We start from the raw sequence: 58,946 nt of genomic DNA, 5'->3' as shown, positions 1-58,946 counted from the left end.
CCCCCCCAATAAAAACATTCAGTCACACTTTAGTTTAAGGAACACGATTCATAGTTGCTTGTTAGCAAGCATATTACTAGCATATTGGTTGTTTATTAGTACTTATAAAGCATATATTAATGCTTTATTCTGCATGACCATATTCTAGATCCATTAATCCTATCAAATACTTACGTAACTGCAACCACTATACCTTACGTGATATCATTATAGGAGTTTATTGAGGGAAAACTCTTAGCTAATAGTGAATATGTGTTCCCTAATCTAATAAAAACAACGCATTCATATATGTAACAAAAATAGTATTAATTATTATGGAAGTCGTTTCTGCAGTTGAGTAAACGGATCAATTCTGTAAGTCATAATATTGAGAAACGTTCCCATAATTGCAATTTAGCATCTTATAATAAGATAATACGAAAGGCTGAGACATTATTGTGAGAAAGTTCCTCATTACAAGATACTTCGTCCTAATTAATAGATTTCCCCCCTACATTTTAACGCATATTATCTAATGAGAACTATGAGCTATGAGAACATTTCTCATTATTATATTCTAAGTCATAAGAAATGTTCTCAGTATAATGAGATGCTAAGTCAAAAATATGAGAATGTTTTTCAATATATGACTTGCAGAATCAGAATGAGAAACCTTCTCTTAATAATGACAACATTTTCTAGATTTTTACAACATTGACTCAAAGCTATATGATAAGGTTTCTCATTATTACGATATGCTAAGTCATATGCAATAATGATTTGACATCTCATAATGGTGAGAAACTCTCTGGTAATGACTTTGTTTCTCATTATTTTGAGATGTTAAGTCATTATAATTAAAAGGTTTCTCATTTCAAGATATTAAGTAAACATATTAGATTTTTGTTCTATCAACTCATATTATGAGAAAGTCCCTTACAAAAATTAACCAAGGTTTTACTATAGTAAAAGTGTCTAACCATAGTATTTGGTGTATTGATTCCCATTTTATACCACAGTTTTACATAGCCTACCATGCAGAGCATAGCCATCATTTCAGAAGTGAGGGGGACTAGTTTTATCTTTCTCTTATTTCTCTTATTTGATTGGCTAAGAAATCAAATACACGACTTCAATAACAATTCATTTGTATTCTATAATATTTTTTTTATTTTTTCCTAATGACAGTTTTATGTTTATATACTTAGGCTTATATAGGCTACTACAAGCAGTTTTTTTGTGCCATTTTTATCACAGAATAAGGCAGTAATAAGGCTGTAATAAATGCTATGTCAATTATCACTGCACTATCCATATTGCTACTTTATTTATTTCCTGGAGAAGACTTAAAAAAAACATATAGCCTACTGTTGCAATCCAACACGATCTCGTGAAAGTGCATTTCAGCTACATAGTTTCCGTTTGTATTTGGCGCACTATTTACATGCAGAAATTAACTTGGGCGTGCATATGATACGCAATGGTTAGGATAGGGTTGTGGGGTAGGTGCGTATTATATCCGTCAAAACTGCATATCATATGCACGGGAAAACGGCGTGTTATATGCACGCCAAACACGTGCGTATCATATGCACGCCAAAGTAAATTTCTGCACATAAATAGCACGCCAAATAGAAACAAAAAACCGTGCTATTGATACGCATTTTAATGAGACTGGGCTCCGCAATCGTGTGTTATGTCTTCACATCAGTCCACATTTTCACTGTGAACACGGGCTAAAGGCTGTTGCTTGAAGCCTCTGTTTCGGTAATCTATCATCCTCGCGGATAGACTGAGCTGTTTACATGTATGGAAATGACAATTGCAGCACTGTGTTTGCTGGCAGCTGTGACTGAACTGTCCTCTGACAGTCCTGTGCTAAAGCAGACGCACAGCCTATGTGCGTGGGAACTCCGGGGAAAACTGACGGGCTACTGAACCCAAGCGCTGCAGGAGGAGACAGACAGGGAGCGCGTCTGAAGCCAAATGTCTTATGAAGTTGCTAAAAAGAACATTAAGTTGTGTATTTGGTGGCGCATCTCTACCACTTGGTGGCGCTATAAGAGGGGAAAAACAGTAAAATAGCTATAACTACGCAACCGTTGGTCCGATCGACTTGAAAATTGGCACAATATTTTTACAGCTTCTCTCTCAGGAGCTCTGCTGAGAACAGGTCGATTTTGACCCATTATAAACGAGGCATTTGTTGCATCCAGTGGGGACATAATTACTGATTACAATGACTTACACTGTCTTTTTACGCGTTGCGTTGCGTATCGCGCCGCGTAAACGTAAAGCCACGTCTGCATTTGTGATCGGAGAAATGACAAACAAGAAGCCCTACTCTACACTGCTCAAAACTCGGGTTTGAATCGTCAGTGGCAAATTCTTTAAATATGAAAAACGTACTTACAGGCTTTGAGAAGCGCCAGACTGTCCTTGCAAAGTTGGAACTGCCCAAGTTTATAGAACAGCTTTTGAGCACAGACCCATGCAGAACTGCAGGTTCAGGAAACAGTCCTCCATAAAATGCGGATTCGACGAAGGAGCGGCCGGAGGGCTTGCGGCAACCACATGTAACGACCCCGGGCTGGACTCCGCTTCGTCCACGGTGAAAGCCGATCCAGCGATCCACAGCGTGAAGTTTGTGTGTGTATGTGTGTGTGTGGAAATGTGATTTATTATTATTATTATTTTTTTTTTTAATTTTGATGAAAGAACAGTCATTTGAAATAGAAATGTTTACTTTACAGTCACTTTTGATCAATTGAATGTGTCCTTGCTAAATAAAAGTATAAATTTCTCTCAAAAACAAATAAACTAAAATCTTACTGACCCCAAACATTTGAACATTACTGCACATTATTAACAACATATTAAAATAAAATATTTTAAATATATTTACATTAACACAATGTTTAATAACATTCTCAAAAAGTCACATGGTTAATGTTTTTATTATTAAAATGCATGCATTTTTTATTTTTTAATAACTACAATAATACCACCAAAAGCATATTTTGTGTAATTTTTCACTATACTAACCTTCTTTTTTGACCATTACTCATCTGTCAACACAGCAGGTGTGCAGCTTTATTTAACACAACTGAGTGCTTTCTTAAACCCGGCACTCTCACAGATCATCATTTCAAGCCATTTTCAAGTTGTTGTTGTTTTTTTGGCTCTCTAAATGAGCGAGCTGCTTACTCTGTAATTTCTTCACCCATTTCCACGACTTCCACTCATTCAGGCTGATCTGTGGACCTGTTGCAAGCATTATTGCAGGTAACCAGCCAAATTATTGATGAAGAGAACAAGTATGTGAGCATTATTACAATGACAAGATAATGAGCCAGTAATACATTGTTGTATTTTGCCATTTCCCCCACTTTAATGACAATTCAGTGAGCTCAAAGGAGGCAAGAGAGACGCTCACTCTGAAACTATCCTCTGGAAATAGGCTGCTGTTGGATGGCTTTAAAGAAATAGTTCACCCAAAAATGAAAATCTGCTGAAAATGTACTCATCCTCCGGTCATTCAAGATGGAGATGAGTTTGTTTCTTCATTTGAAAAGATTTGGAGAAATGTAGCATTACACCACTCATCATGTCATGTCATGCATGTACTGTATGTATATATTAAGGCCACCTAGCAACACACTAACAACCACTTAAAACATTTAGCATATAAATGCTTTGCCACTCATGCCCCAAACCCTAATGTTGGCCAGACAGCACAAGCTCATGTTTTCTTTAAAAGTCTAGTTTAGGCATATGCGGCTGGTGTAATATGGTGCGTTTGTTTTATGAAATGAATACACAGAGAAAGGGATAAATGTTGTAATCACTGGATCTTACCTCTGGCTGTGAGAACATGTTGGTGGGATTGAGTAACTGTCTGTGGTTTCCCCATCAATGCCTGCTTTGGGAAACAACTTAACCCCAGTTCTCCTTTAAAAAGGAGTTTGTTCCAAAGTGTTAGCAGATATTCACAACAAGATTGATGTTATTTGATAATGTTGTCTGTTTGTTGAGGTATGCATTTAGATGAGATTTTTTATTGATTTCATTACACAAGATTCATTTTTTTCAATACTATTTTAAAATGTTGTTGCTTCATGTTTACTCAGTTAAATAACAGAAGGCCAGAGTTTTAATGATATTACTTTCAAGCAAATTAAGCACATTTTCTAGTCTCTTCCCTTGAGATGAAGTACAGCATGCTTTTTAAAATAGTAAAGAAATAATAGTTTAAAATGTAACAACATCTAATGATCTCTGACACTTTGAAAATTCTAGTATTACAGTTTAAATTTAAATTAAATGCAATTAGCCATACTTTGTTTGAATGTTGTGAGCAACGTATAGGACTTGCACATCTTCATATGCATTTTCATGATTACTTCTATTGTCTTTGAAATACAGTTAAAGTTACTGCTGTATATGTACTGACGAGCATGCATGTTAAACTAAAATGTACTTTAATGTAATTTCAATTAAAAACATGTATGTCATATATTTAAATATATTTGTAGTTACACATTTGTAATGGAAAAGTTGCAATTTAGTACATTTAAAATGTTACATCAAATAACACACTACACTGTAAAACATGTGACATTTACGGTAAAATACCGGCAGCTGTGGTTGCCAGAACTTCACCGTAAAAAATATGGTAGCAACATTTTAGGTTTTACAGACTTAACTTAAATTCACAATAAAATACCGTATTTCATTAACTGATGTAATGTTAATAAACCAACATACTGAAGTGTTAATATCTGTTTTGAACCATTGTAATGCACTGATAACCACTATAAACTGTGATGAGGAAGTTACATGATGAACCAAAGCTCATCACAAACAGCTTTTCTACGAGCTGAGGAGGGCAATACTAATATATAGAAGGTGCTCAGTGTCATTCATACAAACACTAAACCCCATCATGGTGACACACACGATACTGAAATAATGCAATAAACATTCATTTAACAACATTAGATGTATAGTTAAACACTAATGTACACAACTGATAAGAAAAAACGTCTCTAGGTTACGTATGTAACCATGGAAGTAAAAAGTTACTCTTCTTCTAATAAATAATTTTATTACAACAAATAAATGATTTTGCTCTCTTTGTAACAGTTATACATGCATGCATATTTCATGTTCAATTTATTCTTATTACTTTAAGAATGCATTGCAAATATGATATACTGTATCTGATCAGAGTTTTGTATTCACTTTTACAATTATAACATCCCTTCCATATTGCCAAAATTGCCAGGCCTTGGTGTTATGAAAGTAGGCTTTCGTAATCTTCTACTTTTATTGAGTCTATTATAATCTGAAATAATACATTTCTCTGTCATGGCTAATGGCTGTTGACGTCAAAGGCTTTTATGACAAAATGTCAAAGCTCTAGGCAAAGCATTCTCTGAATAAACGAACAGAACTACCCAGTACAAGAAATTACTCAACAACAGACCTTCTGTGTCTTTTTTTCAATGCCGTTTGCTTAATTGTGATGTCAGCCATTTTTAAAACCAAGGATGGGATGTGCTCATGGCCAAAACTATTGCGTAAAATGTTTTAATTTGTAGCATGCACACCAAACACATGTCCTCTACAAAGGACAAACATGATTTCCTTGGAGATCAAAACATGTACAGCCGATAATCCTCAGTCGTTTCTCAGAACACAGAAAGGAAGGTCACTATTTCCCCTCCTCCTCTTCCTCCTGCTCATTTTCAGTCAGCTGACTGTAGTTACACTGGCTCACTTATGAGTCACCTTCACAGTCTGGATTTTGCCTGCAGGCTTTATCAGTGTGCGTTAAGGCAGCGGTGTACTGAGATGCTCTCTCATGAGGGTCTGATGAATCCCATGCAGACCTTGAGAACACATGAAAGCTCCAGTCCCAAGAAAACAGACACATGCTAATCACAGTGAAATCGATCATAGGGAACGATTCCAACCAATTTCCTTCCATTATTTATGCTTCTGAATACGATTATCTGATACTCTATCAGATCCCAAATTCCTAAACTGTCTAAAATTGCTGGTTCCCATGGACATCCATACACTCTTAAAGGGGTCATATGATGCGATTTACATTTTTCCTTTCTCTTTGAAGTGTTACAAGCTCTTGGTGCATAAAGAAGATCTGTAAAGTTGCAAAGACTAAAGTCTCAAATCCAAAGAGATATTCTTTATAAAAGTTAAGAGTCAACCATGCCTACCTAAAACGGCTCGTTCTAACACGCCCCCACATGTCTACCTCACTATGTGGGAAGATTTGCATAACACCGCCCAAATGTTCACGCAAAGAAAGAAGGCGTAACTTTTATTCTCGCTGTAGTATTATTGTTGCCGCCATGTCCTGAAGACGCAGTGTGTTTCGTTGTGAAAGCGAAGCTACTTTGTTTGGCCTTCCAAAAGAGGACGATATCCGCTTCGTCATGCCTAGAGCTGATCCGTGCTGGTTGCTGAGGAAATACATCAGCTTAGTGCTGTGGATCGCCAGATCGGCTTTCACCTGATTCCAGCCCGGGGTCATCACATGTGGTTGCCGCAAGACCGCCGGACGCTCCTTCGTTGAATCCGCCGGCCTCCGCTCACTCTAGGCCGCCGTGTGTGATGCTCTGTTTCGTTGTGAATTACTCTGTCTTCCAAAAGAGGACACGACTAGAAATCAGTGGTTAAGTTGTATTTACAACACTGTTCCAGAACACTTCAACCCAAATATTCAGATGTGTGCAGCACATTTTATGGAGGACTGTTTCCTGATCCTGGGAGAGTAGACTACAATGCCGGCTGTTCTGACTCACAGACTGTAAGTAAGTTTTCATATTTAAAGGATTTGCCACTGACGATTCAAACACGAGTTTTGGGCAGTGTAGAGTAGTGCTTGTTGTTTGTCATTTCTCTGATCACAAATGCAGACATGGTTTTATGTTTACGCGGCGCGATGCAATGCGTAAAAAAGACAGTATAAGTCATTATAATTCGTAATTATGTCCCCACTGGATGCAACAAATGCCTCGTTTATAATGGCTTTTAATGTTTTGTCTCGTCTCTCCGGCCGGGACAAGGCATCACAGTATGGTGAGGGGCGTAACATTTCCGTCACACGCTTGAGGTATTAGGCCAATCACAACGCACTGGATAGCTGGCCAATCACAGCACACCTCACTTTTCAGACCGATGAGTTTGCAAAAATCTACGCGTTTCAGAAAGGCGGGGCATAGAGGAGAAACAATAATGTACAGTATGTGGAAAATAATGTGTTTTTTTAACCTTAAACCACAAACACATTTCATTACACCAAATACACAAAATAATGTTCTTTTTAGCAACATCATATGACCCCTTCTAGTGTTCTCTCTTAAACCAAACCATGAGTATTTATGAATCCTAGCATAGAGTTCATTGAGGACAAGTCTGTTTTCTCAACCCCTCATCTGTGTTTTTCCCAGATGCTGTCGTTATTGCCAACACGGACTCTCAGGCTGTTGGAATTTGTGGGCTTTTCTGGTAACAAAGTGAGTATTGTGTAGTACTATGCCTATAATTCAATTGTATAAATTAATAGACCTGTTTAAAAAAAACTTTTTAAAAACATTCTCAATGAGCAGTAGCCTAAACTAATAGCCTAAATTTTAATTATCCTCACAGCGGGAACGGATATAGACTATGATTTAACAAAAACAGATTTTGTTATTTTTAGTTAAACTTTTAGTTAAACATTTTTGTTGCTTGTCTGCGCTCGTTCGCCGCCTTTTTTCTCTTCTCTGACCCCGCAGCTCTCTCTATAACTTACTGTTAGTGGCACCAGTCCAGTGTTTACAGGTTTTACTCGTGCTATTTCTCCATGTTGAGAGTTTGGTGTCGCACATATTGCTATGCATTCTTATCCTTTTCTCCGATGAACTGAAAATAACAGGAGTGTGTCCATCTCTCAAATGTAGAATCCATCTCTGCAGTCATCTCAACCATCTTAATTCCAGCAACAGGAGATAGACTAACTATTTTACCAGCGGAATTTTTTCTCTGGTGCTGGTTTGCGGTGTTAGTAATATGTTGTTGTAACTTGCGTTACTGAGATTGTAACGAGTAATAATATTACCCAAATCTTATTAGTAATGCGTTATATTACTGCGTTACAGCAAAACATAATATACTACTGTAATATTATTACTTTTGTAATGCGTTACTCCCAACACTGCTTAAAATAGTTGTGTGAGTAGTAAAACAATATAAATGCAAAAAAGCGTTTTAAGTTTAGAAACGTTTGCCTCCCCCCCTTGCCTCACAGTGGTTTTGTCCACTGCCTGCTTTCCCCCTTTACCACAGTGACACACACACAAGTCCGGTGGAGAGAATAGAACTCTTCAGTAGTTATGTATAAGTAAGCTATCAAGGCTATTTTATTCACTTTAAACATCGGCTGTGATTCTTTCTCTTTAAAGGGTCATGAAACCTGCGCACCACGCCCACTTTTTTCTATGAGCTGAGGAGGGCAATACTAATATATAGCACTAATATATATCATTCACACAAACACTAAACACCATCATGGTTAAGCGTGTGTCGGTGGCTTTTTGACGCGATCGCCCCGGGTTCGATCCCGCCTTTTGCCAAACTTTTTTTTCCTCCCTTTTTATCAAATCTCGTATCAACAATGGATTCGATTTACACTAAGTGAAAATAGCAATATTTTTAGCACTATGCTATTTACACTAAGTGCGAATACCTAGATACACTATGTTAAAATAGCAGGATTTCTACTATCAAGTATACTACCCGGTACTTTATTTTCAACTGTTTGATTATTTCCTTAATTTTTATTGAAAATAAATGCCTTTACGATGTGATACGAGATTTGAAAAGGGAGAAGAAAAAAAAGTTCGGCAAAAGGCGGGATCGAACCCGGGTCGATCGCGTCAAAAAGCCAAGGGCACGCATTTATCAGTCCGCACCGCTGGAGCTGATGATTTGCAGTCACTTTTAAATAAATGTAAATAGACACCCTGTATTTTTTATTCCAGATTAATGGCAATTCATACAATACATCTCCAAACTTTCTACCACGACTCTGCTGCTCTTCGGCTGGTTCTTCCTGTATACATTGATTGACAGATGTCTCGTCCAGTCAGAGGTGAGTAATCCCAAACCAATGGCGCTGTCTCAAACTATACCTACCTCTTCCGGTTTGTCTGATTTGTCGTTGTGTTTTCTGACTTGTTATAATGTTTTATGAATTGTTGTTGCGCTTGCTGAATTGTTATTTTGTTTTCAGAATTGTGATTTGCTTTGCACTTCTCTGCCACCGTATTAAACCCTAATGTACACAACTGATAAGAAAAAACTTTTTTTGAAAAAACGTCCACTTTTTTAGCACTTTTTTTAAAACTGTGGTGAGAACTAACCAGTGCTGAAACGGGGGGTTTCATGACCCTTTAATACAGATGATATTGGATCATTAATAAATTAGTCATGACAAAAAAAAACTATGATATCCAATGTATTTTTCCATGAGTGATTATAAGGTTACCTAGCTTGTTTGGTAGCTTGTTCTAATACCTTAGCTTGTTGGATAGTAAGCCACCAACTACAACTAATACCGTGATAAGCCTATGTGTGAACTGATATTAGGCTAATACTATAGATCTACTGATATGTTGGGTTTTGCTCAATATGATGTTAAGTGGCAGATCAGTGGGCTTGCTGCGGTTGAACATCTAAATAAGAGACATCCTCAGTCCCAGACGAAACTTAAAATATTATGAGGATGACGCCAAAACAATTTAATAATTATAATATGATTATGTGGTATGAACTTAACTCATATTTAAACACGGTCTTCATGCTATGTGTATGTGTACACTTATCTATCCTTACAAGTACAATTTCTGCTGTATTATATGTGTTCCCTTCAAAAATTTCTCTTGAGAAATTTTATGTTTAACCCCACCCCCACCCCCCCACTCGCCACTGTTAGACGAAATTTACGCCCTTGCGGCGAGAGTTGTTGTTTGCAGTTGGGGGCAGAATTGAAAGGGAACACATCAAGTCAGTCACTTTCTGTTCCTGGTAGTGATGCTCGCACGGTGTTTGCTTACTCTAACAGCTTTTACTGTTCTAAAACCACAGATTTATGAGCATTATTGGAATTGAAGGTGTTAGAATAAACCCGAAACACACGTCATCATTGTGATGTGGTGAATTCGGTGAGTCGTGAAACAGCTGTGTCGTCATCAGTGCTCCTGCAGTCGCTCTGAAGAAACTGCACCGACTGAATCAGACAGCTGTTCTCGAAACCCTCTCGTGGTACTTTGATGCTATACGTCACAGTGATGTGACAAAGTAGGACAAAATTTCTAATCAGCATGCACTGCATGCATACCCAGCTACGCCTCACATCAGATCCCTGGGTCCAAGATATCATCAAGAAGGGATACAGGATACAGTTATGGTGGCACCCTCCTAACTTTTCAGGGTTTTGTATGACCATAGTCTAAGACCCTGTCCAGGCACATATTTTAGCCAACGAGATTAGAACCATATTACAGAAAGTGACAATAGATCGGATAAGCACCAGCAAACAGCTCACTGGTTTTTATTCAAAATTTTATTCCTGGTACTAAAGACTCTTGTACATTTGGTTCAAGGTCATCCTTGGCAGCTACTGATGAGAATCGATCTCCTTTCTCAGGAGGGACAGATTTGCCACCCAAGACCAGAGACTCTACAACTGTGGGTATGGTCTTTGCTCAGTCCCTCCCTAAGGACTTAGATGAAGCTGTACTGAAGACAATAAATAGTTCTAAGGCACCCTCTACTTGGAACTGTTATAGCAAGTGGCGAATATTCTTAGCACGGTGTCAATACCATCAGCTAGACTCTGCCAATGTCATTGTTGAATTCGGGGGAAATCAGTTTATACTATAAAGATCTATATTGCAGCCATTTCACACTTTCATTCTTTAGTGGATTGTGTAACTATTGGTAAACACTCTTTGGTGTTTCAATTCCTTAAGGGCGTGCACTGTTTATGCCCAGGGAGGGTTATGAGATCACCTGCTTGGGACCTTACTATTGTCTTGCGTTCACTAGTCAAAGCACCACTTGAACCTTTGGATGAAGCCAATCTAAAGTTTCTGACATGGAAAACAGTCTTCCTCCTTGCAATATGTTCAGCCAAGAGGGTTAGTGGATTGCATTTTTATCGGTCAGTGAAGACTGTTTGAGATGGAAGATGGAAAACGCAGGGGTTTATCTTTGGCCAAATCCATCATTCCCACCTAAGGTCCCATACAGTCACATACACAATTTGTATGTTTTGACAAGAAGTGTGCAGGCAAGCCTGTGTCTAATGATTGTCTCACTGGATAGTGGATACAATTTTGCAAGCATATCCAGTCAAAATCGAGCTATTTCTGATTATATAGTCGCCCACTCTACCAGGAGTATGGTCACTTCCTGGGGGCACTTAAGGGGGTAGCACTTTCGGACATATGTGTGGTGGCCTTCTGGAGCACCCCGTGCACATTCACAAGATTTTATAGGATTACTGTGACAAATCCAAATTCTTTGGGGTCTGCTGTTTTATCTGCTGTTAAGTTACCAGGGGAGGAAAATTATACTAGTCTCTCATGACTTGGTATAGGTATTAGTTATCCAGGATAAAACCGTGGTGATGATCTGAGTGAGGTTGAAATAAATCGTAAGTTATGTCCATAACTACAGATCTATGAGACCAAACACCATTATCGAGAGTACCACGATGCTGTGCCTTGTTTACGAGCAGAGGAAAGCACGCGCATGTGTCATAGTACTCCCGATAATGGCGGAAGACAGTAACTCGGAGGAGAAGAATTGTTGAATAAAGTTGTTATTTTTTGTTTTTTGCCGACAAAAAGTATTCTCGTGGCTTCATAAAATTATGGTTGAACCACTGATGTCACATGGACTATTTTGTCGGTGTTCTTGGTACGTTTCTGGGACATGATGGAACCCTTGCTGGGCCTTACATGGTCAGAAATCTCTTGGATTTAATCAAAAATACCTTAATTTATGTTCCAAAGATGAACGGAGGTTTTATGGGTTTGAAACGACACAAGGGTTATTAATTAATGACAGAATTTCATTTTTGGGTGAACTATCCCTTTAACAGTGCTTTTGCATGTCAATCTTGTAGAGTGTGGATGCGGTGTTAGGGGCTATTCACACAGAATGCGACTTTTTGTCTTAAAACATGAAACAGCTCTCAGGAAGGTTTTTTTTTTTTAAAGTACAGCACAGAATGCCATATAATTAACATGTCAACTTGCTATCGTAAACAAAAGCTCGCAACACTTGCCCTGCCTCCAGGGTCTTCTGATTGGTCCACTTCTTTGGAACTGACATTGATAAGCGGCGCTACAGAATACCTTTATGAGGGATTTAGAACAACATAAGCCAGAGTAAGAACAGTGTGAAAAGTATGTGTGTTTAATGTTCATACAATGGAAGTCAATGCTCACCAAAACGGTTTGTTACCAATATTCTTCAAAATATCTTTTGTTTTCCACATACAGGTTTAAATGAGACGAGATGCATAAATAATGATCGAATCAACAAATTATCCCTTTAATCCTTAGACATATTGTATAAGCAAATGTTTATGACAGCATCTTTTATAGCCTGATGCACGTTATTCTACAAGAAGCCAGTCTACTATTCTTTCTCACAGTTGTTATATAATGAAAATAAGAACTACAAAGCAGTACTGTGCATTTAATTGAATGTCATGGAAGAATTTTTCGCTTATTACACATGCATCCAGAGCTTCAGCTTTGTGAAGTGGTTCAAAGGTACCTCTCGTTCATCTCTTGAAGAGGTGAAAGTACAGTCCTTCACAGAAAATTGTCATCGGAAACAGAAGAGAAAGACAACAGCATATTTTTTAATGCACATATAAAAAGGGCTCTTATAAAAGCAGCAATTATTCTAATCCTTCATCAGCATTCATGCGTTCTTGTTTTCCCAGCCCGCTGTCAAGCTTCTAATAAGCGGTCAGCAAGGCAACTAATTAATTATACTGATAATTTTCTGCTGTGCTAATGCTGCTGTAATACGCTGAAGTGATTCCATCAACTTCCTTTGGGATCCTTTTGGTTTCCTTTGTGTCAAGCCAATTACTCATGTTGTGTGCTTGATAATGTACAAGTGATTCTGCACATGGCTCATGGTCACATTGTCTTTTGTCATTGTGAAATGTAATTAATTTTGCTATGTAAGAAATTAATTAGGTTCAGGAAATTGAGGGTCATTAACTTGTAAATGCGCACTTAGGGTAAAGCATCTGAAGTTTGTTCATAATTCTTAATAATGTGCAATTGACCTTTGTGTTTAAGGGCATATGGCACTAAACATGGGAAAACAGCAGACTCTCAATGAAAAGAGAAAAAAAGGAAAGAGATTTAATTAGAAACAATAACAATGTGCTTTTCTTCCATATTATTCTCTAATGCACTAGTTTGTGGTGTTAAAGTGCTTCATGTGTTGGCTCAGCAGTACCACGGTAATATTGCAGGGTCTGAAAAGTACATCAGCGGCTTTGGAATAATAATGATACAAAATATCATAAGCATTAAAAGAAAAACAAAAACATTTCTTTAGATTCATGCATATTTCCAACCATATATAATGGCAATCTTTTTAATATTCCTGGGGCATTTTGAAAGTTCTGGAAAACAGTAAGGCTGTTATGAAGAGATCAAACAGAAACATCTCAGATAGACTAGTTCACTGCAGTTAATCTTAACATCATTCAGCAGAAGCAGCGGTCCTTAGGTATCCACTTGTTAAGTCTGATGTCACACATCACTGCACCTTGTGTTTGCACCTTGTGGTGAACCTTCTGTATTTACTCTCGTGAAGTCTTCTCTTGATTGTAGACTTTGACAGTGACACGTCTGCCTCCTGGAGAGTGTTCTTCTCTTGGCTTGATTTTGTGAAAGGGTTTTTCTTTACCATGGAGAGGATCCTCCGATCATTCAGCACTGCTGTCCTGCGTGGACGTCCAGGCCTTTTTATGTTGCTGAGTTCACCAGTACGCATTTTAAGCCATAATAAAAAATTGTGCACGTGTCCAAATATATATTGACCTAACTGTATGTATTGGGTAGTAGGCATTGCTGGTGGCAGGGCTCAGTCTTTGCACAATCATTTTAAAAACGTTTGATTTTCTGTGTTCTTGTGAAAAAGAGGTCCGCTTAATTATATTGCATGTGCACTTGTAGTGTACCTCAAATCTTAAAAGTATATATAAAAAAAAAAACTTGCAAATAATATCGTATGAATTGAAAAGGCCATTTAAGTGTACTTAAAGAGAGGACTCTGACTATATGACTATTGCTGTGTCTCATTTGTCGAAGGCTGCATTTTGAAACGCACGAAGGCACAATGAAGACTGTCAGATTTGAAATGCTCCTTCAAATGGCGCCTCAAAATGCGTTCTTCATTTCCTGGGTCACAAATGAGACAAAGAATGAATGCGAGCCAAACTATCTGAAAATTAACTGCACGCAAATGACAACTTTTTTTTTTTTTTTTGAAAAAATCCTTGAAAAAAAGTTTTACTTAAAAGTATTTTAAATCATTATGTTTTAATAATATTTTGCCGAGCTTTAATGAAGTGAACTTATTTTGATGTTTACTAACATACTAAAGCACATGTAAAGTAGCCTACTTGATCATTTTAACTGTAGTGTATTATTTGATATTACATTTAAAGGCAATGTATTTTAAATGTACTAAACTGCAACTAAATCACAATTACACATATGTTCAAATCCATGACATACAAGTTTTAATAAAAATGACATTAAAGTAGTTTAATTTACCATGAATGCTCGTCAGTACATTTAGCAGATACAATTTAACAATATTTCAAAGACAATAGAATGAATTATGAAATTACTATAAAGATACTTAAATATATATATATATATATATATATATGTATACAGTATGCTAAAGAAATTAACATATATGCTGTCACAGTGTCTAGTTGGTGTGCTCATGTATAGTAAAGACTTCAGGCTTTAAAGGGGTCATCGGATGCAAAGTTGTTTGAACATAAGTGTATGTTGGAAGTGTGTGTACACATCCATCCCATAATTATAAAAATCCACCCAGTGTTTTTTTTTTTAAATCCCTATTTTAAAATCCCCTTTCTCAAATAGTGATTTTTTAAAAATCCTCTTTGTCAAATCAGGCTGTTCTGAGATTCCTGTCAGAATGACGTAGTTCTGCACAGGCCCCTCCCACGATAGTTGATTGACAGGGCCGTCTTACCTTAGCTCCGCCCTGAGTGGCTGTCATCAGTCCGCCATTGTGTCGACTCCGGTGTGGTGGAAGACAAGAACGTCTCCGATTAAGAGATTGAGGTGTTCTGTTGTTGGATGTAGTAATGAACATGGCAGTCGTCATTTACTCCCGACATCTGAGCCGGGACTCGCTCGCTCGCGATAGAAGTGTGTATTTTGTTGTAAGGGAAAGATAACTTTGTTCAGCTTCCTAAAGAAGCCAGCGTTACGTAAACAGTGGATGTAGTTTGTTTTTCGGGGCAGCAATGGAGTTTCACAAGTATGTTTGTTGACGAACGTTTTATAGACAAGGCCCAGTTCGACTCTGATACTGAAAGATGGAGCGGTCCCAGCTATAAAAGACCCTGGTCATGATCCAGAACTGCAGACGGTAAGTGAAACAGCATCAAATGTCTGTGTTTTGTTGGCAACCGGCGCTCAAGTGCTCATCACTCTTTAGCTCCGCCCACGGCGCGCATCCAGGAGCTCGGCTGTTTTCGGAGAGAATCGAAAAGCTGTATCTTTCTTTTATTAATATGATAAAACTAAAGACTTTTTGGAGATATGAAGGATGCAATACTACTCTATAGGTACTCAAGATTAACATGAGATGGCTGAAACTGTGTGTGTTATGTCCCCTTTAATAAATGCTGCACTTGGATCTTCTTGTTTTGGTGTACTCCATGACAATATGTGATGAAAACCACAAACCAATCAGAAATCCAAAAAGTACATTATTAAAAATGAAAATGGATAATTTTATGGTGAGGACAGAAAAATATTTTGCTAGGGCAGGTTACGGACTCTTGGTTGTTTTACTTGTTTTTTTTTTTATCATGCATTTTCCTTATGTCCCAAACATCTTATTAAAATGTAGACTGTTTGTTTCTCTATCCAGTGAATTTACAGGTAACAGCTGTGTATCTGGAAGCTAGTTTTGCACAGATTAAATCTCACAGCCTGTTTTTCATACACTCTAAGTACTTCATTAGAGGGATTGGTTTTGATTAAGAGCACGACACATCACACGTCCAAACTCTGTGTGCTGTTAAGAGCTGTCCATTAGTAAGCACTGTCCGTGATGTGTAGGTTCACACTGCAGCTTTGCTTCATTTATTTTATTTTCAGAAAACTTCATCAAACCAGCAGTGCATGTTTAATGATCTAGTGCCTGATTCTACATTAATAATGATTCCTTTCAGTCTAGTTCTGTGTCACAGCACTGAAACACATCCACAATGATAAGGTCATATAGCTGCAGCAAAAGTAATTTATCCAGCATACAGGGGCTTTGAGTTACAGATACCAAAAAAAAAAAAAAGTGAGTGAGTCAGTGAATTCACAGATAAAAACTCATGTTAAACCAATTATATTCCCAGAAATATTATTCTAACATAATTTTTTTGTTAATAGTGTAATTTGAATAATTACAAATGAAGAGATTATTGTCAGTCCAACATAATAAATTCTCCATCTTCCCAGCAAGCATCATAGCATGAATAATTAAAGCCGTTAGTTGTAATTGTCAGTTTGTTGATTATAACTTGCACGCAAATGTCAACTTTTTTTTTTTTTTTTTGAAAAAATCCTTGAAAAAAAGTTTTACTTAAAAGTATTTTAAATCATTATGTTTTAATAATATTTTGCCGAGCTTTAATGAAGTGAACTTATTTTGATGTTTACTAACATACTAAAGCACATGTAAAGTAGCCTACTTGATCATTTTAACTGTAGTGTATTATTTGATATTACATTTAAAGGCAATGTATTTTAAATGTACTAAACTGCAACTAAATCACAATTACACATATGTTCAAATCCATGACATACAAGTTTTAATAAAAATGACATTAAAGTAGTTTAATTTACCATGAATGCTCGTCAGTACATTTAGCAGATACACTTTAACAATATTTCAAAGACAATAGAATGAATTATGAAATTACTATAAAGATACTTAAATATATATATATATATATATATATATGTATACAGTATGCTAAAGAAATTAACATATATGCTGTCACAGTGTCTAGTTGGTGTGCTCATGTATAGTAAAGACTTCAGGCTTTAAAGGGGTCATCGGATGCAAAGTTGTTTGAACATAAGTGTATGTTGGAAGTGTGTGTACACATCCATCCCATAATTATAAAAATCCACCCAGTGTTTTTTTCTCAAATTAGGCTGTTCTGAGGTTCCTGTCAGAATGACGTAGTTCTGTACAGGCCCCTCCCACGATATTTGATTGACAGTAGCATCTTACCTTAGCTCCGCCCTGAGTGAGCTGTCATCAGTCCGCCATTGTGTCGACTCCGGTGCAGGGGAAGACAAGAATGTCTCCGATTAAGAGATTGAGGTGTTTAGTTGTTGGATGTAGTAATGAACATGGCAGTCGTCATTTACTCCCAACATCTGAGCCGCTGAAGATGCAGAGGATTAACGTTACTTTCGTTTTGAAGTGAATGCGCTTGAGCTGTCATCAGTCCGTCATTGTGTCGACTCCGGTGCAGGGGAAGACAAGAATGTCTCCGATTAAGAGATTGAGGTGTTCTGTTGTTGGATGTAGTAATGAACATGGCAGTCGTCATTTACTCCCGACATCTGAGCCGGGACTCGCTCGCTCGCGATAGAAGTGTGTATTTTGTTGTAAGGGAAAGATAACTTTGTTCAGCTTCCTAAAGAAGCCAGCGTTCTCCGCCCTGAGTGAGCTGTCATCAGTCCGCCATTGTGTCGACTCCGGTGCAGGGGAAGACAAGAATGTCTCCGATTAAGAGATTGAGGTGTTTAGTTGTTGGATGTAGTAATGAACATGGCAGTCGTCATTTACTCCCAACATCTGAGCCGCTGAAGATGCAGAGGATTAACGTTACTTTCGTTTTGAAGTGAATGCGCTGATCCCCGATCTGCCTAAATGCATCTATGTTCGCCCGAATCATTCGTGATCCAGCTTCATCTACAGAAGAAGGGAGTATAAGGGTTTTTATTAATCTTTGCAAATTGCCTTTCCTAATAATGTGCTAGTTAGCACATTATTACAGAGCTCCGCTCTGGCCGTTCGCTGGGGATCCTGTTTGGCCGGAGCCTCACTGGTCCATTCCTCCGGCCCCGCCCTGGCCGTCTGCTGGGGTTCCTGTTTGGTCGGAGCCTCGCTGGTTCGTCCTGCCTGCCCCGCCATGGCCTTCTGCCCTGCCAGTTCTACTCCGGTACCCTGGTCTATCTCTGTCTCCAGACCCTCTTCCGTTGCACAGGCCTGGCCCGCCATCCCTCCCCCTGGTCTGCCTCAGTCCCACCTCCCTCCAGGATTTCATTGATTTTTGGGAGCGTCTGGTATCCGCTCCTTAGAGGAGGGGCTATGTCACAGTGTCTAGTTGGTGTGCTCATGTATAGCCACTAGAGAGCACGCTTCTTAGTTTGTTTGTTTCTCTGAACTTCAGTTCCCATCACACTTTGCCTTGCAAGCCTATCAAGCCTCATTACATTCAGCTGTGTCCCATTACCTTGTTAACCTATTCCACAATTAGCCCGGTTTTCTTTGTCTTTGGCTGCTGCTTTGTTTTCTGTTACGTGTTTCTGTTACTCTGTTTTTACCCTGATTTGGATTAAACTGTTTGTTTTTGGACTCTTTAAAGGGGGAGTGCAATGCTGTTTCATGCATTCAGAGTTGTTTACACTGTTAAATAGATTGTCATGCTAAGCATAGCCAAAGTTTCAAAAAACTTTTTGGACATTTGATGGAGTATTTCTGTGGCAAAAATCTTACTTCCGGGTTCGTACAAGTTTCAGAAAGTTTTTTTCGATCGTGGCTCTTCATGACGTAAACGAGGGTGGAACTCCTTATATGGGCATTTCTTCCGGAAGAACGCGTCCGTGCACGCATCGACCAGAGCGAGAGCGAGATCGTGCCCATCAACATGTTTCATTCGGCAGCGCTGCACGGGACTCGCTCGCTTGCGATAGAAGTGTGTATTTTGTTGTAAGGGAAAGATAACTTTGTTCAGCTTCCTAAAGAACCCAGCGTTACGTAAACAGTGGATGTAGTTTGTTTTTCGGGGCAGCAATGGAGTTTCACAAGTATGTTTGTTGACGAACGTTTTATAGACAATGCCCAGTTCGACTCTGATACTGAAAGATGGAGCGGTCCCAGCTATAAAAGACCCTGGTCATGATCCAGAACTGCAGACGGTAAGTGAAACAGCATCAAATGTCTTTGTTTTGTTGGCAACCGGCGCTCAAGTGCTCATCACTCTTTAGCTCCGCCCACGGCGCGCCTCCAGGAGCTCGGCTGTTTTCGGAGAGAATCGAAAAGCTGTATCTTTCTTTTATTAATATGATAAAACTAAAGACTTTTTGGAGATATGAAGGATGCAATACTACTCTATAGGTACTCAAGATTAACATGAGATGGCTGAAACTGTGTGTGTTATGTCCCCTTTAATAAATGCTGCACTTGGATCTTCTTGTTTTGGTGTACTCCATGACAATATGTGATGAAAACCACAAACCAATCAGAAATCCAAAAAGTACATTATTAAAAATGAAAATGGATAATTTTATGGTGAGGACAGAAAAATATTTTGCTAGGGCAGGTTACGGACTCTTGGTTGTTTTACTTGTTTTTTTTTTATCATGCATTTTCCTTATGTCCCAAACATCTTATTAAAATGTAGACTGTTTGTTTCTCTATCCAGTGAATTTACAGGTAACAGCTGTGTATCTGGAAGCTAGTTTTGCACAGATTAAATCTCACAGCCTGTTTTTCATACACTCTAAGTACTTCATTAGAGGGATTGGTTTTGATTAAGAGCACGACACATCACACGTCCAAACTCTGTGTGCTGTTAAGAGCTGTCCATTAGTAAGCACTGTCCGTGATGTGTAGGTTCACACTGCAGCTTTGCTTCATTTATTTTATTTTCAGAAAACTTCATCAAACCAGCAGTGCATGTTTAATGATCTAGTGCCTGATTCTACATTAATAATGATTCCTTTCAGTCTAGTTCTGTGTCACAGCACTGAAACACATCCACAATGATAAGGTCATATAGCTGCAGCAAAAGTAATTTATCCAGCATACAGGGGCTTTGAGTTACAGATACCAAAAAAAAAAAAAAGTGAGTGAGTCAGTGAATTCACAGATAAAAACTCATGTTAAACCAATTATATTCCCAGAAATATTATTCTAACATAATGTTTTTGTTAATAGTGTAATTTGAATAATTACAAATGAAGAGATTATTGTCAGTCCAACATAATAAATTCTCCATCTTCCCAGCAAGCATCATAGCATGAATAATTAAAGCCGTTAGTTGTAATTGTCAGTTTGTTGATTATAACTTCTTGTGTTTCATGTTACAAGTGTTTAGGTGTACACAAAAACAAAAAAAATCTACTTTACTCCATATAGAATTATTTTTTTAGCTTAATTATTTATTTGCTTTTGTTGTAATTGTCAGTTTGTTGATTATAACTTCTTGTGTTTCATGTTACAAGTGTTTAGGTGTACACAAAAACTGTAAACAAAAAAATCTACTTTACTCCATATAGAATTATTTTTTTAGCTTAATTATTTATTTGCTTTTACTATTATTATTATTATTATGATTATTAATTTATCTGGCTGACTGAATTCTATAGTTAATTTCATTAATTGTTTTCTTGTATCTGTGGCCATCATTTTTGAGTATATTGTGTTTTTTTTCCACAGTGTATAATTTTTAAATCATTAACATTATAATGTATTATTTATGCATGTTTCAAACAACCATAGCCCTGCATGGACAAGAGGTTTGGAATATGGATGAATGAATGGGGTCAAAAATACATAGTGTCTCTTACTGTCTTTATTTATATTACATTTCATGTTTACACGGATTTTGGTTTCGTCAAGCTCAGCAGGCTATTTTAACGCTGTGCTGTGAAGACATAATATTAGTGCTGTCAAACGATTAATCGCAATTAATCGCATCCAAAATCAAAGTTTTTGTTTACATAATATATGCGTGTGTACTGTGTATATTTATTATATATATATAAACACAAACACGTGCATGTATATATTTAAGAAAAATATGTAATGATTATATATTAAATATATTTTTATATAATATAAATTATATGAATATAAATATATACATGTAAATATTTTTAAAAATATATACTGTATGTGTGTTTTTATATATACATAATAAATATACACAGTACACAAACATATATTATGTAAACAAAAACTTTGATTTTGGATGCGATTAATCGCGATTAATCGTTTGACAGCACTAAATAATAGCAATCAGTTGACCTTCAATTCCAACACATTTTTACTAACAATTTGGCACAAACGTTATATATTAGGGCTGTCAGTTTAACGCGTTAACTTAATTAATTAGTTATGAAAAAATAACGGAATTAATTAGTTATGAATAAATAACGCAATTAAATATTTTAACAACGCACTGGCCCCGCCCCCAAACCTGTACATCATCTTACAGCTCATACAGTTGACTGTTGACAATTATGATGCAGGGTGACAACTCCATTAATGCAGTTATGCCCTAAAATTCAAGATATTGTTGCAAAAATGCCCCTGTATGTGTTTTTGTCTCATATTTATATTACATGATAATCGATATTACACGAGTAGCAGCTAGAGCAATATCAGTGCTGATTTTGTCCAGAAAATCACCAATTAAAATGTGATTTTATTCAACAGATCAGTAAACAAGTTTATATTGTGCTATATTTTAATCACAATATCACATGATAATCGATATTACACGAGTAGCAGCTAGAGCAATATCAGTGCTGATTTTGTCCAGAAAATCACCAATTAAAATGTTAATATTGTGCTATATTTTAATCACAATATCATGTGTTTTTGCTCAATTTTGCAGAGAATATATTATCTTTAAAGCCACAGCAGAAATGTTGTGTGTCTCTGAGGAACAGAGCAGTGTTTAGTTTCGGAATGAATCTGCGTTTTGAGCGAATCGTGTGAATCAATGATTCAGTAGCCCATTCATAAAGAGAGCCATTTACTTCATTCCTGAATGAATCAGCCGTTAGAACGAATCAATGAATGACTCATAAAGATATTTACCGCCACCTGCTGCCAGATTTAGTTTTTTATTTAGAGTATCATTTCATTAAAATAATAATTGTTTACTTCATTGTTTATAATAATCAATAATAAACAATCATCATTGTTTACTCAGCCTCATATCGTTTCAAACCTTTCTTTTTTGGAACATAAAGGAATGTATTTTGAGGACTGTTGGTAACAAAGCTGTCTTGGTTATCGTTGTATGAACAAAAATTACTGAGATGTTTCTCAAATTATCTTCTTTTATGTTCCATAGTTTATGTTAGGTCGTTGCAGCCTTAATGTTTACGTGTAATACATTTTATGTTGAATCAAACAAAATATTTCTTTCAATTTGCAATGTCTACTTAATACTTTCTCATTTAACACAAAAATAGCTTTAAATAATCTTTTGTGGGTATTTTCACAGTCAAATTTATTTTGCGATTAATTAATTGAAAACATCATGTAATTAATTAGATAAATTTTTTTATAATATATATATATGTGTGTGTGTGTGTGTGTGTGTGTGTGTATGTACGTACGTATGTACACTTGGTAACTGTTCCACTTTTCCAGTAATCTGCTTTTACACTTATTGTCAGAGACAAACTGCCAGTTATTTTTTTTATCACAACTTTAAATAATCTTTTGTGGGTATTTTCACAGTCAAATTTATTTTGCGATTAATTAATTGAAAACATCATGTAATTAATTAGATACATTTTTTTATAATATATATATATATGTGTGTGTGTGTGTATGTACGTACGTATGTACACTTGGTAACTGTTCCACTTTTCCAGTAATCTGCTTTTACACTTATTGTCAGAGACAAACTGCCAGTTATTTTTTTTTATCACAAAATGGAACCGTAACAAAGCTGTCTTGGTTATCGTTGTATGAACAAAAATTACTGAGATGTTTCTCAAATTATCTTCTTTTATGTTCCATAGTTTATGTTAGGTCGTTGCAGCCTTAATGTTTACGTGTAATACATTTTATGTTGAATCAAACAAAATATTTCTTTCAATTTGCAATGTCTACTTAATACTTTCTCATTTAACACAAAAATAGCTTTAAATAATCTTTTGTGGGTATTTTCACAGTCAAATTTATTTTGCGATTAATTAATTGAAAACATCATGTAATTAATTAGATAAATTTTTTTATAATATATATATATGTGTGTGTGTGTGTGTGTGTGTGTGTGTATGTACGTACGTATGTACACTTGGTAACTGTTCCACTTTTCCAGTAATCTGCTTTTACACTTATTGTCAGAGACAAACTGCCAGTTATTTTTTTTTATCACAAAATGGAACCTATATTTTAACTTAAACCATACATTAATATACTATGTAATCTCATCTGAAGAGCATATGCAGTCACTTGTAAAGTGTATAATGTTGTGATGGAGGAAATTGTCTGTCCGCCCTAGGGACCACTAAAAATAACTTCACCAGTGCCTCAGAAAACATCGAGAGAGCTTTGAACAATGCTATTGTCATTAACTTTGCCTCTTTATTTTCAGATATAATATAAAAAGGCCCATATAGCATGCCATCTCTGAAGGGAAGATGTTCTGTGTAGCAGCATATGAAAACATAAAGTCTTCAAGCTGGAAAAAAGTATGATGCCGAACAGAACACGAGACAACATCAAAAAAACATTCTGCACACCGAACATACAAAGAGAAGGGCCCAAAAACCATTTATCACAAGGAAACTTGTTTAACGCAATCTTAGTTTTCCCAAGGAATGAAACTCTAAAAGGAGTTATTTATGCATCCATGATGACTTCAAAAGAACAAACTTGTGACTGCCATAACAAGTTTCTCATTAGCTGACAGCCTGTTGAGAATCATAATCATAATTTACATTTAGTGTTATGCATATAAGTATATATAATCAAAGAGACGACCCTTGTTTTTCAGCTTCCCTGTAGGGAAGTAATTGACAGCCTCCCACAGTTATATGGGAATTATTGAAATTTATTCAGGCAGTGGTAACAGAGATCACCCTGATACTGCCTTCTCAATGCGCTTTTTGTTCCCATTTATAAAGAACAGTCATGGGTTCAGTTTGAGCATATTTCTCACATGTTGATCCTGATGCTGAGCTGTCACTAATCAGATCTGGATGACCTAAAATAGGCCTATCCTAAAATAAACCCAGAAAATTTCAAGAATTAATGCAGGAATTCCAAGACAAAAATAAATCATGTCACTTTACATAAACTAGCATCACTGGTGTCCATCGTTCTCTACACATTATAAGAAATGTGGGTGATTAAAAATATTTTCTTATAACTTAAAATTAATAAGACCAACTAATACATAAGCCATATGTAGGTTTTGAAGACTGTAAACACACTGTCATCAAAGCAGTCAGCAAGGGAGGCCCAATCCACTTTGGAAGAAGACAAATCACTGTTACTCGTTCATTTCTGTAGGGAAAATAAAGAGTAACGAAGTCTAAATTTGGAGAAAAGGAGCATTGCATCACTTGCTCAGCATTGGATCCTCTGCAGTGAATGGGTGCCGTCAGAACGACAGTCCAAACAGCTGATAAAAACATTACAATAATCCACAAGTAATCCACACCGCTCCAGTCCATCAATTAACAGCTTCTGAAGCGAAAAGCTGCGAGTTTGTCAGAAACAAATACATAATTAAGGCATTTTACAAATTTCGTAAATAAAGTAATCTTGTCTGAATCAGGAGAGAAATATGCACAGATCAAGCACACGCGACAACAGTCCAAAGCAGGTCTAAACGAATATGTTGGTGGATTTTGATGTAAGATGCATGTCTTTCACTGGAGGAAGTGTTATTATGGATTATATACTCGGATTTTGGCCATTTTGTAGCTTTCTGTTTCACAAAGTGGTAATGGGCTGAAGTCATGTAGATTACTTGTGGATTATCGTGATGTTATTATCAGCTGTTTGGACTCTCATTCTGACGGCACCCATTCACTGCAGAGGATCCTTTGGCGAGCAAAGGATGTAATGCTATATTTATCCACATCTGTTCCCATGAAGAAACAAACTCATCCACATCTCGGATGGCCTGAGGCCATTTTGTAGCTTTCTGTTTCACAAAGTGGTAATGGGCTGAAGTCATGTAGATTACTTGTGGATTATCGTGATGTTATTATCAGCTGTTTGGACTCTCATTCTGACGGCACCCATTCACTGCAGAGCATCCATTGCTGAGCAAGTGATGTAATGCTATATTTATCCACATCTGTTCCCATGAAGAAACAAACTCATCTACATCTCGGATGGCCTGAGGGTGAGCACATTTTCAGCATATTTTCATGTTTGGTTGAACTATCCCTTTAAACACTTCCAGCTATATCATGTCTACTTTTACATTATCAACTCAATTAATTGTCACGGTTAATTCCACATTTATCTCTTAATGACTTGCTCGTATCCCCTGCAGCTTTCTTTCATCTTCTTGTATTCAACATGTTGCAAATAAAGAAAACGATAGACGACGATGGTGATTATTGTCATAGTTATTATTATTATTATCATCATGCATTTATTTTTCTAATCATTCACTTATCATTATTGCAATTCTGTCTGGTGCCACAAACGATAAAGAAATAAAAATGTGTTGATTATATTGAACATAGACCTGAAAAATATAACAATACCCAACTCAATATAAAATTAATAAGAAATATTTCCCCCAGCTCTTTTCTGGAAAGTTGCTAGCCTTCTGGTCTCGACTTCGAGACGTCGAGTTTGATTCCAGTGTTTAATGAAGCCGGGCTGCTGTAGTGTGAGGATGCTCTGAAAGCTTCAGAAGCTCTGGAGGTGGAGCTGTCGCTGTTCCCGATCCTATATATGCATCTGATGCAGCAGAGCCCCGTTCTTCATAGAGATCTTTAAAAATCCTCCTCCAGCGCGAATAAACGCCCCTGGACTGAAGCAAGCACCCAGTCTCTGAGATTCTCAGGTTTAGCACAAGACAACTGCTCCTAACAGGTGAGTCAATTACTAAACTTCAGCTTTGTCATTTTTGCCGTGCCTAAATGTGTTTGAGGTGCGCTACGTCCCACCGAAACTTATGCATCATTATTCGGACAGATACATAATATTTTCCTTTATTGCACCGTACTGAAGAACATTTACTTAAAGCATCAATATCTCGTTTGCATGAACAGAGCAATGGGAGATAGCCTACTGTGTTTAGTAAGCTTGTTAACCACGTGAACTCTGCATGTCGGCTTTACAACATCAGCCTGTATTTTGTCAATGAATTTACCGGATAAGGGACAATGGTGCGGATCTCTCATTGATTCGGCGCTGTCCGCTCCCTAGTGCTGAAATCTCAATGTTCATTCATCAAGATTCAATCTAAACTGCGTATACTTTACTGTCGTTTAACGGCATAAAATGCTATTTCTAACTTTCCAAACGTAAAAAAAACACAAAAATACATGGTTACTTCCTTCATGGTATGTTGTTGTAGCTAAATGTTAAGTGCAGTTTATGTGGCATAAATGAAATCATCCCAGCAATAGGCCTACTCTCCGACAGGTAACTTAATATAAGCTAACAAGCTAGCAAACTTCTGCTGTTTTTTTTAAACTAAATAACTTTGACATTTTATGGTTTTCTGCTGCTTGTGTAATGATGTTTGTATATACCGGATATTTTGGTGCGTGATGCATCCATCTTTGGTGGTTTGAATAGCCTCAGTATGTTCAGAGATCGAAAGCTGTTTTCGAAGACTGAATTCTGTTTTTGTTGGACTACTGTTGCTAAAAATTGAGGGTGTTGACTGCAGTGAGTGTGGGTATGTCTCAAAACCTAACGAGCTGTCTTTTTAGAAAGCAGAAATCCCATGCGCAAATGGCTCAGTCTTATCGATTGGGAAGACAGTGAATCGCTGGATCTGTTTCAGCGGCTATGAATTAATTACTTGCACACCTTTCACCTTTTAGTGAAATTCGCGAATAAAGCGATGAGTCAATCAAAACGATTCTTTTCAATGGGTCGAATCGAGTATCGCTCGAATCTTTGTTCGGGAGAAAAACAGCAATCTGACATGTTGGAAAAACATAGTCTTAACAGTATTCAACAAAATATATGCTTAAATATGTTTTCATAAAACAATAGCATGATGAAGTTCAGAATTTTACACATTCTAACGTAAAAAAAAAAAAAAAAGATGCATGTTTTTAAGAAACAAACCCATCATTGAGGCATTTTACCTTCAAACTCTTGCTTCCAGCTAAAACATGAGTCCTCTATCCATAATATTGTTTCCTCCAGTTAAAAAGTTGTCTGGTCTGATTCGTGAAATATAAAATGATAAGTAAAAACAGTCTGCAACAGCTCTAAACAAATATGTTGGTGGATTTTCATGTGAGAGGAACAACAGGAGATTGACTTTTTCACTGGAGGAAGTGTTATTACGGATTATAGACATTGAAGTTAAAACACCTCCTGATAGATTTGTTTCTTTAAACCATGCAACTATTCACTTCAAAAGACGATAACTAATGGACAGTAACATGACAGATGCAACACCGCAACACCAATCAAAAACAATTATAGTTACTTAAATTGTCACTAGGAAAATAATGCAACTTTAAAATACTGATCAATGATAATGATTTAGTCCAGGGGTGCCCAAACTCGGTCCTGGAGGGCCGGTGTCCTGCAGAGTTTAGCTTCAACTTGCCTCAACACACCTGCTGGTAAGTTTCTAGTATGCCTATAAGTGCTTGATTAGCTGGTTCAGGTGTGTTTGATTAGGGTTGGAGCTAAAGTCTGCAGGACACCGGCCCTCCAGGACCGAGTTTGGGCACCCCTGATTTAGTCCAATCAATTTGCAAAGGGTTTGTAAATTGATCTGCTGTAAGAATGTTGACACGCTGGAGTCCAATATCCGAAGCTAAAACATCCTTTGCTAAATATTTAATTCAGTACAAAAGTGACATGAAAAACACCGCAGAGGGAGTTCTATAGGTAAGCTATTGATTGATGCCTCAAATAAACTGGCTTTTTTAATTGGTTAATTGAAGCAAATGGTCCAAATGATCTCTCATTTGGCACTTCACTGCTAATAGACGGCATACTCTCGACCATTATACAGTAGGTGCGATGGGAGTCAGTTCAGCTGCTTGTGTTTGTCTGTATGTATCTGTACTATTTATGTGCTTTTCGTATTGTCTTTGTAAGCACGGCATAAATAGATGTTGAGAATGTGAGATCTACTGACTTGGAAAGCACCTCTGATGCCAAAAATGCTGGTAGGTGGATCACTGGGTTTGAGACGCATCCAGCGTTAGGCATTGCAGAGTCAGAGCTGCGTGGGTGTGTGTGCGCAGATCATGCCACATCTCTGTGTGTGTGTCTGTGTGTGTGTGTGTGTGCCTGCTGCAGTGGTGCATGGACGCAAACCACAGCAGGAACGTTAGGCTTTATTGAAGGTCAAGAAGGTCCTCTGAGCCTATTTAAGAAAAAGCAATAAACATCCACGTAGCCCTAGATAAAGGAGGTTGTTTATTTGGAGTGGGGTCTAAATCCATAGGCCTGATTTAGATGCTCCCTGCTTTAATGAGCCCTGGGGAATCAACACAGATCTGCATCACATCATTGATAAATGCCACATACTGTACGCGAAGACTCTCTGTTCAGTGTTATAAAATATGTGTCTTTGATATTTTTAGATTAGGGTTGTGAGATGCTGTTTTTGCCAAATAGCAAATATGTAGCACATTCCTGCAAATGTAGCTTGTAGGTTATTGTATACATGATTCTAGTTAATATCACAATGTTATAGTGCATTTTTAACTTTCTCAATTGTAAAAACTGTAAAACCTTCTTCTGGATGAAGGTTTATTGTCCTATAGTGCTGAACAGAGATTCAGCAGCTGTTACTCAGTTGAACAATCTTGAAATATTGCAAGTGATGATGGGAATTTGGAGCACTTTTATCATATTTATTATGCTGTCCACTGTCTGTGCTGTTTGTTAAAAGTGTGTCAAGATGTATGAACTCATACACTGCAAACCAAATCTACTTATGGCGACAAATAAAGCAACCTGAACCTGTTTTAAAAAGTACAAGTCAGTCAAAAAATATTAGCAATGACTTCAGTGCATTGCATCATTTCCTCATACTTGTTCTTCAGCACTTCTGGATTTATATATTCTCCAGTATATTTCTGTATTATGTACAGGAGATACAGAGATACACAATATCAGCATGCTGTCACACTATATGGGGTAAGTTTCTACTTCATGTAGAAAAATCCATATAGTAAAACAATTCATGATCAGACAATTCAAAAATGTTTAAAGGCAACACACGCCCTTGTGAAAAAGACATGTGATTAATTGTATTGAATGTGCACTCGTAGTGTATATTAAATGTTAACAGTATATTTTTTGCAGATAATATAATGTTAATGAAATAAAAGGACATTTAAATAGTGAATTCAGTTTCAGGACTGTTTCCTAACACACTTTTAAAAAGTGCATTTTGCAATAATAAATCAAATTAAAAGTTTTACTTTGAAGTACATTTTAAATAATTATTTTTATAACATTTAGTCATGTTTTAATGAAGCACACTTATTTTGACGTGTTGACTAACATGAAGTTCATGTAAATTCCTTGATTAGGATTTTAACTGTTATTCATTTTTGCATTACAATTACACAATATCAGCATGCTGTCACACTATATGGGGTAAGTTTCTACTTCATGTAGAAAAATCCATATAGTAAAACAATTCATGATCAGACAATTCAAAAATGTTTAAAGGCAACACACGCCCTTGTGAAAAAGACATGTGATTAATTGTATTGAATGTGCACTCGTAGTGTATATTAAATGTTAACAGTATATTTTTTGCAGATAATATAATGTTAATGAAATAAAAGGGCATTTAAATAGTGAATTCAGTTTCAGGACTGTTGTAACATTTAGTCATGTTTTAATGAAGCACACTTATTTTGACGTGTTGACTAACATGAAGTTCATGTAAATTCCTTGATTAGGATTTTAACTGTTATTCATTTTTGCATTACAATTCATATATTTTACTAAATTGCAACTTCATCATTAAAAAATGTGTAATTACAAATATATTTAAATACACAACATACAAGTTTCAATAGAAATTACATTCAAGTATATTTTAGTTTATCATTTATCATCAATGCTTGTCAGTACATTTAGCAGTTCACTTTAACCATATTTCAGAGGCAATATAAAAAATTATGAAATTACATATAAAGATGTACTACTTAAGAAGCACTCTAAATTAGTTCACCTAATTCCATTTAATATAAATATAAACTATAATGCATTTTCACTGAACTGCAATGAATATGCAATTAAGTTACATTCAGTTCACACTTATATTTATTATTTTAAAGTAAATAATTTCCATAATAAGTAGGCTACTCTTTAAAACGTATGCTAATGTGTTCTTTTTCACAAGGGCTAGTTCTTTTTCGCTATAGGGTTTAGTTAATTAAATATATATATAATTTAATAGCACGTGCTAGCAGTATGTTAATAACATTTGTCATTAGAATTGAAAATTGCTTTAAAAAATGGATTTACTTCCATATTTCAGTCAGGTCTGTAGATTTTGTTCCCAAACTCTGAAACCATGTTTTCAGAAAACAGAGCAGTGAAAATTGTTTCTTGTTCATTTCAATGTTTCCTTAGAAATAGCAGTAGAACAACTAGTCAGACAAAAGACTGAAACAGCTATTTGCCCATTCATGCTGCAAGGTTATTTGAAATTCAAGTGCGAGATATATGTATTGCAGATTCCATCAAAAACTCATGAGCGCACCTTAAAATGTTTTGCATAACGTGTAGAATAGAAATGAACACTGATCACCATTAATCGTGCTTGTTGTAAAGACTTCCTGAGGCGCGCGTCTGTGATTCATTAATTTCATACGTCAGGATTTAATTTCCTGCTGAATTCAAAAGCATAAGCTGAGGGGTTAAGGATTGTGAAGAGTAAACAAGACAGTTCATTATCCCAGCACTCAGAAACGAGGTCTCAGCATCATTAGACTGGAGGAGCACAAGGTGTTCCCAACATGTTTTATTCATGAAGTGGCACACCAGGACATTTTGAAGCTCTCTTTAGAAAGCAAGCTGTTCTGCACATGTTTATCCACAACAAGACACAACAGAGAATAAACACATTCATTGTGACATATTCTGAGACATCATCCGAAAACCCCCCCTCATTGATTTGTAAAAGAGCTCAGTGTTTGTGGCTGCAACACACCACAAGAATGAGCCACTAAATGTGAGGAGACCTCAGCGCTTTCATAACTCTGTGACCACGATGATGTGAAACAGATAACACACAGACCGGTTATTATAACTTCTCATATGACACATTCTGCGTGTGTGGGCTCCATGTGCATGGAGGTTAATTTAAGGTGACATCAAGCTAAAATCATTCCTACACATTCATTTATATCTTTGTGCTTGTGAATTATATGTAATTACAAGGTGGCTCATTCCTAACATATATTCATACTGCCAATCTGTCAGCTTAATATGTTATATAAAATATTTCTGTTAAACATTATAAAAAATGGAGATCATATTAGTTTTCTCTAAGAAAACTCTTACCATAAGTAAAAATTACTTTAATGTATAGATTCAAGTGTTTTTTTTTCTTTTATAAAACAATAGGAAAAAGAAACACAAAAAAGACAACAGCGTTCATTAAAAGTTATATTTATTAATATTACATTTGAAGACTATAGATGCAAAAACCTCTAAAAGTCCATCTGAGAATTTTTTCTTTTAAATTAGCATTCTATTTTCAGACTCCTGTGTTTGGGTTCAGAAATTTCACTTTATTGGCAATGAAGGTTATTAATCAGTTATTGAATGCTTTATTTTCAAAAACAATATTTTCATAGGAGCCTGACAAAAAAAAAAGAAGCTAATTTGAAAGAAAAATCTCAGATGGACAGTTTTTGCATCTGAAGTCTTCATTTATACTTAGAATATTTCTTATTTTTAGTAAATTTATTAGTAAGATTGTTTTATTAGTAGGAATTAATAGCAATAGGAAAACATATAACTGTTATCATTTTATGGTTGCCAATGCATAAACGTAGAATGTGCCATCACAGATGTTACTTTATAGTGACTCATTTAGTGAAAACATTGAATCAGAAATACTTTATATTAAACATATATTTCAATTTTTCTAATCAATTATTTAAAACAGAACATGTTTTCTTGGGAATATTGACAAACAAAAAAAGTGACAATTTTTGGAAGGGAAAAACAACAGCACAAATGTTTATTTCCCTGAAAAAGTGCACCAAATCGGCAGCGGCACTGAGAACCGCTCTCTCCTGTGGACTTAAAAAGCCTTTGCTCTCAGCAGCTGTGTTGTTGAGAAGTTTCACCGGAGACAAGCTCAACCCAGCGGTTAGGTAGAAAAAAATAACCCAGCATTAAAACAACTCAATAAAATGACCCAACAAGCTGAACCCAGCGTTTGGGTTAAAAAAAATTACCCAGCACCTGGGTAAAAATATTAAAAATGACCCAATAAAATGACCCAACAAGCTGAACCCAGCGTTTGGGTTAAAAAATAACCCAGCACCTGGGTAAAAATATTAAAAATAACCCAATAAAATGACACAACAAGCTGAACCCAGCGTTTGGGTTAAAAAATAACCCAGCACCTGGGTAAAAATATTAAAAATAACCCAATAAAATGACACAACAAGCTGAACCCAGCGTTTGAGTTTAAAAAATAACCCAGCACCTGGGTAAAAATATAAAAAAGAACCCAATAAAATGACACAAGCTGAACCCAGCGTTTGGGTTAAAAATAACCCAGCATCTGGGTAAAAATATAAAAAAGACCCCAATAAAATGCCACAAGCTGAACCCAGCGTTTGGGTTAAAAATAACCCAGCATCTGGGTAAAAATATAAAAAAGACCCCAATAAAATGCCACAAGCTGAACCCAGCGTTTGGGTTAAAAATAACCCAGCATCTGGGTAAAAATATAAAAAAGACCCCAATAAAATGCCACAAGCTGAACCCAGCGTTTGGGTTAAAAATAACCCAGCATCTGGGTAAAAATATAAAAAAGACCCCAATAAAATGCCACAAGCTGAACCCAGCGTTTGGGTTAAAAATAACCCAGCATCTGGGTAAAAATATAAAAAAGACCCCAATAAAATGCCACAAGCTGAACCCAGCGTTTGGGTTAAAAATAACCCAGCATCTGGGTAAAAATATAAAAAAGACCCCAATAAAATGCCACAAGCTGAACCCAGCGTTTGGGTTAAAAAAAATTACCCAGCACCTGGGTAAAAATATTATAAATAACCCAATAAAATGACCCAGCAAGCTGAACCCAGCGTTTGGGTTAAAAAATAACCCAGCATCTGGGTAAAAATATAAAAAAGAACCCAATAAAATGACACAACAAGCTGAACCCAGCGTTTGAGTTAAAAAAATAACCCAGCACCTGGGTAAAAATATAAAAAATAACCCAATAAAATGACACAAGCTGAACCCAGCGTTTGGGTTAAAAATAACCCAGCATCTGGGTAAAAATATTAAAAATAACCCAATAAAATGACCCAGCAAGCTGAACCCAGCGTTTGGGTTAAAAATAACCCAGCACCTGGGTAAAAATATTAAAAATACCCCAATAAAATAACCCAACAAGCTGAACCCAGCATTTGGGTTAAAAAATAACCCAGCACCTGGGTAAAAATATTAAAAATACCCCAATAAAATAACCCAACAAGCTGAACCCAGCATTTGGGTTAAAAACAACCCAGCATTTTTTAGAGTGTAGGTACTTCATTATTTGTTTTTTGTGACATGTGGCCAAGTATGGTGACCCATACTAGGAATTAGTGCTCTGCATTTATCCCTTCCAAAGTGCACACACACAGCAGTGAACACACACCCGGAGCAGTGGGCAGCCATTTTTTTGCTGCGGCGCCCGGGGAGCAGTTGGGGGTTCGGTGCCTTGCTCAAGGGCACCTCAGTCGTGGTATTGAAGGTGGAAGAGAGCGCTGTACATTCACTCCCCCCACCTACAATCCCTGCCGGTACGAGACTCGAACCTGCAACCTTTGGATTACAAGTCCGATTTACTTGGATTACAAGTCAGACTCTCTAACCATTAGGCCACGAATTATAGCACTTAAATAGGACTTCTGTAAATCTTTATAAGTAATTTCATACTTCTGTTGTCTTTGAATTATGGTTAAAGATATTGCTGAATGTACTGACAAGCATTTCTGATAAACTAAAATATATTTTAATGTCATTTTTATTAATGCATGTGTGTCATGTATTTAAATATATTTGTAATTGCACATTTTGTAATGGGGAATTTGCAGTTTAGTATACATTTAAAGTAGCCTATATTAAATTCAAAACTCAGTTAACATTATAATCCAGTAATTTACATGCGCTTTAGTATGTTGGTCAACACAACCAAATAAGTGTACTTCATTAAACATGACAAAAGACTATCACAACTTAATGATTTATATTTTTTAACATGTTTAAATTGACATTATTTAAAAATGAACTTAAATGTGTTAAGAAACATAGTCATGAAGTCCAAATTGTTAAAGAACGCTTAAAGGTGACATATCATGAAAATCTAACTTTTTCCGCGTTTAAGTGCTATAAACAGGTTCCTGGTGCGTCTACCAACCCAGAAAATAACAAAATAGTAATTTATTTAAATATATATTTTTTTGTAAGCCTTTCTCTGCAAGCTTGTGAAAAAACGAGCCGCTCAGATTTTGCTTGCCCGTGACGTAGAAAGGGGATCTTATTATAATATTAATGCCCCTCAATCTGCACGTTTCCACCCACGGCACCACCGTTGTTTTCGCAAGCGACAGCGGCGTATCAGTTTTAACGCCATGCTGAAAGTTTGAGCAAAGCATGCTAACAGTTCTGTCTTTGGCTGCACTGACGAGCTCAGAACACTGTTTAGAGTCCAGAGAGCAGTGGATTTATTGATTTATTTACTGTATATTACGCTGTTGTCACACAGATCTAAAATAAACATGAGATTTATTTCCCAGGGGCCTGTACCATGAAGCCGGATTAGCTGGCTAGCCAGGCAAGTTTCAGTTTAGTTTGCACCAATCCTGGGTTTTAGGTACTCCGGTGCTCCGGTGCAGGTTACGTTCTGAGTTAGAGATCGCAAACTGAAATTGGACCAATCAGATGTGAGCAAAGTGACACATGTCTGACACAAAAAAGTCACTCCCCCAGTTTATCTTGCTCCAAATTAAAGGTCACTAGTACTAAAAAAAAGTATTTAATGATAATTAAATTCTGATATTCCTTGCTAATCAGACTCCTTTATCTTGAATAAAGTGTTACACTTAAATATCATTGAGTACATTAATGATATCTGCCTTGTTCTGTTCTGTTAACCCTGGGGGGGTTATTATTGTTGCTCTCCCTGCTCATTCATGACAGGCTGCATGGATGGGCAGGGAGGTTTTTTGCCCAGAACAGAACCATACCGCCAAACCAAACTTTATGCTAAGTATCTATCATTTTGACGATAGTGGTCCTGACAGAATTATTATAAATCATTTATTTTAAATGAATGTGAATATATAAAGATCGTATGTAATATATATATATATATATATATTATTCCATTCCACACAAGCAATTTTAGTTTAACAGTTATTATAAATCATTTATTTTCAATGAATGTTAATATATACAGATCGTATGTAATATAAATAAGCTGTAGAATCAATAGATAATGCTTTAAAAATGACTACGTGACCTTACATGTTCGAGTCTCTATCGCTGTATATAACAAGTTCACTTCTGTGACTGCACTGATAAAGCAAGATCATTTCTTTTATTTGTCCTCTTTCATGAACAAGTACTTTTTTCATTGTAAATGCATTTAAATTCATCAGATAATTCAATCTCTTAACCTTTAGCAAAACCTTTAACCTTTAACAAAGGCTCGTGATTGGTTGTCCGCCAGTGATGTCACACATTCATGTGCACATGCTCCACAAACTCAGGATCAAAGCCTGAGTTGAAAAAGAAAGTTGATGATCAGCATCATGGTACCAACAAAGCCGGATTGGAGTGGTTTGGTTTTGTCAACTCGAAACTAATCCTGTAACTCTGAATTTGTTCATCTACCATCATGGTACAGGCCCCAGCTTGGTACCTTCACAGACATAACCGACTGTTTTTATAACTCATGTGTGTTTGTAACATAAACTTGTGTGTATCTGACAGTTTAAGTGCAATAAGACATGAAAGAGAACTTAGTTTAGTACTCAGATGCCGTGTGACAGCCGCTTTCTGTGTGCGTGCTTTGGATGTGTGCGCTCAGAAAACCCTATATCAGAAGTTTGAACAGATATGGTTTAAAACGCATGATTTCAGTGCAATAGACATGATAATCAAAACCAATGTTTTTAGCAGAGTATGTGAGATATCAGCTGTAAAGACAGCACTATTCAAGAAAAGGGGGCGGGGATCAGCAGCTCATTTGCATTTAAAGAGACATGCACGAAAACAGTGTGTTTCTGCTTCCACTCAAAATGGGCATTTTCAAATTGATATAATTAATGATATGTGGGGTATTTTGAGCTGAAATTTCAAAGACACATTCTGGGGATACCTGAGACTTATATTAAATCTTGTAAAAAGGGGCATAATATGTAACTTTAAATTTAGGGTTGGTGATTTTGGAGAGGCTAGCAATAGCAAGCTATCTTTGAAATCATAAGGTTCCACCCTCCCTGCAAATCACTCTCCAAAGCCACGCCTCCCACAAAATACATGACCGTGCACAGACAGACCAGAGGCTAACCAGTGACAAGATGAGAGACGGTGTCAGATTACCTCATGTCTTGTTCACTGGTGAGAAATCATTACAGTACAAAATGCACAATATTACAATAACAATTCCCTCCTTTCTAACTCAGTCTGCAATAGCATAATGGACTGCGCTGATGACGTATCATGAACAGGATGCGCGGAGGTATGCAAATACATACGTTGGCAGGCACATAGCCTATCGTAGTCCTCAGATCGAGGGATATGATTGGACAACAATTTTATGGTCCTACGCCTTCCTCAGACGATATTAATATATATAAACACATTCAGACCACTTAACTTAGTGATTGCTATTGGGATGTGAATATTTTTAAACCAAATCACCTACCATGCTTTTGATATTATCTGCAAATACAGTTCTTTAAATATACTTTTAAGATTTGAAGTGCGCGACAGTTTAACACGACATTTTCCCTAAGGGAATATAACATCAAAACCTCAAAAAGGTCCGCTGCCGTTGTTGAATACTGTAAAGGTGTGTTATAAGCTTTCTTAAAGAACACAATTTCCAGAAATGTCTTACCACTGAGAACAGGCCATGAAATCATAAAACGATTCTGTATCTGAATGTGATTCACTGCAATGAGAAATGCACAATGCTGGCTGATCAGTTGCAGTCTTTGTCTTTGCGTGGGGTCCCAGAGGCATCCGTGATTCAAATGCGCTACACAGAGCAGAACGGACCAATTAGATTTCTGCAAAAGAATGTGTGCGTGTGTGTGTCAATGAATGAAATCTGTTCCTTTCATAGGAACTCTTGAGGAGCTGAATTAATGCGGGATGAGTCTGAATGTAGGTGATGGTCTCCGGGGTACAAACTATAGGTCAGAATCACGCGAGGAGACAGAGATTGGACAATGGGGTGAATAGAAAGTATGTTTGCTGTCAAAACACTACTTTCTAATGAGGAGCCTGAAACCGTCTGCTATTTTTAAATTCGCACCAGGATGTGGAGCAAAATTTAGGGCAGAAATTTTTATTCACAGCCATATTTAAATAACTGCAGTAGATTTTTTTTATTTTACTCATTTTTGCTCACTTCTTTTTAAAATAAATAACACATAATAAAGTGTGAAGTAAAAAAAGCAAACATGATTTATATAAAGAAGCAAATGCTCCTCAAGGACACACTTTTCCAATCTGTATTTAGTACTACTTGAGATAAGAGCGAAGTATTTTTGGACAAACACAAATCATTTTCGTAATCAGTAAATTGAACTACGCATGGGTTTAGAGTTTGTTTTTTCCACGGATGGGAGTAAAGCTGTCCAGTGGGCATAGGCGGAGTGCGTGTAAGGCTGGGGAAGGCTTAGCTATTAAGCTTAGGCAGTGTTGCCAACTAAATTTCAGGGGAAGTTGCTAAAGGAAGATTGATTTGTTGCTAAAAGTTGCTAAATGACGTTGCGATGTCATTGCGCGGTGACGTCATTGCGTAATCACGACGCAAAATTGTGTCACTGCATCAAATCTCAGCAAAAAGTATTTTATAAAAAAATATTAAATATTAAATTAAATATTTTTTTTAAATATGTTAATTTAGATGTGTTTATAAAATAATATAAATGCATAATATAATATTAAAATATAAATAACTAATTTTAAATACAACTTTGAATTATTTTTAACAACTACAATTTAAGTTTATTTTTATTAGCTAGTAAACTAGTAAAACTACTCATTCTGAACAATTATAGATTTAAGCAGTGTATTAGTAGTTCGTATGCTACCCTCTAAGAAAAGTCTGTAAAAATAGGGCAAAATCTATTAATATGAAGGAATCTTCTGTAATTATTATTCACACGTTTTTTTACCTACATTTTAAATTATGCATTGTAATTTGTGTTTTCGGGTTATGGATAATGTCCTGGAAAATTGCTAAATTTTTCATTTTTCTAGATATTTTTCTTGATCAGCTGATCAACAATCTCAAGTACAAGCTACTAACAAGGTGTATCATAAATGAACAATTATTCAATTATTATTGTTATTATTAAATTAAACCATTGCTAATAGCAGCCAACTTAATTCATGTGAATTGTGTACTGCTAGGTATCTTTGGTTTCCTCATTTTGTGTAATTTAGATGGAAAATGTGTGCCTTTTTTATCGTTTGAGTCACTTATCAAAAGTTGCTAAATGTTGCCAAATAAAAAAAAGCTAAATTTGTTGCTAGGTGCTTTTGGAAGAAAAAGTTGCTAGGGTAGTCTGAAAAGTTGCTAAATCTAGCAACAAAATTGCTAAATTGGTAACACTGAGCTTAGGCTATTAAGATCTGCTCATGTTGCACCGGATTTCAAACTGCGTTTTTACAATCTTGCGCATTTGAACCAATCACACACAATTCTGTTGAGTTTAGGAATGCATTGGCCAATCAGAGGAGTTCAAATGAGTCATCGTTGAAACTCATCAGTTTTGTTGAGTGCGCGCGCGTTCGCTGACTGAATTCCGGACTCTTGCGAATTCTCTCTCATCATAAACAACAAAGCGCAGATGGACGTGCAATGTAAGTAAGAGATTCATTTCACAGTGTAGACAGTTTCAGTGATTATAACGGGAGTTTTGTTTTTTTGAAAATGCTTAAATTCGCGATTGATTAATGTTAGTGATAATGTCACTTTCTATATGTTGTTTATTCACTGTTTGAATAACCGTGGAAAGGAAACGTTATATAATTATCCATTGTTAACGTTTTTATTCAGATCAAATTTGGGAGCACCTGTAATCACGTTAAATACAAATTCGGTCCCATTAAAAAAATGTTTAGCCTTCATGACACGCATGTCTGGTTGTTGCCTAAAAAGATGGGTTTATGATGTTTAATACATTTGGCTGCTTTTAGCCTTACCCTGTAGTTGGTTCACCCTCCGCCTATGCCAGTGGGTTAAAAAACATAAATATATATAAGTGAAAAAGATGCATTTGCATCTAAGTGCACAATATGAATGTTGCCTGAGGAATGGATGCTGTTTAAGATTCTCTCCATCCAGCGAAAAATAAATAAATAAAAGTATTTCTAGCACTAAAATAGTGTTATCTGGCCAAAAATACGCATTCAGCAGTTTCTTTGAAAACTAGAAAAATTCAATCCAAATCGTATGAAAATAATCAAAGATGGTAGGTGCTATTTCCACTGAACTTAGGTAATGAAGGTAATGAATTTAGCTAGAATATGCACAAATGTTGAATCAGATGTAGTTTATTAATGTGGTAGCATGTCCCAGCGGTGCTGGGCTTCTTCTTCTTCCGGGGTCAGGGTTTTACTGCTCAGCATGGCTCTGTTATTCCCCTCTGGAAGATGCTGTAACTCCACCATCTGCCAGCACTGACGCTCATAATTAATCATGTACTCTGACGGCATCTGTTTTCGAGGACTCTTAAAAGCATGTAATGGCCTAGACATTAGACACAGACTGAAAAATAGCTCATAATTAAATGAAGAAAACATTTCCACTCAATTAGTTGAGGTCCATACAACAAGACTAAAACAAGTTCATTTAAACAAATAAAGTTTTGTTGAATCACCTAAATAGATCCAATTAAGTTCCTGCTAGATAAGAGAAATTTAGTTAGAGTAAGTTAGATAATAACTATAGCATGTTAAAAAAAGCTAAGGTCCACGTTTCTGCACAACGTTAATGACAAAAATAAAAGAAGCTCTACTAAATCTCCATTAATACTGAAAAACAAAATAAAATTACACTTATTTTTAACACAATGCAAAGCGTGCTGAAAACTATAGATCCACTGCCCAGTTAGTTATGTAAAAAAATTCATGTAGTCTCAACACAAAATTATTAACTGAAACCCACAAATTTAAGTGGATTGAACAATAAAAAAAAATGATGTGACAAAATGTTCAACAAATGCTTTAGTGTTGCTTCAGCTCATTTTAACAAAGGTATTTAAACAAATTTTATTTTGTTTTATTTTCCAATCCAAATGGGAGTATAGAATAAAATTTGAGAAAATGACTGTTATCTGAAGCTCTGGAATATAAGGTCATTTACATCAAAAATAGTATAAGCCACCAAAATGAAATGATGACACATTAAAGTTTGATTTATTATTTGAATCAAACTAAAATGAGTATGTGAGCATTGGATCTACAGCAGGGATGGGCAACTTTGATAGTGACGAGGGCCAGCATTTTTTCTCTTTTATACCAAGGGGACAGATTACTAATCCACGTCCACACACCTTTTACACCGTCTTACTCAATTTCCTTTTTATTGAAGGAAATTAAAGTATAACTAATGTCATTTGTTTTTAAAGATTTTATTAAGTATAAAACTTGTGCAGTTATGCTAATTCAGAAGGAAAACTTCGTTGTGAGTGGACAGAAATATTACCCTGACTAGCTAATGTAAACATTTCAATTGCATTGTCTGTAAATTTGCAACAAACAAATATACAGAGGTCCATTTTTTTTAAAAGGACAGTTAAAAAGGGCTTACCCTAAAACCCTAATAAGAACATAGTCCAGTGCAAACATTTCTGTCATGCATTTGGCAAAAAGCTTTTGTTGACTATGAATTTTACCTTTGAAATTTGAGGCAAGTGCAACTCTGGCGTCTCCGTTGTTTGTATACGGCCCTCGGGCCTCCAGTTGCCCATCCCTGATCTACAGTATGTGTAAGTCCATGCATAAATGGGAGTGAGAAGGCTTTGCTTTTATCTATTGATGACACATTTCTGAGAGAGAGAAAAAAAAATCCTTTGAAATGTCAAATCTCGATATTAAAGTGTTCGCACTAGGCTACAATCTATCCCAGATTTTCTCTTCTGCCACCTGGGGCCTGCAAGCATTTTTTTTTTTAATTTCACCTGACATTGTTGGTAAAGTTTGCAAAGCAAATATTCCCACAGAAACATCATATATTCACAGTCGTTCTTTGTGCGATGTTGTTGGCCACTTACCATCTTAAATCCCTCTGCCTCGATTCTGAAAATATGCCAGCTGTCCATCAATTTATGTATTTTGCAATTATACACTCTCAGAATAAAAGATTTGAGGCAAGTGCAACTCTGGCGTCTCCGTTGTTTGTATACGGCCCTCGGGCCTCCAGTTGCCCATCCCTGATCTACAGTATGTGTAAGTCCATGCATAAATGGGAGTGAGAAGGCTTTGCTTTTATCTATTGATGACACATTTCTGAGAGAGAGAAAAAAAAATCCTTTGAAATGTCAAATCTCGATATTAAAGTGTTCGCACTAGGCTACAATCTATCCCAGATTTTCTCTTCTGCCACCCTGGGGCTTCAAGCATTTTTTTTTTTAATTTCACCTGACATTGTTGGTAAAGTTTGCAAAGCAAATATTCCCACAGAAACATCATATATTCACAGTCGTTCTTTGTGCGATGTTTGTTGGCCACTTACCATCTTAAATCCCTCTGCCTCGATTCTGAAAATATGCCAGCTGTCCATCAATTTATGTCTTTTGCAATTATACACTCTCAGAATAAAAGGCACAAAAGCTATCACTGGGGCGGTGCCTTTTTAAAAGGTGCACATTTGTACTATTTAGGTACTAATATGTACATTTTATACTAATATGTACATTTTAGGTATACTAATATGTACCTTTAATGTATTTTAGGGGTAAATAAGGTACCAATATGTACCTTTTGAAAAGGTACCGCCCCAGTGACAGCTTTTGTACCTTTTTTTTTATCTGAGAATGTAGCTAAGCTTTCAAGTATTCCATCATCAAGTACGACGTGTTCCCGGACCAATATAATTTCACTCAGATTGCAAGGGTACTCGATGGATAAACTGCAGAAACAGATCTTACTTCTCCAAATCACAGTCATTATGTTAAACGTGCATTTAATTCGATGTTTGATATAGTCTCCACTGTTAAAATGAAACAGACTTCCATGAACAATAAAGATGTTACAAGATGTACCGGGATAAGCGATTGCTGGACTGAAACACTGTTGCTGTCTCATACTCACTGTCTGCGTCATCACTGCAGTGCATTTCACAAATGACCTTAGTTAAAGGACTTTTCTACAGTTATTATAATATAACACTGTTATATAACACCATATTCCTTCATTTATTGCTTTGTTCTGCGCATTGATAGACTGTTCTGTTGCTACAGTCTCTATGATGTTTGCATCTTTACACAGTAGATATGTGAAGGACCCCTTGTCAATTTAAATTTTTTCTCAAAAAGCTACATGATTTGAAGCATTATTCATGCCCATAGCACACACACACACATAAATATATATATATAAATATTTTTATGTGCATCTTGTAGCGTACTTAAACTCTTATATATATATATATATATATTTATATTGACTCCAAGCTTTTCCAAATTTCTTTCTTTCTATACATACATACTTACATACATACATATATATATACAGGGGTTGGACAATGAAACTGAAACACCTGGTTTTAGACCACAATAATTTATTAGTATGGTGCAGGGCCTCCTTTTGCGGCCAATACAGCATCAATTCGTCTTGGGAATGACAGATACAAGTCCTGCACAGTGGCCAGAGGGATTTTGAGCCATTCTTCTTGCAGAACAGTGGCCAGGTCTCTACATGATGCTGGTGGAGGAAAACGTTTCCTGACTTGCTCCTCCAAAACACCCCAAAGTGGCTCAATAAGATTCAGATCTGGTGACTGTGCAGGCCATGGGAGATGTTCAACTTCACTTTCATCTTCATCAAACCACTCTGTCACCAGTCTTGCTGTGTGTAATGGTGCATTATAATCCTGATACACGCCACCACCTTCGGGGTACAATGTTTGAACCATTGGGTGCACATGGTCCTCCAGAATGGTTCGGTAGTCCTTGGCAGTGCCCATCTAGCACAAGTATCGGGCCTAGGGAATGCCATGATATTGCAGCCCAAACCATCACTGATCCACACCCATGCTTCACTCTGGGCATGCAACAGTCTGGGTGGTAAGATTTTTTGGGGCTTCTCCACACCGTAACTCTCTCGGATGTGGGAAAGACAGTGAAGGTTGACTTATCAGAGAACAATACATGTTTCACATTGTCCACAGCCCAAGATTTCTGCTGCTGGCACGATTGAAACCGACGTTTGGCATTGGCACAAGTGACCAAAGGTTTGGCTATAGCAGACCGGCCATGTATATTAACCCTGTGGAGCTCCCGACGAACAGTTTTGGTGTAAACAGGAGAGTTGAGATGCACATTTAATTCTGCAGTGAGTTGGGCATCTGTGGTTTTATGTTTTTTGGATAAAATCCGGGTTAGTACCCAGACATCCCTTTCAGACAGCTTCCTCTTGCGTCGACAGTTACTCCTGTTGGATGTGGTTCGTCCTTCATGGTGGTATGCTGACATTACCCTGGATACCGTGGCTCTTGATACACCACAAAGACTTGCTGTCCTGGTCACAGATGCGCCAGCTAGACGTGCACCAACAATATGTCCTCTTTTGAACTCTGATATGTCTCCCATTATGTTGTGTGCATTGCAATAGTTTATGTAAAACTGTGCTATTGCTCTGCTAATTCAACCTTCACACTCTGCTCTTACTGGTGGAATGTGCAATCAGTGAAGATTGGCCACCAGGCTGCACAAATATAGCCATGAAACCTCCAACACTATATTGGCCAGTGTTTCAGTTTCATTGTCCAACCTCTGTATATATATGTGTGTGTGTGTTTACACATACATATATAAGTATGGATGGATGGATGGATGGATGGATGTACACTGTAAAAAATTACCGTGAATTTAATGGTAAAAGACTGTAAAAATGCTACAGTAAAAACCTGTTAAATGGTTAACGGTAAATTCCCCTACTATATATGGTGAAAAACTGTATTGGAGATTACGTATATTGGACATTAATTTTACGGTAGTGTACCGTTTTTGGAAGAGAAAAAGACCATATAATTTACAGTGAATAACCGTAAATTGACATTCCCGGAATTCCCTGCGTTACATTTCAATTTGATATTTTTTTGTTGAAATAACTATGTTTCTTCTTAGTTTTTTCTTATCAGTTTTGTATATTAGGGTTGTGTGTTACACCTAATGTTGTTGATGAATGTTTACTGCATTATTTCAGTTTCATGTGTGTTACCATGATGGTGTTTAGTGTTTGTGTGAATGACACTGTGCACCTTTTATATATGTTATTATTTAAAAGCTGCTTGTGATGGGCTTTGGTTCATCGTGTGACTTTCTCATCACCGCTTGCATTTGGTGGTTATCAGTGTAAAACAGTGCAAAACAGATTTCAGTACTTCAGTGGGTTGGTATTTTAACATTATATCAGTTAATGAAAATACGGTATTTAACTGTAAATTTAAGTTAAAACCGTAAAACCTAAACGTTGCTACCGTATTTTTTACGGTAAAATTCCGGCAACCACAGCTGCCGTTTTTTTACTGTAATTTTTTTTACAGTGTATATATATATATATATATATGGAGGGAGGGATGTAAATATGTATGTATAGAAATAAAGAAATTTTAGAAATGTATTTGTGACGAGTGGGGGCGGGGCCGAGAGCCGTGTGAACAGAGCCAGGCTGGTGGAGTAATTGATAATGAGCGACACCTGCACCACTCACCGGTCTCGAGTCTCACGGCGGAGCTCCGGAAGGATAAAAGGGAGGAGTGATGACAGTGTCGGACGAGAGAAGACCAGACCTGGAGTTTATTTTGTGTTTTGGTTTTGTTTTTGCGCAACAGTCGTCCGCGAGGGGCTGTCGCGCTATTTTGTGTTTGTTTATTTTATTAAAGTTTGTTTAAATGTCCGCCGGTTCCCGCCTCCTTCTTCCCGATCTACAAACTATGTTACATTGGTGCCGAAACCCGGGGGAGAAGGAGGGACACGCTGTTGGAGAGCCCTCGCTGCTGAGGGGGATCGCGGTGCTGAGGAGATCGGGCAGCAGGAACGAGCGGAGAGACCGCCGGTGGCTGCCCGAGGTGGTGGTGCTGGAACGATGGAAGACGAGGTGGGACGGAGAGCTCGCTGCCGCGCTCCTGGGTCGAGGAGGGGTGGCTGCCGTCTGTGAGGGAGCGGAGGAGTCTGCCCGTTCGCCTGAGGCCGGAGCCTGCTGCCATCCGCCATGCTTGGGGAGGATAATTTTTTTTTCTTTTTTTTCCCCTCTCTCGTCTCTGTCTCTCCTCATCCTTCCGTCTCCTTTTCTCTCGCCTCGTCTGTCTGTCCTTACCCCCAGGTACGCCGCGGCCGCCGTGATCGGTTCCCCTGGAGGGGGGAGTAGAGCGCAGTCTCGGGAGTACCCACCGACCTGCGAGGAGCGATGAGGGTATGTGACGAGGGGGGCGAGGCCAAGAGCCGTGGGAACGGAGCAAGGCCGGTGGAGTAATTGATAATGAGCGACCCCTGCACCACTCACCGGTCTCGAGTCTCACGGAGGAGCTCCGGAAGGATAAAAGGGAGGATTGATGACAGTGTCGGACGAGAGAGGACCAGGCATGGAATTTATTTTGTGTTTTGTGTGCGGCAGTCGTCTGCGAGGGGCTGCCGCTTTTATTTAATTTTGTGTTTGTTTATTTGATTAAAGTTTTGTTTCAATGTTCGCCGGTTCCCGCCTCCTTCTTCCCGATCTACAAACTACGTTACAGTATTATTTTATTTTGCAAAGATGCTTTAAATTGATCAAAAGGGATGATAAAGACATTTATAATGTTCTTTTATCATTATTTAATACACTTATTTTGATGAGTTGACTAACATACTAGAGCACACCTGATTATCAATTGAACTGTTTATTGTGTTATTTGACTATTTAAAGTGAATATACATACACAAATTGCAACTTCATCCTTATAAATGTGTAAATGCATGACATTCCAAGTTTCAATGGAAAATACATTAAACTACATTTTAGGTTACCTTAAAAGCTTGCCAGTACATTCAGCGGTAACTTAATTGAAGTTATTTAAATATTGCAAAAATGAATGCCCTAATAGTCTAGTATTACCAGTATGCAAGGCTCATTCACTCATAAACTGAACTAGTCCATACTGAAATGATCAGGTGCTGTAGGAAGTCATTAGTAGGATGGTAACACAACAGATTTCATCATTTCTGTGTTTCTGTTTGACTCGTCCAGCTCTCAGCACTCATTATTTACTGCTCTCCCACCATCAGCCCGTCAATGCAGTCATTTGATTTGGCTGTGAATCTGTGTTCTTCTCACTTTCTTGTTTCTCTGTTCTGTCGGGCAGTGACTCATTTACTGTAGAGTTATCAGCAGATAGTAGACGCACAATATTGAGCAAAAGCCTTCTGACGCACACATTCAGATAGAGGATCCTTTATCCAGAGACCTGAGCGACACTCACCAGTAGCCACAATAAATATCCCTTTTCACAGGAAAAGTAATTCACTGGTAAAATACTTGCAGGGCTGTGTTTATGAACAATGGGCTTGTTTCAAAACCATACTGCCATCTGTCACGAAACGGATGATCATATGCTTTTGAGGATGTGCGTAGTGCTTAGATTTCATATTGCTGGAAGACCTTGGGGCGCGATCATGTTTTTTTTCAATCTTTTAAAGTGCTATCTCAAAGATTAAAAAGAGAGAGATGATGAATTGGTGCCAGAGAAGAATTCATAAGTGTCATTAGGTATCGTCAGGGTCTGTGTGTGATCAAAGGTTTGTCCTCCAGATGTGGGCGACATCCAGGAAAGCTAGAAAATAACATCTTTTTTTCAAAATGCCATACAGTGGAGCTTCTATTAGCAGACGCATGCGTGCAGTTTGGTTTTCATCCTGAATTCTTTGTGATCTTTATTCTCTTTTAGAGAGGTATACTGAGGCAAGCTTCACTGCTACTATCAGTTAGGCCACACTTTATTTTAAGGTCCAATTCTGGCTTTTATCAAACCATTTACTATGACTTTTGCCTCAATAAACTCCTAATTTGCTGTTTATTAATAGTTAATAAGGTAGTTGTTAAGTTTAGGTATTGGGTAGGACTAGTGTAGAATATGGTCATACAGAATATGTGCCTCATAAGCAGGGGCACCTTAATAGATAACCAGAGACCCCTGGGCTGCAGCATTACAGTAGCTTACCCATTAGGCAAAGGTAGGCTTACATTCAAGCTACCCGTAACATTTGTAGTGAAAAGTACTTTAAAAGCGTCTGGAATGCAATAAAGTATTTTAAAGCTGTTTTTAAAGCATTTGCTGCATGGGTAAAAAAAAACAATAGGCTAATAAATAATTCACATATCATCCATCATAAATTTTAAGGTATTCAGAACAGAGCAACATAAAAATCAGAAAAAGCAGCCATACAATTAGGACAAAGTTTTACATATATGCCATTATAATTTGTGTTTTATTTTTTTATTGTATGGAATTCGGGCCTGTTTTAGGCTTTTCCTTATTTTTATATTTTAGACATCCATCAATTATGGTGCTGAAAAAAATTACTCGCCTCCTCATTGGATGTGCCTTTAGAGAGAAATGCACGGATTACATAATGTTTTATCAGAATGAGCTTTATTGCCAGGTATGTTTACCCATACGAGGAATTTGTTTTAGTGACAGAAGCTCCACAGTGCAACAGAATGACAGTGACAAGACAGGACACAGATAATAAAAAGAATAATATACAAATACACAAAATAGACAATGTACAAAATAGCAAAAACACAATATATAATATAGACAATTATGTATGTAGAGGTATGATATGTGCAAATTTAAAATGCAAAAAAGTATGTGTTTTAAATAAATAAATATATAATAGTGTTGTGTGTTCCACGTTTATTGTCAAGTGTTCATGAGATGGATTGCCTGACGGAAGAAACTGTTCCTGTGTCTGGCCGTTCTGGTGCTCAGAGCTCTGTAGCGTCGACCAGATGGCAACAGTTCAAAGAGGGAGTGTGCTGGATGTGAGGGGTCCAGAGTGATTTTGCCAGCCCTTTTGCTCACTCTGGATGAGTACAGTTCTTGGAGAGTAGGGAAGGTTGTACCAATGATTCGCTCAGCAGTCCGGACTATCCAATGTAGTCTTCTGAGGTCAGATTTGGTAGCTGAGCTGAACCAGACAGACATAGAAGTGCAGAGGACGGATTCAATGATGGCGGAGTAAAACTGTTTCAGCAGCTCCTGTAGCAGGTTGAACTTCTTCAGCTGGCGAAGAAAGTACAACCTCTGCTGGGCCTTTTTAACAATGGACTCAATGTGATTGTCCCACTTCAGGTCCTGAGAGATTGTGGTGCCCAGGAACCTGAATGACTCCACTGCAGTCACAGTGCTGTCCATGATGGTGAGTGGGGGGAGAGCAGGGGGGTTCCTCCTGAAGTCCACTATCATCTCCACAGTTTTGAGCGTGTTGAGCTCCAGGTTGTTAAGACTTCACCAGACAACTAGCTCTTTAACCTCCTGTCTGTAAGCAGACTCATCACCATCCTGGATGAGGAAGTTCTGCAAACTTCAGGAGCTTGACAGAGGGGTCTTTAGAAGTGCAGTCATTGGTGTAGAGGGAGCAGAGCAGTGGGGAGAGAACTAAACCCTGGGGGGCGCCAGTGCTGATCGTACGGGTCATGGATGAGAATTTTCCCAGCCTCACTAGCTGCTGCCTGTCTGTCAGGAGAGCTGAGTCAGACTTTTCCACACTGAAGCAGGATCACTGGAAAATAATTGGTTCTTTAGCTTTCCAGTATAATTCCTCTTTGCCACTCTGACCTCCTTTTCCAGTGTGTATTTGGCCTGTTTATACAAGAATCTGTCCCCATTCCTGCGAGCACCTTCTTTGGCCTGATGGAGCTGTCTGAGTTTTGCAGTGAACCATGGTTTGTCGTTGTTGTAAGTTAGATGAGTCCTGGTAGGAATGCACATGTCTTCACAGAAACTGACATAAGATGTTACAGTCTCTGTGAGCTCGTCCAGATCGGTGGCAGCGGCTTCAAAGACACTCCAATCAGTGAAGTCAAAGCAGGCTTGTAAATCCCACTCTGCTTCATTAGTCCATCTTTTTACAGTCCTTAATACAGGTTTAGCTGATGTCAGTTTCTGCCTGTAGGTTGGTATAAAATGAATCAAACAGTGATCAGAGAGTCCCAAAGCTGCCCGTGGGACAGAGTGATATGCATTCTTTATTGTGGTGTAACAGTGATCCAGTATATTACTGTCTCTGGTGGGACATGCAACATGCTGTCTGTATTTTGGCAGTTCACGGGAAAGATTTGCTTTATTAAAGTCTCCAAGAATGATTAAAACAGAGTTCGGGTGTTGTTGCTCTGTCTCTGTGATCAGATCAGCGAGTTTCTGTAAAGCCAGGCTCACGTGCGCTTGCGGAGGAATGTAAACACTCACAAGAATGAACGAGCAAAATTCCCGCAGCGAGTAGAAAGGCTTACAGTTAATGAAGAGCACTTCTAGATCGGGACAGGGATGTTAATGAAAGAGTTTCTATTTTCGATTTGAATTATTTTGTTTTAAAGTAGTAATTTAAATATTTCTTTTATCATGCCTGTGAGGCAATTCGCTGAGTTTAGGTTCATCATTGTGACCCTTTACAGATTAGAATGTATTACTCTTACCTTAAAGAGCAAAAATGACTGCGTATTTTAAGTTGTTTCCACTGTTAGAAAAATTCAAGTGATCGCACTGGTGCCTCCATGTCCTGCAGAGCGCGCTTCAGCTTCCACTCTCCGTTCAAACGATTAGATATGCATCTAACAGCGCACATTTATCTAGGTTAAACATTTAAACTAACATTGTGATATGCTTGAACTGTTTTATATCTATATATTTTATTTTAGGCAAGTCGTGATGATTTGAGAAGGCTAAATTGATAAAACATATAGGCTATGATCAATTCACTGTTTTAACGAACAAAATTTAACGAACAAAAAATGCTCCAAATGTTTTTCAAAATTTACTTTATAAAAAAGCTAAACAAAATATAATCACTTTTCCATTACATATAAAACTGAACTATTTTAATAGCTGAAACAGTAGTATAAGCTTTTTTTGGGAAAAGGGCAAAAAGACAGGCTAGGGCCTATATTTGAGACCCGTGCAGGGCTTTAATTCACTTCATCCACTGTTTTGTTCTCATCTGTGAGCATGGTCTTGATATATGTATTTGACCATTTTGTTGAGTTTAAAACGTGTGACACATTTGTTCTGCTCTCACTTATCATTTGGTCCCCCCCTACAACATGAAAGGAAGCCATTATAACATGTACATACACATTGTAAAGTGTAATAATTGTTCACAATATTACTGTATTTATGTTCAAATAAATGAAGCCTTGCAGCATAAGAGACTGCTTTCAAAAACATGAATAAATTAAGTTACCAACCCCAAATTGTCGTCATTAGTGTGAAATACTAACTCAAATATTTTATGTAAATATATGCATTTTCCAATTTAGACAAATAATAAAATAAAATAAACAAATAGAAAAATCCCAGGCACTGAGATGCATCTGAATTGCACTCTATAATACTAGTAATGTGGTGGCTCAGTGGGTAGCGTTGTCGCCTCACAGCCATGTCTCTGGTTGAAGTCCTGTTTAAGTTTTAGGCCTTGTGTGGACTTTGCATGTTTTCCTATGCCTGTGGGGGTGGTTTTCCTCCAGGTGCTCTGGTTTCCCCTAAACATACAGCATAGCTGAATTGGAGACACTAAATTGTCCATAGATGAATGAATTATATTAATTATATTTTCTATTAATTCAATTTTATAATTAATATAAGGCATTTCATAATAACAATAAGATTTCACAGTGAATGATTCATCTATGCCCTATGGGTTATGACTATTAATTAAGATGTTTGAAATGTACATCTTAAACAGTAAAAGCACCAGACACAACATACCACTAGTTGCCTTCTGATTCAATTAGGGGACTTTCAGTTCCAACTCCCTCTTTTTTTGCTACACACATAATTAATTACTCAAATCATGAGGCTTTTCGAGGAAAAGTGAGCTATAACTTTTCTAAGTGATCAGATTACCATTTTTCACCCTGATAGATTGTTCAACAGGAGAAAATTCCCATAGGCTTTCACTGATGAAGGGTTTCAAGGCATGTCTAAAATGTCAGAGTGTGGATGCTTTTCAATTGAAGTTGTAAGCAATCATATAGCGACCGCTCAGAACACACTAGCAACCAAACAGCAAGTCCCTGTTAACCAAAACACCCTACCATTCTGGATGCAAACTTTGCATGAGCGAGCATATACACTCTTAAATAAAAAAAGGGTTTTCTTATTGATTCCCTACCCAGGCTCATTAGAAATACATATGCCTGTACCTACATTTCTGCAAAACTCAAAAAACGTACCTATACATGAACAAATCGCTGCAGATTCTAGTTGAAATGAGCACTAGAGGCAGTAAAACGGACAACTTTTATTCCTTTTCGCACAAAGTATGATTTACACGGCCAGGGTTTTGATTAAAAAAACCTCACTTTCGCACAATTCATTGCACAATAATATGTTATAACTTTAAAGCAAGTTTAACTAGTGCTGTCAAACGATTAATCGCATTAATCGCATCCAAAATAAAAGTTTTTGTTTACATGATATATGTATGTGTGCTGTGTATATTTATTATGTACATATAAATACACACACATGCATGTATACATTTCAGAAAAATATGTTATGTTTATATATTAAATATATTTATTTATAATATAAATTATATGAATATAAATATATACATGCATATATTTTGAAAATATTTGCATGTATATATTTATACATGTATATATTTATAAATATATACATGTAAATATTTTCAAAATATATGCATGCATGTATATATACATAATAAATATGCACAGTACACACACATATATTATGCAAAGAAACATTTTTATTTTGTATGCGATTAATCGCGATTAATCGTTTGACAGCACTAATTTTAACATAATGTGAGATTTGAAAACGGATACTTTTGAACATTCGTGTCACATATACAGCTTCATATGTATGCGTTTTCTAACACAGTAGAGGTTTGCTCGGTAGCTCACGTGATATGACGTTGCATGTGAGGTGAAGCGCTCCGGTACAAATTCAGTAAAACTATGGTTCAACAAAACAGCTAAAACCCACATAGGCCTGTAAGGAAGTTAAAATAGCACACTTGCATCCGCGAATGCGTTTCTATATTATTTTTGCATTCTTTAACACTACCGCAATGGTTTCTGGCCCCCCTCAGTAAAAATCACGTCCTGGGCCCTTGGAATCATCCAGACCTGTCCCTGCTATTGGTTAAGTTTGCCTGAGCCGACTTTAAAAAAAATGCAGCAGTATGCGCCTAAACCACGCAATAAAAGCGCTGCAATACATGCCTGTACCAATGTAACAAAAACGTGGCCACGGTCACATATTGAACGCGCATTTTAACACTACTCACTGGACATTTCTCTTTGAAACTGCTTTGAAATGTGCAGAAAGCTAGGCTATGTAATATCGGTGTTGCAGAACCTTTGCCACAAGCACATATTTTCAATGAACGTGGGTTGGTAATTCCAAAGAAGAACCATTTTTGGTTCCTCAAAGACTTTTCAGTGAACAGTTCTTAAAATAATTTTTTTTTCTTAGTGTGAAGAACGTTTGAATCATCTGAAGAACCTTTCTCCACTTTGAGGTACCTTTTGTGCAATAGAAATGTTCCATGGATGTTCTTCATGGAACCATCAAAAAACTTCATTTTTAAGATATTCTTCCTAGTTTAAACATTATCTGTTTCATTTCACACAGGTTAAAGATGCCCAACCCACCAACCCAGTGACTCCAAGAAAAGCCTACAACATTCCCACTGAATCTCTCATCCACAATGAACACTTCAGAGGCAACCCTGTCCCTTTGGGCCATCCATGCCAACTCCAGTCCCGTTTCATACCTCCTCAACACCACCGAGACCCCATCCCACGGCAAGCCCAAAGCATGCGAGCAGCTCAACATCGCCACCGAGGTGTTCCTCATCCTCGGCATCGTCAGTCTGCTGGAGAACATCCTGGTCATCTGCGCCATAGTGAAAAACAAAAACCTCCACTCGCCCATGTACTTCTTCGTCTGCAGCCTGGCCGTGGCTGACATGCTGGTGAGTGTCTCCAACGCTTGGGAGACCATCGTCATCTACTTACTCACCAACCGCCAGCTGGTGGTGGAGGACCATTTCATCAGACAGATGGACAACGTTTTTGACTCTATGATCTGCATCTCTGTGGTGGCATCCATGTGTAGTCTTCTAGCTATAGCCGTTGATCGATACGTCACGATTTTTTACGCTTTAAGATATCACAACATCATGACGGTGCGCCGGGCCTCGCTCATCATCGGTGGGATTTGGACCTTTTGCACAGGCTGTGGAATTGTCTTCATAATCTATTCTGACAACACGTCTGTCATTGTGTGCTTGGTCTCGATGTTCTTCATCATGCTCGTGCTCATGGCCTCCCTCTACAGCCACATGTTCATGCTGGCACGTTCTCACGTCAAACGCATCGCCGCCCTGCCAGGCTACAACTCAATCCACCAGAGAGCCAGCATGAAGGCGGCCATCACCCTGACCATCCTTCTGGGGATCTTCATCGTCTGCTGGGCTCCGTTCTTTCTCCACCTCATCCTTATGATCTCCTGTCCCAGAAACCTCTACTGCATGTGCTTCATGTCACACTTCAACATGTACCTCATCCTCATCATGTGCAATTCAGTCATCGACCCTCTCATTTACGCTTTCAGGAGTCAGGAGATGAGGAAAACGCTGAAGGAAATCATCTGCTGCTACAGCCTGAGGAACGTCTTTGGAATGTCCAAGTAGTTTCAACCCCCCCCAAAAAACTAAAAAAAACGAGAGATGGGTTATCATTTCACAAGAATTTAAGAAGTCTGAGAAAATGTCCCAACCCTGCCTTGATCTAGATGGAAAATGTGATTTTCTCAAACTTGCAAAAAGCTGGACAATTAATCAAGAGCTCTTCAATGCACAAGGATGCAAAATAGAATGCCTAATGAATCGATTGTTGATAATATATGTAGATATTGTTGGATAATTAAGGAGGCCTTAGAACTATGGAACAATATAATCCTCAACAGACAATGTGATTTAATATCACAGTCTCCAGGGACACGCAGGAGCCGTCGATCAAAGCCTGTGGGAAAAACAAGTGCAATCATTTATCAAATTAACCATGCAAAACACAGCCTGATGTATTGTTGTATAGGTAACTTGAAACTGTAATAATGCATGCAATTTACATTGCTGAATGCACTACGTGGTTGGCATTGAAACTGAGAAAGTATGAGCCACTCTATTGAATCCCAAGATGAAATTCAATGCAGGCAGTCTTCAGTTTTTAAAAACATGGCACAATATATACACACATTACAAGACAGAACATGAAGTACACATATAAGAAAATGGAGAAAAATGGGTTTACTGTCATGCTGTTAGTAAAATGTCTACTTAGGGTTTCAAGGCCTATCATGTCACTACCCATTTTCTACAGTCTTCAGGAGTTTTGTAATAGATGGAATTGAAATGTTCCACATATGCCTGTATAATAATGTGTGTGTATTTATGTAGCTGCAAAAGCAAAATAAAAAAATAGACTTATATATTGATACAAAAAAGCATAACAGAAAAAGTAAGTTCTATACTCTGCAATTAAAATGCAAAATAAATCATCATTAGTATTGCCGAATTGTCATCACAATTAAAGCATTTGTGGATATGCTGGCAATTTATATATTATTATGGTAAGCACGAATGTTTACTTGAAGTTTGGGGTCTGCAGTTATTCTATGTATTTACCACTGACCCTTTAAATGTAATAACATTCATTTCTATGGCTTTAAAAACATTTTTTTCATAGATGTGTATTGGCTATGAAGTTTCAGGGTGAGAATCAGTGTTTCTCTTGTTTGTCATTATGCTGCTTACTGTCTACAGCCACTGAAAAAGTAAATCTGTACAGATGGAGGTAAAAGCAAGTGTTTTTTGGTTGTGTTTTTGCATTCAATCAGTGCCATTCAAGTTAAAGACTAACAAATGACCAGAAATAAAATGAGGTCTAAATTACATACATTTCCATTGATTAATCAATGTGTAATTGCCACAAACCACATTCATCTAGAGTGCATGCACCGGTTTTTTAACCTGGTGGTGGGGTGGGGGAGGGGGTATTTTTAATAATAAATTCATTCACTTTCAGAAATAAAGGTACAAAAGCTGTCACTGGGGTGGTGCCTTTTTAAAAGGTACTAATATGCATGCTTTAGGGGTAAATAAGGTACAAAGGTGTACCTTTTTAAAGGGGTACTGTGTCAGTGACAGCAATTAATGAAACTACAAAAATGTCAAATGTAACTTAAATTCCAAACCATATGGAACCATAACTCATCTTAACAAAATGTGGCAACTTCCCTTATCCAACTAATATAGCAGAAATATAGAAATGTTTGCTTGGAGGATAAAATTATGATAATAAAAATCGTTCCCTGAAGGAGGAAACAGAGACGTCACATCGATACAGATGAATTGGGGATCTCTCCAGAGAGACCAATCTATTTTGAGTGTAAACTAAACGAGCCAATGCACATTGGCATGCGATAATTGCATCCAGGACAGGGAATCATCGAGTGAGGGCCTGGCGCCAGACGCTCCACCAAGTCTGGCTGCCGAGGGTGATGGAGGAGCTTGACAGGGTCTACAGTTTGGGCACTCTGGAGCAGTTTAGCAAGCCGACACTAAGCCGGGGCCTCTAGTTGCTTCTACCTGTTTGAGGTGAGAACACAGGAGGATACCGGCTCCACACGAAGGCTATAGAATCTAGCGAATGTGTTGGGGATGGCCAGTGTTCCCTCGGTCAGGGAGTAAAACAGCTGGCAGTGAGAGGTTTCTGGAGAGGTGACATCTCCAAATTGGAATGGAGTCTCCACTCTCCGGAGAGTGCAGCTCGTGACAGCTCATCGACTGCACGGTTGAGCACACAGAGGCTTCCTTGCAGAGCATCGCTCATTCAACGAACACCGGCGCTTCTCGGAAGAGCAGAACGATCACAAACGCTCGGCTCCAAAGCAAAAAGCTCAGTATGCGTTGCACCTGCTGCCTATTTATACTCATGCTGCGATGAGCGGCAGCTGGATGCAATTATCGCATGCCAAAGTGCATTGGCTCGTTTAGTTTACACTCGAAGCAGATTGGTCTCTCTGGCGAGATCCCCAATTTGTCGGCATTGACATGACGTCGAAAGTGAGCGACTGAAAGAGAACTACATTTACTGTATGAATGTTTACTGTATGAATGTTTTGAACTAGTGGTTTAAAGAAAACTGTTTAATAGGCTTTTGACTCAGAACATTAAGTTATATCCTATTAAGATATAACCCTTGTGACAACTAGCCCTGTTTTCCTTCAGAAACTCTTATCCAACAGCCTACAAAATGTACATTGTATTTCATATGCGAGGCTGTTCATGCTATGTACATTCTATGAAATGTGTTATATATAACTTACAGTTGGATTCCTGTAGTATTCTAGTTGATTCTTGTCTTGTATTCACTTCTGAAGAAGTCAGAATTTAAAAGTTTAAGTATTTAGTCTCTGGTATTGCTTGGACTGTGTAAATATGCTCAGTTTGGCTGTTCGTCAGCTTGATTTTTCCCTCTTCACTTTGGTTCAAAGAGGTTCAGATCGTTTCAGTTCAAATCACTGTCTAGTCTCTGAAGTATAATGTCAATGTCATCCCTCCCTAAACAGGCTCATGATGGTAATCATAGAATGTGCCTTCACTGTGTTTTGTGCTGTCAAAATGACCTGGAGGTTGTCGGATCTGTCCCCTCGGTCTCGCTGTGGTACATTAACTACTCAGGTCTGCTGGCTCTCCATGAAGAATCAATGACAATCTATCTCTGAACCCCTCACTGTTTCACTGAAAACAGCTTGAAATTTGCTCTGGAGTGGTTTCACGTCCACAGACAATTATTAGACAGCGTCACTCACCACAGAAAAATGTTTTTCATTTTTGTATTGGGTGTAACAGCTGGTAAGTCATTTTTATTTGAGTGAACAGCAGTATTGCTCCTCACACTGTGATAAATGCTCTTTGCATCTGTGTTTTTCTGTGTAATATCTCATTTTCATGTATTTGGTTGCATGTATAATTAAAATATAAAAATGAAGCTAATTCTTGAGTCCGTTTTTCATTGTTTTACGTGGCTCTAAGTGTAACCTTTTAATGTTTCAATTAACAAAATGGATATATTTTACACGCTTATATTAAAAAAGTAGAAAAAAAAGAAATTATTTTTACTATTAATAGCAAAGGTTTTAATGTGTCAGTTCTATATTGTTAAAATTCCCGTTTGGCTGGGAGAGATTGAATTTTGGCATGTATTATCTCACTTTGGCTTTGGCTCTAGTTCTCTACGAAACAGTTTTCATATCTTATTTTTAGGACCGATTGACCACACTGATATTTTGAAAATTATGAAATTGGATATTTTTGTCCAGACATTAATATTCTGTATTGCCTTTAATTTTTTTAAAAGCAAAGTTCACCCCAAAAATGAAACTTGTCATCATTCACTCAAGTTTTTCCTAACATATTTGCATTTCTTTCTTCTGTTGAACACAAAAGAAGATATTTTGAAGA

At 37.3% G+C, this 58,946-nt stretch overlaps 1 protein-coding gene across 1 annotated transcript; it reads left to right on the top strand.

Moving 5' to 3' along the window:
- Positions 1-26,304: 26,304 nt before the first annotated feature.
- On the top strand, positions 26,305-55,808 carry LOC107552309 (melanocortin receptor 5-like). Its single transcript, XM_016234168.1, has 2 exons — positions 26,305-26,412; positions 54,050-55,808. The coding sequence occupies exon 2, from the start codon at positions 54,126-54,128 to the stop codon at positions 55,110-55,112; it is 987 nt and encodes a 328-aa protein (XP_016089654.1). The 5' UTR covers positions 26,305-26,412; positions 54,050-54,125; the 3' UTR covers positions 55,113-55,808.
- Positions 55,809-58,946: the final 3,138 nt, after the last annotated feature.

This window comes from Sinocyclocheilus grahami, unplaced genomic scaffold (assembly GCF_001515645.1).
Source record: "Sinocyclocheilus grahami isolate Dianchi unplaced genomic scaffold, SAMN03320097.WGS_v1.1 scaffold446.1, whole genome shotgun sequence".
Lineage (NCBI taxonomy): Eukaryota > Metazoa > Chordata > Actinopteri > Cypriniformes > Cyprinidae > Sinocyclocheilus > Sinocyclocheilus grahami.
Note: the sequence above shows the minus strand (reverse complement) of the source record. Positions and strands in the feature narration are given on the sequence as shown.

Coding starts and splice junctions, on each gene's coding strand:
- LOC107552309 (XM_016234168.1), top strand. CDS start 54,126: ATGAACACTTCAGAGGCAACCCTGTCCCTTTGGGCCATCCATGCCAAC.